Source organism: Callospermophilus lateralis, chromosome 11, assembly GCF_048772815.1.
Source record: "Callospermophilus lateralis isolate mCalLat2 chromosome 11, mCalLat2.hap1, whole genome shotgun sequence".
Lineage (NCBI taxonomy): Eukaryota > Metazoa > Chordata > Mammalia > Rodentia > Sciuridae > Callospermophilus > Callospermophilus lateralis.
In genome coordinates this window covers 53,599,137-53,671,225 of record NC_135315.1, presented here as the reverse complement: position 1 = coordinate 53,671,225, position 72,089 = coordinate 53,599,137, and the positions used below count along the sequence as shown (strand labels likewise).

The 72,089-nt window shown below is 36.0% G+C and overlaps 2 protein-coding genes across 2 annotated transcripts in view; both read left to right on the top strand.

Moving 5' to 3' along the window:
* LOC143409399 (myosin-1) overlaps window positions 1–19,374 on the top strand; it is a 24,380-nt gene extending 5,006 nt beyond the window's left edge. Inside the window, exons 9-39 of the mRNA XM_076869626.2 lie at window positions 423–521; window positions 614–717; window positions 839–977; window positions 1,191–1,309; window positions 1,398–1,547; window positions 2,373–2,543; window positions 2,988–3,300; window positions 3,385–3,458; window positions 4,562–4,649; window positions 4,736–4,853; window positions 5,141–5,264; window positions 5,353–5,489; window positions 5,588–5,843; window positions 7,248–7,490; window positions 7,571–7,747; window positions 8,575–8,720; window positions 8,803–8,893; window positions 8,983–9,372; window positions 10,164–10,290; window positions 12,020–12,138; window positions 12,285–12,481; window positions 13,724–13,907; window positions 14,185–14,350; window positions 14,436–14,560; window positions 14,995–15,303; window positions 15,390–15,593; window positions 16,024–16,149; window positions 16,238–16,408; window positions 16,695–16,799; window positions 16,918–17,013; window positions 19,116–19,374. Coding sequence (XP_076725741.1) covers window positions 423–521; window positions 614–717; window positions 839–977; window positions 1,191–1,309; window positions 1,398–1,547; window positions 2,373–2,543; window positions 2,988–3,300; window positions 3,385–3,458; window positions 4,562–4,649; window positions 4,736–4,853; window positions 5,141–5,264; window positions 5,353–5,489; window positions 5,588–5,843; window positions 7,248–7,490; window positions 7,571–7,747; window positions 8,575–8,720; window positions 8,803–8,893; window positions 8,983–9,372; window positions 10,164–10,290; window positions 12,020–12,138; window positions 12,285–12,481; window positions 13,724–13,907; window positions 14,185–14,350; window positions 14,436–14,560; window positions 14,995–15,303; window positions 15,390–15,593; window positions 16,024–16,149; window positions 16,238–16,408; window positions 16,695–16,799; window positions 16,918–17,013; window positions 19,116–19,268 — 5,021 coding nt within the window. The 3' untranslated portion in view covers window positions 19,269–19,374. The remainder of the gene's footprint in view (window positions 1–422; window positions 522–613; window positions 718–838; window positions 978–1,190; window positions 1,310–1,397; window positions 1,548–2,372; window positions 2,544–2,987; window positions 3,301–3,384; window positions 3,459–4,561; window positions 4,650–4,735; window positions 4,854–5,140; window positions 5,265–5,352; window positions 5,490–5,587; window positions 5,844–7,247; window positions 7,491–7,570; window positions 7,748–8,574; window positions 8,721–8,802; window positions 8,894–8,982; window positions 9,373–10,163; window positions 10,291–12,019; window positions 12,139–12,284; window positions 12,482–13,723; window positions 13,908–14,184; window positions 14,351–14,435; window positions 14,561–14,994; window positions 15,304–15,389; window positions 15,594–16,023; window positions 16,150–16,237; window positions 16,409–16,694; window positions 16,800–16,917; window positions 17,014–19,115) is intronic.
* Window positions 19,375–32,712: 13,338 nt separating this feature from the next.
* Window positions 32,713–58,118, top strand: LOC143409402 (myosin-4). Its single transcript, XM_076869632.2, has 40 exons — window positions 32,713–32,752; window positions 32,965–33,013; window positions 35,383–35,625; window positions 35,981–36,124; window positions 36,501–36,657; window positions 37,353–37,380; window positions 37,481–37,595; window positions 38,027–38,119; window positions 38,262–38,325; window positions 38,466–38,564; window positions 38,688–38,791; window positions 40,592–40,730; window positions 41,578–41,696; window positions 41,786–41,935; window positions 42,469–42,639; window positions 44,403–44,712; window positions 45,409–45,482; window positions 46,046–46,133; window positions 46,215–46,332; window positions 46,495–46,618; window positions 46,709–46,845; window positions 46,973–47,228; window positions 48,145–48,387; window positions 48,695–48,871; window positions 49,080–49,225; window positions 49,501–49,591; window positions 49,681–50,070; window positions 50,567–50,693; window positions 51,131–51,249; window positions 51,350–51,546; window positions 52,666–52,849; window positions 52,922–53,087; window positions 53,186–53,310; window positions 53,577–53,885; window positions 54,478–54,681; window positions 56,147–56,272; window positions 56,363–56,533; window positions 56,620–56,724; window positions 56,829–56,924; window positions 57,855–58,118. The coding sequence occupies exons 3-40, from the start codon at window positions 35,422–35,424 to the stop codon at window positions 58,005–58,007; spliced, it is 5,823 nt and encodes a 1,940-aa protein (XP_076725747.1). The 5' UTR covers window positions 32,713–32,752; window positions 32,965–33,013; window positions 35,383–35,421; the 3' UTR covers window positions 58,008–58,118.
* The last annotated feature ends 13,971 nt before the right edge of the window (window positions 58,119–72,089 follow it).

Sequence of the window (72,089 nt, the reverse complement as noted above, 5' to 3'; positions counted from 1 at the left end):
TTTCAGATTTTGCCAGGAAAAAAAGTAACATTAAGGGTAAACAAATTGCCTATGGGTGGAAGACAGGTTATTTTTTCCTCATCTGAGCCTTGATTACTACTGCTCTTAGTAGCCCCTCTGGCACAGAATGACAAGAGACCTTGGGGAAGGAGCAGTCTTGAGACTCAATTCATTCCAAATGTCAAGGTTCTTCTGTATGAGAAGTGAATGCTGTCTTCTGCCAAGTATGTATCACTGCCTTTCTGGAGATGATAGGAGAAACTGCAGTGGTATTTGTAGAGACATTGTATGTGGTACCTCATGGGAACATTCAGCTGAAATCTTAAGGGGCCAATAAGATTTAACTGATGACCTCAAGCTCTAAAAATCACTCCAGAGCACTTTTAATTTTCCCCAAATTCAATGTTTATTATCCATTGCAGATCTTCTAGAAAAGTCCAGAGTTACTTTTCAGCTAAAGGCAGAAAGAAGCTACCATATTTTCTATCAAATCATGTCTAACAAGAAGCCAGATCTAATTGGTAAGAAAAAACTTAAATACATAGCCTAGAAGTTAATTGTTATACTAATATTATCTAAAATAAAACTTATATCCTCAATTCTGTGTGCTCAGAAATGCTCCTGATCACTACCAACCCATATGACTATGCCTTCGTCAGTCAGGGGGAGATCACAGTGCCCAGCATAGATGATCAAGAAGAGTTGATGGCCACAGATGTAAGTTACACATTATGTATAAGAATGACAATAATAGCCCACTGTAGGTGTGGTTAAGAATAAAATTCTCCTAAATAAGTTAGTGTCTTTCTAACTTTTATCCTTTCATCTCTCCTGGTAGAGTGCCATTGACATTCTGGGTTTCACTTCTGATGAAAGAGTATCCATCTATAAGCTCACAGGAGCTGTCATGCATTATGGGAACATGAAATTCAAGCAAAAGCAGCGTGAGGAGCAAGCTGAGCCAGATGGCACTGAAGGTACCAAACCAACCTCCATCTGAGTTTAATGAAAGAATATAGGGCAAAAAGCTGAATCCAAACTTGTCTCCTTTACAGATGATCTTTGGATGAACATATACAAATTTACCCTCACACAGACCTTTTATAATACAATATACTCACTACTCTCTCCCTATGAATTGTGGGGCCCAAGAGTAGGTCATATTTGGTACCTGAATTATGTTTCTGCAGTTGCTGACAAGGCAGCCTATCTCCAGAGTCTGAACTCTGCTGACCTGCTCAAAGCCCTCTGCTACCCCAGGGTCAAGGTCGGCAATGAATATGTCACCAAAGGCCAGACTGTACAACAGGTAAGTGCATGATCTCAATGAATCACACCCATCCCAGGCCTCCATGACATGTTTTTGATAATATTAACAAACATTACTGTTTGTGAAGGTGTACAATGCAGTGGGTGCTCTCGCTAAAGCTGTCTATGAGAAGATGTTCTTATGGATGGTCACCCGCATCAACCAGCAGTTGGACACCAAGCAGCCCAGGCAGTACTTCATTGGGGTCCTGGACATCGCTGGCTTTGAAATCTTTGATGTGAGTTAGCAGAAAGTTTGTAGCAGAAAAGTTTACAAATTTTGTTGCTGTAGTCATACATGGAAAAGATCTATAAAAAATATCTGCACTATAAACTTAATTCACACATGAAAAAGGTTCAAAAGATCATAAAAGAGCAAAAACTTTGAAATAATACAGAACTAAATTTAAACTCCAACTCTGCAATTCTTAACTATGTGATAAGGGGAATGGTATTAAATGATAACTGAGCAATTTCAATGAAGACCCATAGGTAAAGCATCTTGCATTTCAGATAATACATTCATTTCTGAGATCTTTTTGCCAGTAACAAGATTTCTGAATTTAAAGTTACTAGACAGTCCCAAACACATAGTGTTTAAGAAGATTGTGATTGAGAAGATGGTGAAGGCAAAGATGGCATCAAAGAGATGGTAGAAACACAATGAAAAAATTCAAAGAAAGACTTTAAGATTCCTATCTGACTAATTAAGGGAAGTGATGTTTAAATACCAAGGTATAGAGAATGGAAATGGCATTGTAAATAAATTCAAATTTGTCTGCCTAGGAAAGAATACTACATAGCATAGGAAATAAGGCTACTCTTGGTCCTCTACCTGACATCAATATTTTCTAAGGTACTATCTCATCTAGAGGAACCATTTCTAAACTTTTTCTATATGTGGACTGATAGAAACTGGATGAAATTTCAGTCAGGGTTTACCACAGGAGGACAAAACCTATCATCCTAAGAGGGCAGTCAGCCTACTCAACTGAGAAAGCCCATTTCAAAGATAAAACTTTTGTTATAAATTTAACTTTAATTTGTTTTTTCCACTTACTTAGTTCAACAGCCTGGAGCAGCTGTGCATTAACTTCACCAATGAGAAACTGCAACAGTTCTTCAACCACCACATGTTCGTGCTGGAGCAGGAGGAGTACAAGAAGGAAGGCATCGAGTGGGAGTTCATTGACTTTGGGATGGACCTGGCTGCCTGCATTGAGCTCATCGAGAAGGTTCGTTTGCTTTTTTTTTCAGACCACAGATTATACCACTGTACAGTGTGTAAAAGAAACTCATAAAAACTTGGTATGTTCTATGATAAAATATTTTTATTTGTACCATGATAAAATATTTTTATTGGATTCTGATAAAGCTAATTTTCAAGTCATGCTTGGACAAATATTGTTCTAAGGCCCTTGGCATAAAGACACAAACTCCCCAAAAGCACAGCCCTCATCTCTCTTATTCTGTCATGTTCCAAAACCTGACATAACACCTTATTCTTCATAGATACTCAATAAATATTTGTTAAATTAGTGACATCTGACCAAAGAGATAAGAGTTCATTAACTCTGTGGAATTAAAGAATGAATTACTCAAATGGATTATTAATGTCCCATGTTGTTTCTCTAAGCACACAGAATTCATGGGGCATTTGTTTCTTTTCATTCTCCCAGCCCATGGGCATCTTCTCCATCCTGGAAGAGGAGTGCATGTTCCCCAAGGCAACAGACACCTCCTTTAAGAACAAGCTTTATGAACAGCACCTTGGAAAGTCCAACAACTTCCAGAAGCCCAAGCCTGCCAAGGGTAAGGTTGAGGCCCACTTCTCACTGGTGCACTATGCAGGCACTGTGGACTACAACATTGCTGGCTGGCTGGACAAGAACAAAGACCCCCTGAATGAGACCGTGGTTGGGTTGTATCAGAAGTCTTCAATGAAAACTCTAGCTTATCTCTTTTCTGGAGCTGCAGCTGCTGCTGAAGCAGGTAATTTTTAATAAGTCAATCTTACATAAAACATAAGCAAATAAAATGTGTATTATGATTGCTTGTGCTTTCTTTGCCCCACAGAGGCTGGTGGTGGTGGAAAGAAAGGTGGCAAGAAGAAGGGTTCTTCTTTCCAGACCGTGTCTGCTCTCTTCAGGGTAAAAACTTCATTTTCTCTCTAACTGAATATAGGACATTAAATTTTACTCTACTGTGTGGAGAAAGGGATATAAATCTTGCAAGAATTTTAGAACTGAGTATGACTCAGGGAAGCTGGTCAGTCAACAGTGGTAGAACTGAGTTTTAGGGAGCATCTGGATAGTTTGGAAGAGAAGCTTCAATAAATAAGACAGGAGAGCCAAGAAGTGATGCAAGCGAATGACAAAAATATCAGGTGGCAAAATTCAACTTTGGGGTTTGGGAAGGTCCCCAAGGGAATAGGATTTAGTTTAGCATGAGACTTGCTTGAGCCTCTGGGAGCCTCCAAGTGATTCAGGTACTTAAGTTAATATTAGGATAGCACTGAAATGAATAGATTTTGAAAGCCAAAGACAGATGAATAGTGATGGGAACTGGAGGGTGAGTCAAAAGAAAGAAATAAAATAAAACAGACATTATAAGAAATGGCTCTTTTGGGAAACTTTACTCTTCTTTTGGCAATTCCATCCCAAATAACTGAAGCTCTGTTATTCCAACTGGAGGATTACTATAGAATGGAAAACTTTTTATCCTGGGTAACATGGCCTTTGGTTTTCTGTCAATTCCCAGAATGAGATATTAAAAAGGCTACTTTCTACGGAACCAATGGGGGACACAACTCTGTATCTACAACATAATATATGATAAAGGAATAAACATGTGGTAGAGAGGTAGACAAAACTTAAAGCTGGGTAAAGAGAGAAATGGGAGAGCTGGAGGAAGACAATGAATTATTACTAAAACCAGACCATATATCTAGGCAGAAGACTAGGTGAAGTATATTTCCATATGTTTAAAGTGTCATACTAAATTTACAGCATAAGCTAGAATATTCAACGGCATTGAACAACCACTTCGAAAGCTAATAGGAAACATATATAATGTACAAAAATACCAAATCAGATCACATGTTGGGAAAGTGGAAATTCCAGAGATAACTCTTTTGAAAACTCTAATCTAAACACTATTCAACTGAACCAATGCCAAGAATGGGATCATTATGTCTGTATTTATAAAGGTACAAAACACTGCATTTTAATATCAAATATTCATAACTCTACAGGAGAATTTAAATAAGCTGATGACCAATCTGAGGAGTACTCACCCCCACTTTGTAAGGTGCATCATCCCCAATGAAACCAAAACTCCTGGTAAGAGATTTCCAATATCTATCCAGACAAGCTCCAACATGTTTGCTGTAGTCCATGAGATATGGCACATGCATTCTTTCTTTTAGGTGCCATGGAGCATGAACTTGTCTTGCACCAGCTGAGGTGTAATGGTGTGCTGGAAGGCATCCGCATCTGTAGGAAAGGATTCCCAAGCAGAATCCTCTATGCAGACTTCAAACAGAGGTCAGATGTTTTCATGTGAATAATTTAAGAAATTTTTTAATTTTTCAATGAAGAATCCTTTATGCCTTCTATTAAAATTGAATAGAAGAGAAAAACTAAGACCATTTATGGACATATAAAAAGTATAAAATCCTTTGAATATACAGAGAATAGATATAAAAGTAGATACGATTTCTTGTTTAAGTTAGACCACCCAATGGCTATGTTGTTCCTATGCTAGGAAGATTTCTTGTTGGTGACAACAGCTTTCATATATTTGATATTATTTATTTATTTGGCTTAAACAGATACAAGGTATTGAATGCAAGTGCTATCCCTGAAGGACAATTCATTGATAGCAAGAAGGCTTCTGAGAAGCTCCTTGGGTCCATTGACATTGACCACACCCAGTATAAATTTGGTCACACTAAGGTAACATTCTCTAAATCCAATCTGATACTATTCCTGTTCCTTTGAATTTTATGCAACATTTCTAATCTGGAACACTGCCCCCACACAGGTCTTTTTCAAAGCTGGTCTTCTGGGGCTCCTAGAGGAGATGCGAGATGAGAAGCTGGCCCAACTGATTACCCGCACCCAGGCCATGTGCAGAGGGTTCTTGGCGAGAGTGGAGTACCAGAAGATGGTGGAGAGACGGTATTAGCAAAGATAATGTTACCTAACCTATCATCCTAGCATTTTAAATTCTGATTCTTGTTATAATCTAATTTTGAACATTTCTTTTCCTATCATAGAGAATCTATCTTCTGTATCCAATATAATGTCCGTGCTTTCATGAATGTCAAGCACTGGCCCTGGATGAAGCTATATTTCAAGATCAAGCCCCTTCTCAAGAGTGCAGAGACAGAGAAGGAGATGGCCAACATGAAAGAAGAATTTGAAAAAACTAAAGAAAGCCTTGCAAAGGCTGAGGCCAAAAGAAAAGAACTAGAAGAAAAAATGGTTGCTCTGATGCAAGAGAAAAATGACCTGCAACTCCAGGTGCAATCTGTGAGTATCAGAACTCATTTTTCCCCCAATATCATGCTAAAATTTCAGTTCAGTGATCACTAAGGAAAGATCTAGATTCCACATAGCAGAGTGACTTGTTATCAGTCTTTTCTAACTCACAATTTCTTTGAATGTTCTATAAGATTTCATGTACAACATTGCTAAAAATCAATGTGGTAGGATTCCTTGTTGTTCAGGAAGCAAAAATAAACAAACAAAAAAAATCTTTCCTTTCCTCTAGTTGTCCTTCCTGGAAGAATCCTGGATAGGAAATAAAATCTTGGCTACCTAAAATTTTCCCTATTGAAAAAAATGCAAATAAAAACAGAAAAATTGATCAATATAGTCAATGAAGAGAGAGAATTTGTAATGAAAACACGTGAACTTGAAAACTGTGTTCTGAGCTTTTATATCTCCTGTCCCCTATAAACTTTCTGCTCAGTTTTATTTTTAGAAACTTTCTACTGCCTGAAAGAGTAGGAGTGTATCAAGGATAATGGCAAGGCTTTCTAGAGATAATGTCAATTTTTATACAAAGCATGAGACACAGAGCTGATAGTCTCTTTCTAAAGACCCAATAAATATTCAGAGGCTTGAGGAAAAATATTTGATGAAGGGCCATTGTCTAATCTACTATTAGGCCCCAAACTGGCATCAAAATCAATAAGAGAAACATTAAAGTTTACACCCCAGTTCTCTGAATTCAGAAGAGGAATCTATTGGGCCCTTGGGTCTATAGATTTTCTACACATAGTTTAAAAATTGAAAGAAAGATGAATTACAAAACAATTAGGTTGATCTATAATTTTCTTGCACTTTGAATAAACTAGAATTTTCTAAATTGAGAAGAGGGTCATCATACTTTCAAGAATCAAGAGATAATTAAAGGAAATATGTAAGTGTGATTCATGTATTCTCTTCTTCTTTGGGTACAGTATGACCTCTTTTCAACAATACTCCATCAAATACCAATTCAGTAAATATTTTATGTATTACAAATACTAGGGATACAACTTTGAGCAAGAAATATTTTCCATGGTGTCACAGATTTTATTTTTAAACTCTTCTTTTTTCCTCTTGAGCAATACACCTATTACTTAACCAAATATCACCTTTTAACATGTCCCCTTCTCCTTCGTTCTTCCATGTGTTCTCTTTAATTCCAAACTATTCTGTCACTGGAGGACAAATCTTCTCTTTAAGTCAATTTTCTGTTATCACCCTTTACTCTCAGCTACTTCCTAAATACTCAAGCCTTTTAATCTCCAATTAATAATTAATGGCCAATTAGTGTTTTCTTAATGGTGAAAAGCTAAAAAACAATGCAATGCCTTAAAACATAATTTGCTTATTTGGGTTTATCTAAGAAACCCAAATCTAAAAGTGTCTATTGTCTCTCCATAGGAAGCAGATAGCTTGGCTGATGCAGAGGAAAGATGTGACCAGCTGATCAAAACCAAAATCCAGCTTGAGGCCAAGATCAAAGAGGTGACCGAAAGAGCTGAGGATGAGGAAGAGATCAACGCTGAGCTGACTGCCAAGAAGAGGAAACTGGAAGATGAATGCTCAGAACTGAAGAAAGACATTGATGACCTTGAGTTGACACTGGCCAAGGTTGAAAAGGAGAAGCATGCCACAGAGAACAAGGTATGCAACATACTCTGTTGTACTGTATCCAGGTTCTTCTCAGTCAGTAGCAGAGGTCACCTCTTTCTTAACCCCTATAGGTGAAAAACCTCACAGAAGAGATGGCAGGCCTGGATGAAACCATTGCTAAGCTGACCAAGGAGAAGAAGGCCCTCCAAGAGGCCCACCAGCAGACCTTGGATGACCTGCAGGCAGAGGAGGACAAAGTCAACACCCTGACCAAAGCTAAAATCAAGCTTGAACAGCAAGTGGATGATGTAAGCCTAGCAGCATGTAAAAATAATTTTTCATTTTATAACTAAGCACACATGAATTTTCATTCTTATGATTCAATTGAGTGCTCACCAAGTGCTTCCTGTGAATAAGAAGTATAGAACATAATCCTCACTGCAAGGGCCAAGATATACACACAAGTAATTTTACAAAGTCAGTAATGATAGTTAGCTATGAGTAACATATAATATGGTTAAAAAGAGTTAAGGGGAAGAAAGGTTAGTGTGTTCTTCAAGAAAATCTGTACAAACATAAACAGATATTTGGCTAAGATTGAAAGGCTAATGACTATGGGAGGATAAGGAACAGGATTGTATTCTAAGCAGGGAACACAGTAAAGAAGAAATAATGGTCATTAAAGTTTAGACTATTAGGAACAAAGGGAACTCTAAATAAAGAATTTGGAAGATAAATTTGGCTTTAAATGTGATCTGATATCTAATAAAGAACCAATTGAAAAGGCATGAGTAAGGGAAACATTAACAAGAATCACAGTTTGGAATATATTGCCATGGTCTCCATCCCATGTGGTGAGGTATTGATTACAAGGGATTCGAATGGGGAGGGAGATACAGAAGACATGATGTCTCACTAGTAGTTTGTTGTATAGTTCAGCACATTTTACCTTTTAAATGCTGAATCCTTGGACTAGGTAAATATCAACAAGCATGGAATTGATGGGATAATTTTCCTAATTCATATAACAACCAAAATAATTTGCTGATAAGATATGAATTAATATTTTAAAGTTCAACCTGAGACAAAAAGTGATGCATTCTAGGAACTATATTCATATATTACTAACTTTTAGCTTGAAGGCTCTTTGGAACAAGAAAAGAAAATTCGGATGGACCTAGAAAGGGCAAAGAGAAAACTGGAGGGAGACCTAAAATTGGCCCAAGAATCCACAATGGATATAGAAAACGACAAGCAACAACTAGATGAAAAGCTTAAAAAGTAAGAAGCAAGTGACAAAAGTTTCAGGAGCTGAAATTACTATTAGTATTTCTGTGATTGACATAAAGTGTTCTTCTACTAGGAAAGAGTTTGAAATGAGCAATCTGCAAAGCAAGATTGAAGATGAACAGGCACTTGGTATGCAGCTGCAGAAGAAGATCAAGGAGTTACAGGTAAGTACATGATCTCCATCACTTTAATTCAACAAGAAAAATAAATGACTGGCACAAGAAACTGAGTTTGTATTTTCCACCATTTCCAGGCTCGCATTGAGGAGCTGGAGGAGGAAATTGAGGCAGAGCGGGCTTCCAGGGCCAAAGCAGAGAAGCAGCGCTCTGACCTCTCTAGGGAACTGGAGGAGATCAGTGAGCGGCTGGAAGAAGCTGGAGGAGCCACTTCAGCCCAGATTGAGATGAACAAGAAGCGAGAGGCTGAGTTCCAGAAAATGCGCAGGGACCTGGAGGAGGCCACCCTGCAGCATGAAGCCACAGCTGCCACCCTGAGGAAGAAGCATGCAGACAGTGTGGCTGAACTTGGGGAGCAGATTGACAACCTACAGCGGGTCAAACAGAAGCTAGAGAAAGAAAAGAGTGAGATGAAGATGGAGATTGATGACCTTGCTAGTAACATGGAGACAATCTCCAAATCCAAGGTATAATTATGATTTAAGTCTCAAGGAGGTTTTTGTAGGACAGAAACTTTCAATAATTGGCAAGAAGAGACTTGGGTATGAAACTTTCACTAATTGGCAAGAAGAGACTCGAGTAATACAAGCTGGGGCACTTGGAGTAGGAAATTAACCCCAGCTTGCTCACTCTTTACTCAACAATAGACATACCCAAATAATATGGAGGCTGAAAACTTAGCCTATTTCAAATAAAAAAAAAATTCATCCAACTTGAGATTTTTAAAACACTTCATATTGATTACTGAGCTTTTATTTTCCCCTTAGACACAATATAATTTGCTATTCACAAACATCTTATGAGCTGACTTAGTTGTTATTAATCTCATATCAGTGAATACAATTTACTAAAGATGTTAAATTCTTTTTTAAAATTTTTTAAATACTTTTTTGGTTGTAGATGGACATAATACCTTTATTTTATTTATTTTTAAGTGGTACTAAGGATCCAACCCTGTGCCTCACATGTGCTAGGCAAGTGCTCTACCAATGAGCCACAACCCCAGCTTAAGATGTTAAATTCTCGAAGCAATGTTTCTCCTCCTCCTCCTCCTCCTCCTCCTCCTCCTCCTCCTCCTCCTCCATCTCCTCCATCTCCTCCATCTCCTCCATCTAAGGTCCTTGTTGTTTTATTTGTTTATAACAATAGTTTATTCTCAAAGTAAATGATTATTGCAGCTATGTAAGTTTCAGATTACTGAAATTTTCTTGGGGGAAAATACTTGCTTGAGATGCCTTCTACTACTTTTTGAATGCAGGGAAACCTTGAAAAGATGTGCCGTACATTAGAAGATCAAGTCAGTGAGCTCAAGACTAAGGAAGAGGAGCAACAGAGACTGATCAATGAGCTGACGGCACAGAGGGCACGCTTGCAAACAGAATCAGGTGGGCCATTTACTGTTGCTTATCTAGAATGCAGATTTACCCTGGCTATGTTACTTTAGATCATATATTACTGCTCCTGGAGGTATTTACTAACATGAACAAATTATTGACCACTGGCATGTAGCTGCTTTCTTTCATAGATTGATGAATCAATTGATGGTTCAATCATTTCAGGTCCTTTGGTTTGGGAACATTTTAAAGCAGATTTGGTTTTAATCAAAAAGTTATCAAATACCAAGAGTATCCCCACAGTAACCCTATCACCTTTTCAAAATGCTTTCACAAACTACTTGTTTGTTTTCCTCATTAGCCTGTGTAATGTTATCTCTACTGTAAAGACAACAGATTGTGGAAATGATGAAGTAACTTATCCAAGAATACTTACTCCTGTGTTTTTCCTGAAGTCTTGCCAACTGCTGATAACTAGCACAGTCAGGCAGGGCAATATTCTGGATAACAACTCAGCCACATAGAATTCAAGTAAGATTGTGTATTTTTGATTAGCAAAATTGGAAAGTCTCTGTATTTACTCTTCTTACTACTAACTTGTCCAACTTTCTACCAAAGTTCTACCTCCCTAAATAAGAGGTAACATTATAGAAATTGAGGGTAATTTCAGTTATCAGAGAAATAGGCAGGTGAAAGTGTTGGAGAACAACTTGACTCTTTCCCAATTATGCAATTTTTGGCAGGGAGAGGTACCAGGATTGAATTCAGGGGCACTCAGCTGATGAGCCACATCCTCAGTCCTATTTTGTATTTTATTTAGAGACAGGGTCTCACTGAGTTGCTTATCACCTCACTTTTGCTAAGGCTGGCATTGAACTTGTGATCCTCCTGCCTCAGCCTCCCAAGCTGCGGGGACTATCATGCCCGTCTTAAATGGTTTTTATAACAAGATTCAAAGTAAAGTTTTTATTTATAAAGGCAGGAAGTACATTTCCTGAAAATAAAAACTATATTCTCAAAGAGTCAAAAAGCTCCTTGTGTTTTTTTTTCATTCTTAATACATGTTTATTCCTAGTAATAATTAATTGCTTATTAGTAAGTCAATATTATGAAAGAAATAAAACTTGTGATTCTTATTAAAGTCGATTGAGATGTTTTCCAAGTAACTAGGTTAAAAAAAATGGCACTGAAGGTTTTCCTCCTCTTCTAATATAATCTAGTGTATATTCTGAATTACAGCACTAAAAGAATTGAAGACAAATTTAAATGCCATTTCATTTAGGAACTGATTAGTTATTCAGAACTAACTCATTCTGGGCTTAGGAGGACCACTAATCATTTATTAATATAAAAATGCTTCCAAACTTTTCTTTTGAGCATCACTTCTACTTATAGAATCAATTGTTTAGAGCCTCCTACATTTCATAGAATAATTTTTGTTTGTTTGTTTCAATAAACTTTCAGTGGTCAGAAAACCTACACCACTGCCTCAGGTAAAAAAGCACTGAATGTTTGATTTACATTTGAGTTACATGTTGGTTTGATTTACATTTCTTTTCACAGGTTTCTTCATCACTTTCTACTGTGATCATATAATCTTAAATGTCATCTGAAATCTTTGGGGTTGTTCATAAGCATGTAATATACTTTGAAGGTCTCCATACTTCTCATTTTTCCATAGATTTGCTCATCAGGGTTGAAGCAGATATTGGTGTTTTTTTGTATTCATTCTCTCCAGCATGTAAGTCAGGTTGAGTTTTCTGGATCTTGGTGTTCACAGGCGAATATTCACGTCAGCTGGATGAAAAGGACTCATTAGTTTCTCAACTCTCAAGGGGCAAACAAGCATTCACACAGCAGATTGAGGAACTGAAAAGGCAGCTTGAAGAGGAAGTAAAGGTAAATCCTACTTGTCATCAGTATAGTTGTTTTTTGGTTGTTTTTAACTTACTTTTACAAATTTTCTACTGGTGATCTATAGGAGCTTGGGGAATAAACACTACTTTAAAGATATAAAATTAGGTTGCCAATCTGTATATTCTCAGGCAAAGAGTGCCCTGGCCCACGCTCTCCAGTCCTCCCGTCATGACTGTGACCTGCTCCGGGAACAGTATGAAGAGGAGCAGGAAGCCAAGGCTGAGCTGCAGAGGGCCATGTCCAAGGCCAACAGTGAGGTTGCTCAGTGGAGGACTAAATATGAGACTGATGCCATCCAGCGCACAGAGGAGCTAGAGGAGGCCAAGTATGTTATAGATTTAGTTAAAATGGAAATAGTTCTGTTAACAAAGTACATCTGTTATGAGTTCTAAATGGTCAAAAAGGATCCCTGCTCCCTCCCACCAAAACTAAAAAAGTAGGGGAAAAAACATAAATACAACCCTAAGCAAGAAATACAAGCGCCCTTGGATAGGGAAAGAAATGACAGTAGCTATTTGGAAGAGAAAAGGATAAAAGACAAGAGGAAGTTGAATAATTCATTTTTAAAGGGGGAACTTTGGACCTCATTTCATCTACACAGGGACTAATTGAATAAAAGTTACTTGCACTCTGCCATTTCTCTTCCCTCTCAACCACTAATGGAATAATTGGTCCAGGGTAATGGGTGTAAAACTTTAAAGCTCAGTTCTCTCTTTTTAGATGTAAAAATGTGATTATATGTACATTTATTTTTTGTAGGGGGAAAAGTAGAGATATGTTGTTAAAGACCAAAATGTATAAGAAAATGTTGTAATAAGAAAGAAAATATAGTATTTAAAAAGGAGTAAATATTGAAAATAATTAAAAACTAAATTGTAGTAAGAAGAATATGGACAAGAAAGGACCAACAGATTTGACAAAAGTTTAAGATGACATTGAGTCATTTTTTTCTTCTGGAATGAATGTTTTGGTAAATGCTTAGGAGAGATTCTGAGATGAGTTTTCAAAGCAAAATATATATTGAGTTGGGAAAGCTTCTTTTAATTAATGGATTAAGAAAAAGCCAGTAAAAAAAATAAGGGATATAATTAAACAGACAAAATCAAGTGTATTTCATTTGAATTCAATATACCCAACACTTGAGTCCTTAATATATATGACAGCTCACAAGAATACAAAGATTGGTATGATACAGACTCCACCTGCTTGGGATTAAAATTAAGTAGAGGCAGACATGAATAACATTAATACAAGGTAGATGTGAATATTCTACAAAGGAAGAATAAACCAGCTACCTTGAAAATGCCTCAGACTTGTCGTGGATAGCCTCAACGGCAGACTCTGTGTCCAACAAAATTGAAATTTGAAAGTTTTCAGTATTTGTTGTAGGGTAGTAGCAATGGGTTAAAATAGAAGTGGAAGCACAAACCAAGTCTGAGAAGTGAAGTGTTAAAGAGGTCTGCCCATGGGAGTTGCTCACTTGTCCCTACTTGAAACACCCAAATCTGTTGGTAGTGAATCACTATCAATAGTGATTCACTTCTATCATTCGTATTTCACTGTTTAGGAAGAAGCTGGCTCAGCGTCTGCAGGATGCTGAGGAACACGTGGAAGCTGTGAATGCCAAATGTGCATCCCTGGAGAAGACAAAGCAGCGGCTGCAGAATGAGGTGGAGGACCTCATGATTGATGTGGAGAGAACAAATGCTGCCTGTGCAGCCCTGGACAAGAAGCAAAGGAACTTCGATAAGGTATTCTATCCCATCTCTGCTTCCATATTCAACACATAATTAACCAGAGCCTGTGACCTTCCGTGTGCCTCATTCAAACCACCTGAGGGTTGTTCTCAGTAGCTTCCTTCTCTGGTAGGTGGGTGTGAAGGAGATGTTCCTGTGCTTCCTATTCTTCTCGGTCACAATTAGTTTTCAGTCCCAGATCACTTCAACTCTGGCTGGGAGCTGCAGAATAGATGGCTTTCATTCCATCAAACTTTCTCCCTAAGTTTCTGGACCATTTCTTGCCCTTTAGATCCTGGCAGAATGGAAACAAAAGTATGAAGAAACTCATGCTGAACTGGAAGCTTCTCAAAAGGAGTCCCGTTCCCTCAGCACAGAACTGTTCAAGATTAAGAATGCTTATGAGGAATCCTTAGACCAACTTGAAACCTTGAAGCGGGAAAATAAGAATTTGCAACGTGAGTACATTTTACCTGTTCTTTAATAAAAGATTTGAAAGAATGTTTCCCCTCTCAACGAAATTCTCTATTTGTTCACCAACAGAGGAGATTTCTGATCTCACTGAACAGATTGCAGAAGGAGGGAAACGTATCCATGAACTGGAAAAAATAAAGAAGCAAATTGAGCAAGAAAAGACTGAACTTCAGGCTGCTTTAGAGGAGGCAGAGGTAGACATTTTATTTTACGCTCTAAAAGGAGTTAATTCATTTCTTTTACACTCTAAAACAATTACAAGAGGAATTAAGGTCTAGTGAATGCAAGGATTATTGAATCACAAGAAATGAAAAATGATTTTTACTCTGTGTACTATAAAGATGAAGATGAAGAATTAAATTGTGTAAGAATAAAATAACTATACGTTAAGAACTGTGCTAGAGAGTTAGAAAACAAAGATAAGTAAGTTAAGTAACGGTCCTGCACTCAAGGGCATGATCTAACTGTGGAGATAGAGGCATACAAAACAATCACACATTTGTAGACATTTCTTGAACAATGGAATAAAGATGTATCATGGCAGAACAAATATAGGAAACTAATTCCTATTTCTAGAATATTACACACTTCTATTCCCCTGCTAATGTTACTTTTTGCGGACTTTAAGGCATCTCTTGAACATGAAGAGGGAAAGATCCTGCGCATCCAGCTTGAACTGAACCAAGTCAAGTCTGAAATTGACAGGAAAATTGCTGAGAAGGATGAGGAAATTGACCAGCTGAAGAGAAACCACATTAGAGTCGTGGAGTCAATGCAGAGCACACTGGATGCTGAGATCAGGAGCAGGAATGATGCCATCAGGATCAAGAAGAAGATGGAGGGAGACCTCAATGAAATGGAAATCCAGCTGAACCATGCCAACCGCATGGCTGCTGAGGCCCTGAGGAACTATAGGAACACCCAAGGCATACTCAAGGTAAATGGCTTCAAAAGATGGTCCCAGGACAATTGGAATGACTGCAGCCTGAGAATATGATATCTCAATGATCTCTCATTGCACAGGATACCCAGCTGCACCTGGATGATGCTCTCCGGGGCCAGGAGGACCTGAAGGAACAGCTGGCCATGGTTGAGCGCAGAGCCAACCTGCTTCAGGCTGAGATTGAGGAGCTGCGGGCCACACTGGAGCAGACAGAGAGGAGCAGGAAAATCGCAGAACAGGAGCTCCTGGACGCCAGTGAGCGTGTCCAGCTCCTCCACACCCAGGTGATTATAATACTAGAATGGTAAATAAAGTACAAAGGAGGGGCTTAGGGTATAGCCCAGTGGTAGAGCACTTGTCTAGCATGCATGAGGCCCTGGGTTCCATCCCCAGCACCACCAAAACAAAAAATAAAGGAATGAAGATGAAATTCTTGCTCAGATCTTAGTGCTACTTAGAAATTTATTCATAATGTGTTATGGAGAATTAAGTTTAAAACTTTCAATATTTTTGCATAACAATATTTTTGCTAATCTGAACTAAGACATACAGAATTATCTTTTAAAAATATATTTTAAAATTATCTTTTAAAAATATATCAGATCCTTTATGGAACAACAAAGGATACTAGTTAACTAAGAGTTCATTAGAGCATTGGACATGCTAATTTTGCTCTCATGTACTTAATATTTCTAAATTTGATATTTTAACCAGAACACTAGCCTGATCAACACCAAGAAGAAGCTGGAGACAGACATTTCCCAAATCCAGGGAGAGATGGAGGACATTGTCCAGGAAGCCCGCAATGCAGAAGAGAAGGCCAAGAAGGCCATCACTGATGTGAGCAGAGGACAACACATTGATGGGTAAACTTGAATCCCACTGTGCTCTCTCAGCTATTTACTGATTCTGTTTTACTACTAACCAGGCCGCCATGATGGCTGAGGAGCTGAAGAAGGAGCAGGACACCAGCGCCCATCTGGAGCGGATGAAGAAGAATCTGGAACAGACAGTGAAGGACCTGCAGCACCGGCTGGATGAGGCTGAGCAGCTGGCCCTGAAGGGTGGCAAGAAGCAGATTCAGAAACTTGAAGCCAGGGTAGGTCTTTTCAACATGTATTCCTATCACATTCCCAACCAGCATATAACTCTGAATAACTAGTATTGCTAGATGATGAGGGCATCCTAAGATAAAGGAGAGATATTCCCTATAGTCTGAGAGCTCATAATGGGACAGTTAGATGAGGACATCAAAATCTGCATATGAAAGTGATAAAAGAAATATGTGGATCATTTGAAGAAGTAGAAATTCATTGAGTAAATGGATGATAGTAAGTTTTTCTTTTCTTTTCTTTTCTTTTTTTTTAATGTCCACTTTCTTTCAGGTACGTGAACTTGAAGGAGAAGTTGAAAATGAACAGAAACGCAATGTTGAGGCTGTCAAGGGCCTGCGCAAACATGAGAGAAGAGTCAAGGAACTCACTTACCAAGTAAGGAAAATGGCCTAACTCGGTTCTTACCCAACTACAATAGATTAAAAACTGTGTACAACAAACGGTGATGATATTGATACTTTCAAGAAATTCACTCCTTAAAATATTATTTCAGACTGAGGAAGACCGCAAGAATGTTCTCAGACTCCAGGACCTTGTAGACAAACTACAAGCAAAGGTGAAAGCGTACAAGAGACAAGCTGAGGAAGCGGTGAGTTTAGAAGCCCTGGGCAAGAGTGACTGGGCAGCCTCTAGTTCTCAGATGTTACCAGGCTGATTTAGTCAAAGGGATAAAATAAAGGATGAGTAAAATGAGGGGAAAAAATCAAAGAAAAATGATTGAGTGAAGGCCTGACAATGAGATGAAACCAAACATTTGGCAAGTCAGAGAAAATGTTCTATGGAATATGTAACTCAGTGGTGGAGTGTGGGCTTGACACATGGGAGGCCCCAAGTTCTATTCCAAATACATGCAAGGACCCATACACATACGCACACAACATTTCTAGGAAGGGGAAAGAGCAAATGCAATTTTTTTTTTTTTTTGGTACCAGGGATTGAACTCAGGGGCACTCAGCCACTGAGTCACATCCCCATCCCTATTTTATATTTTATTTAGAGACAGGGTCTAACTGAGTTGCTTAGTGCCTCACTTTTGCTGAGGCTGGCTTTGAACTTGCAATCCTCCTGCCTCAAGCCACTGGGATTACAGGTGTGCACCACCACACATCAAACTTCTGAATGTAAAAGAGTTTGATTCAAGAAGCAGAAAGATAAGGAAGAGAGCAGCCTTAGAGGGGGCTGGAGAACTAGGCAGAAGGCAGATCACAGTGTCTTCCAGACCATAGCAAGACATCTGGATTTTATTCTAAGTACAATGGGGTACTGGTTTTCACCTGGGTCATTCATGACTTGATTTATATTTTTTTGAAGAATATGTGGAGAATACCATATATCCTTGAGTAACATCAGTGGGCACAGGGAGACATATCAGGAGGTTTTCCAGGTGGTTTTGTGGCTTGGATAATATAGTAATAGAGCAGAAAGAAAGAAGTAGAAAGATTCAAAATATGTTCTGGAGGAAACACAACACAAGATATGGTAACAAGTTGCACTTGTGATGGTGAAAGAAAGGCAATCTGGGAACTCATCAAGTTTACAGTATAAGTAACCAGGTGGATAGCGTTAACAATGGCTAAAATAAGGAACTAGGGAAAACCAGATTTGCAGGGCAAGAAGGAAACATGAATTCTGTTTTAGATACATTAAATGTGAAATGCCATTATATATTCAAGTCATGCCAACTATAGAGTTGAATGTAAGAGTCTGGAGCTCAGAGGTCTCAGTTATGTTCAAACCAGTAGATTCTTGGGGCTCCACCTTCTCTCATTTTCCCATCCCATAATTAATCTAAAATAATAATTAAATAATGCCAATTTCCTAAATGTAAATATACATATCTATATATTGCAAATGAGTTCTTCTGGTTGTTGATTGTTTTTATTTTTTTCCCTGGCCTCTAATGTCTGAGAGAAGAGAGAGGGTGGGGAAGTGTGTGTGGCGGGGAGATAGGAAGGGAGAGAGAATAAAGAAAGACCCACTTGTGCACATTCACACTCATACCTTGGACAAATTGCTTAATTTTTAGTTCCTCTTTCCTCATCTGTAAGAGGATGATTGAGGTGTTTTTTTTTTTTTTTTTTTTTTAAGGTATGCTATTTAGTGATTCTAAGTTTTATGAATGTTCCAAATTGGAATGTCACATCTGGGGAGGATTCTTAAAGAGACTTTTAGAAAAACAATGAATTATGGAGAATAAACTAGAAGTGGTCTTCTCAAATTCTCTGCTATATACTTAAGCAAAATCAGAGACCACTCAGACTTTTTTAGGAAATTATATACTTGTTTAATTTGTAAACCTAATTAAATGGCAACAATTTATATTCAAGGCTAGCATTTTGGTTTAAAATAGATTGCCTTCGTGCATTTTTAAAAGGTTTGGTGTTCCATTCTCAAGATCCTGGGGAAAAAGAAAGAAAGAAAAAGATTGAAAACCTGGCATATTTAGTTATAGTTCTAACATATTTAGCTTTTCTTAAAGTTCAGAGAAAAAATATCATTTGCCTTTCCATATTATCTGAGTTAGGAGCATAAAAGTAACTAATACAACAAAAAAATAAAAAGCATTTCTCTTGATTTCTTTAAAAATTTTACTAGTGAATCACTTTTAAGTAAAAAGAAGTTCAAATCACATTGACCTAAAAATCTAGAAATTTGAACATTTCTTCCTCATAAATGCATACCCATTCACAGGAGGAACAATCCAATGTCAACCTTGCGAAGTACCGCAAGATCCAGCACGAGCTGGAGGAGGCCGAGGAACGGGCTGACATTGCTGAGTCCCAGGTCAACAAACTACGGGTGAAGAGCCGGGAAGTTCACACAAAAATCATAAGTGAAGAGTAATTCATCCAAATGGTGAAAGTGACCAAAGAGGCACAAAATGTGAAAATCTTTGTCACTCTGTTTTGTACTTATTACTTTTGGAGATAAAAAATTTATCTGCCAAGAACTTGTGAGTCTCTCTCTCTCTCTCTCTCTTTCTCTCTCTTTACTTCCTGTCAATTATCTTTTTTTGTGACCTATTTTTTAAAATTTATTTATTTATTCTAATTAGGTATGTATAACAGCAGAATGCATTTTGATGCATTATACACAAGTGCAGCACAACTTTTCCTTTCTCTGATTGTACACAATGTAGCATTGCACCACATGTGCAGTCATACGTATGCCTAGGGTAATAATGTCCATTTCATTCTACCATCTTTCCTGCTTCCATACCCCCTCCCCTTCCCTTCCTCCACTTTGCCCAATCAAATTTCCTCCATTTTTTCCCATGCTCCACCCCCTATTATGGAGCAGCATCCACTTATCAGAGAGACATTTGGCCTGTGGGTTTTTTTTGGGTTGGCTTCCTTAGCTTAGCATGATATTCTCCAACTTCATCCATTTACCTGCAAATGCCATATTTATTCTCTTTTAATGCTGAGTAATATTCCATTTGTATATGTATGTGTATGTGTGTGTGTGTGTGTGTGTGTGTGTGTGTGTATATATATATATATATATATATATCTATCTCACAGTTTTCTTTATCCATTCATCTATTGAAGGGCATCTAGGTTGCCTCCAGTTTAGAAATTATGAAATGACCTGCTATAAACATTGATGTGGCTGCATTACTATAGTATGCTGATTTTTAAGTCCTTTGGTTATAGACTGAAGAGTAGGATAGCTGGGTCAAATGGTAGTTCCATTCCAGATTTTCTAAGGAATCTCGATACTGCTTTCCAGAGTGGTTGCACCAATTTTCAGTCCCACCAGCAATGTATGAGTGTGCCTTTCCCCAGACATCCTTGCCAACATTTATTGTTGTTTGTATTCCTGATAGCTGCCATTCTGACTGCCATGAGCTGAAATTTTAGTCAATTATTTTTTTATACACCAAGAAAAGAAAAAAAAATTATTTTGCTTAAATTTTATGGAAAAGTGCTTAAGTAAAACATGATAGAGTGGTTATGCCAAGCCCTGTAATTATCACCATGACAGTATTAAGTACTGTTAAAATATTTAAAACTCCTCACTATAACTACATGAATTATTAAGCTGAAATTAGGATTCCTGGAGAGGGACCATGCTCTGAATATTTACTGGTTCTCTTTAAATACACTAGACTTGAGGGGTTTTGTTAACTATAGATGTTCATTTGTTTTATTGCATCTTCTCCCTAGTTATCATGTTAGAATAATAAAGAGGGAATAAGAATGAATGTTCCTAATATTAACTGTTCTCTTTAGAAATTTCTATATTTTATAAGTTTTTTCCTAGTAGTTTTGAAAGCAACAGGTTAATTAACACATAAATGTAATATATAAAGCATATATTTTTGAAATTCAGTCCTATACTCTCATTATATTTAGAGTTTGATATTGTGCTTTTCTAGAGTTCAATGACAATTGTTATCATCATTATTGTAACTACCACAGGTTTATATGTGCTGTGGTTAGCACAGGCCTTCTATTTTTGTCAACTTTAATAGATAATATAAAAATTACAGGTATGATACCTATTAGAAATATAACAAAGGTCTTGTGAGAATAATAATCAACCTATTGAAAGGAACAATATATAATTAAATATTTTTTATATTACCATTCAGTAGGTTAAACTATTCAGACCTCCTCTCCTATGGAAAATTCCCCTCTGGTTGTTATGTGCTTCATATCATTTCTGTTAATCACTGCAGTCAACTAATTATTATAATGCTATATCTTTTTTTTTCATGGTGATGGAGATTGAACCCAGGGCCTCTTGCATGCAAGGCAACCACTCTACCAACTGAGCTATATCCCTAGCCCTGTAATGCTATATCTTGAGCTAGACTTTAAAATAATTTACAAATCAATTTTTTGACAGTTTTTAATATCCTATTTTCTGCCAAAGGTTTCTACCTAAAAATTCTAATTCCACATTGCCATTTCATTTAGTTGTTGACTTAATGAGTACAATGGATATATAAATGGACAAATATTAGGTAAAGAGGCAGGAAGAGAAGGACCTGATTATGGTAGCAATTCTTAGCTGTATCTTCTCTTATTATTGTCCTTCGTGGAAAACACAAGATCCCTGTGTCCCTGAGAACACCTACCCAAGCCCTTGGTTTAAATTGAAATCTGCCTCCCCTAATTACAATGCTTACCTCTTGGGAGTGACCATTATCCTCTCATGTTTTAAGAACTCCTCAGTTCTTATCAGAAATAACCTCTCTCTCAATCCCACTACTGCTTATCCTCTGGTAGAAAGATCTTCCTTCTTTGAGGTTTATGCTAGTTAGCTCTTCCACATAATTATTTTTGCTATCTACTGATTTTTTATTCATTAAAGATTTTAGCACCTGCCTCCCCTCTCCACCCAATGCTTAGCACATTCCTAGGAGATTTCAATGTCCACATGCATGATTCATCCAATGCACTGACTCCCACCTCAATCACCTTCTCTTCTACTCTATCTCATCCTCAATAGTTCTCTATAAAATATCCTCAAAACTGCCCAATCTCCAAAGTCACAAAAATAAATATCTCTGTCCTGATTTTCTAGCTTTCTTTTTGGACTACTCCCAACATAAAACTTCTTCAACTCCGCTGGCACCTCCAACAGAATTAGACTCTCTTGCTTCTTCTATATTTATCAACCCTTATTTTCTTTTTCTTTCCAATTAAGCAAAAATTCATAACCTAGCTTTATGGCCACTTTCTTGATAAATCCTTAGATTTCTTTGTCACTCTCTCACCTAAGTGGAAATTGTACAATTATTGGTTCCCATTTATTCCCACTTATTAAACCTACTGGTTTCTCAGGGATAAAGTTATATAATCAAGTATCTTAGTCACTCTCTTTATTTCTATTTTAATTTTTCTCCACTCTCTTTAAAACTTATTCCCTTTTTGGTCTCAGCAAATGATCTCACATCCTGCCTAAAAGAAAAATAGATCAGCAAGTTGGTAGAATAGAAAGTCCCCCGTCTTATCTCCCCACAGCAACAATAATTCTGCAGCCATCTATGGATAAAAGTGTCTTTTTGAGAGCTGTGGGACTCAGGTAGGAGAATGTGAAACCCTGGTTATCCCAAGACTTGGGAGGGGGTTTTGAGAAGCCAGACTCACAATCAGGAAGCAGACTCACTGATATGATCCCAGCTGCAGACTTGTGAACTGTTATATGGTCCCATGTGGCTTTGACACTGCTACCAGAACCATCTGCCAAAGGACTCAGGAGGGGTAGACCCACCAATCTCATGGATCCTTAAATAGAACTGCAATTTGGCTTCATTAGCTCTCAGCTATAGTCTAAGAGTTGTCCTGCCTATCCAGTGACTCATCTATAGATGTCTGAAGACCTCAAGTTCTGTTGTAGAATCCAAAGTAGACTGTGACTCAGTTCTAGCCCTTCTTAACCACTATCCAGAGCCAGCACTGAATGTTCAGGGAACCTCACAGTGACCCAGCAGGAGTACTTACAAGAACTCAAAGAAAGCCATATTTGTCCACATACCTGGTAACAGGCCCACCATCTGTGAACCCTGCAGTAGACCTTCATCCCAGTACCAGCCTGGCTTAACAAGGATCCCAGAGGCAATCAGTCTATCCAGGGACTAGATAGACCCATGCTGCTTGAAACCCTCATAACAGACCCTCTTACCACAGATCCCACTGCAGTCCTTAATGCAGTCTTGTTATCAGTTCCAACCCTACTCAACTACAAACCCAGAGGTAACCCCATGAACTTGGGAGGCCCAACAGGTGAAGGTCTTTACTTGCTGAAGTGCATCTATAAAGACTGGAAGATGTATTTGCCCCTTCATATGCATAGATACCAATGTGAAGCTACAAAGATAACAAAGAATAATATAACCACAAAAAGAAACTAATAAAGCTTCAGTAATCACCCCCTTCCCCAAATACAGATGAATGAATTGTCTGAAAAAGAATTCAAAGTAATTTTTATAGGAATTCAATGAGATGCAGGAAAACAGAGATAAATGACTACACAAAATTAGGAAAATAATATATATTTTCAAAATAAGAAGTCAACAAAATAAGTAGAAACCATGAAAAAGAACAAAATAGAAACATTGGAGATGAACAGTACAGTGACAGAACTGAAAAATTCATGGAAGAACTTCAACAGCAAACTCAATCATACAAAAGAATTAGTGAACTCAAATGTTTGTCATTTAAAATTATTTACTGAGGAGTGAAAAGAAAAAAGAATGAAGATGACATAGATACTATGGGAGACCACCAAGCATACAAACACATGAATTATGAGAATGCTAGAAGTAGAGAGAAAGTGGAACCAAAAGCTTATTTAAAGAAATGGTGGCTGCACAGAAGATGGAAGGAGACCCTCATTGTTATACAAAATTACATATAAGAGGATATGAGGGAAAAGGGGGAAAAAAAGAGAGAGATAGTTACAGTTACAGTAGATGGGGTAGAGAGAGATGATGGGAGGGGAGGGGAGGGGAGGGGGGATAGGAAGGGGATAGGAAAGGCAGCAGAATACAACAGACACTAGTATGGCAGTATGTATAAACGTGGCTGTATAACCAATGTGATCCTACAATCTGTACACGTGGTAAAAATAAGAATTCATACCCCATGTGAATCAAATGTATGACATATGATATGTCAAGATCATTGTAATGTTTTGAGCAACCAATTAAAAAAAAAAAAGAAATATGGCTGAATTTTTTTCAAATCCTGGAAAGCATATGGACATCCAAATTCTTGAAGGATCCCAAAAAATATTAGCCCAAAGAGTAATACTTCAAAATATATTATAAGCAGATTGCCAAAAGTTAAAGATAAGGCAATGACTGTGAAAGAAGCAAGAAAAACGACACTTGACACACAAGGGAACATACATAAGGCTAGTACTAAAAAGAAATATGGCTGAATTTTTTTCAAATCCTGGAAAGCATATGGACATCCAAATTCTTGAAGGATCCCAAAAAATATTAGCCCAAAGAGTAATACTTCAAAATATATTATAAGCAGATTGCCAAAAGTTAAAGATAAGGCAATGACTGTGAAAGAAGCAAGAGAAACGACACTTGACACACAAGGGAACGTACATAAGGCTAGTACTGGATCTCACAGTAGAAACCAGCAATGACATTCTTCAGAAATGAAGAAGAGAGAAAGGCATTTCCAGACCTACAAAAGCTCAGAGAGTTAATCACTATACAAGCTGGCTACCATACAGGAAGTGCTAAAGAGAATTCTTCAGGTTGAAATTAAAGGACTCTAAATAACAGAATGAAAGCATATGGCAGTATAAACTTACTGTTTCATTTCCAACCAAAATGGTAAGAAACTAGAAATAAATAATAGGGAATTTTGAAAAATTCACAAATATGTGGAATATTAAACAACACACTCCAGAATAACCAATGTGTCCAAGAAGAAATTTTTAAAGAGTGTCTTGATAATGAAATGATAATGAAAACATAACATAAAAAACATGGGATGCAGTAAAAGCAGTTCTAAAAGGGCAATTTATAGCAACAAATATTTATAATTAGAAAAAATAAATGATTTCATATATGCTACACCTCAATGAGTTAGCCCAAAGTCATAATAAATAAGGAAATAATAAATATTAGAGAAAAATAAATGAAAGAGCTAGGAAGACAATAGAATAGATTGACAAAACTAAGAGCTTTTATTTTTGGAAAATATAAACAACACTGACAAATCTTTAGCTGGATTAACCAAAGAATAAAAGGACTCAAATACTTAAAATTATAAATGAAGGATACCACAGAAATAAAAAAAGGACTTCTATGAGCAATTATACACAAACTAAATAATCCAGGAGAAACAGTTAATTTCCTAAACATATACAACTTCCCAAGACTTAATCATGAAAAAAAAAAAAATAGAAAATCTGAACAGACACATTTGTGACAACATAGAGGAACATGGAGGATATTGTGTTAAATGAAATAAGTCAGGCACAGAGAAATAAACACCATATGTAATTTATGCATGAAATCAAAAAAAATAGAACTCATAGAAGCAGAGAGTAGAGTGGTAGTTACCAAAGGCTGGTGAGAGGTGGAGTAGACAGAGAAAAGGGAGACCTTGGTCAAAAGGTACAACATTTCATTTAGATAGGAAAATGGTGACTACAGTTAATAACAATTTGTTACATGTTTCAAAACAGCTAAAAGAAAGGAATTTTTTCACCACAAAGAAATGACAAAAACTTGAGGTAATTAATGAATGTGCTAACTAGTTTGATTTGATCATTCCACAGTGCATACATAGAAATGACCAACAGGTATATAAAATGGTGCTCAACACCATTATTATTCAGAAAACGCAAATTAAAATCACAATGAGAGATCACTTCATGAATGTTAAGATGGTTATTATAAAAAAGACAAGAAGAAACATGTGTTTACAAGGATGTGAAGAAAAGGGAACCCTTGTACACAGTTGGTAGGAATATAAATTGGTATACTCATTATTGAAAACAATATTGAGATTCCTCAAAAAATTAAAAACAGTACTACTACACAATTCAGTAATCTCACTTCAGGGTATATATCCAAAAGAAATAAAATCAGTATCTTGAACATATATTTGCACCCCCATGTTTACTGCAGAATAACTCACAATAGCCAAGATATTAAAATAACCCATGTCCATTAAAGAATAAGTTAATAAAGAAAATGTGAACACACCCAATTGAATATTATTAAAAAGGAGATCCTATTATTTGTAACAACAAGGTTAAATGCCGCAGTCTGGCTGGGCACAAAATCACGAGCCACTCACAGCCTTGTAGATTCAAACAGCAATTCTTTATTCCTGAAACTCTCTCCGGCACTCTACACGTACTGCACTTGGCCTCCTTTCAGTTATATGAATCAGAGACATAGCATGTGATAGTCCCTCAGCCTCAAGATCTCTGCCTCACCTCTTACCTCCATATTTTGATTAGCTAAGGCCTGTTCTTCCTCTATACCTCATTTTAAATTACACTTCTTTAAGAAGTATAATTTTCAGTAACTACATACTCCAATAAGTATGAAGTATATAGACAGTATGTATATTTTACTTATCACCCCACCCCAACTCTTCATCTCACTATAATCCGGTTTTTGTTCCTTCCACTCCCCTTAAATGGATTTCATTATGATCCTCACTGATTTCTTTGCTGTTAAGTCAGATGGACACTTCTTAATCCTTAATTAACTCTACCTCACAACTGTATATTATACATCTAAATATATTCCTAGACCCTTCAGAATAGCTCAGGTTTCCCTGTGATCTGTTCTCTTCACCTATCACTTACCATAACTATAATAAATCATTTTTTCCCTCATTAAAGTGGAAACTACATGAATACAGGTTTGGGATCTTGTTTATTCTTCCCTAGTAGAAAGAAAAACCTTTCTAGAACAATTACCTGATATTTTCTCCTGTCTTATCTTTCTGGTTTAATTACTCCATCCTGATTATCTCTTCCATTCAGTAACTGCTTCCTGTCTTAACTTTACAGTTCTGACATTGCATACTATCTTATCTCTCAGTTTTATTTATTGTATCCAGTCTTATCTCCCATATTCAGTTTTCTATTCTGTCTTATATTTCCCTACATTTATTCCATTTCACCTTATCTCTCTTACTCATTTTTATCTTGTCGTATCTTGCCTGCTCATTCATCATATCCTCTTTTATCTCTGTAGTTCAGTCCTGCCTCTCATGTTCATTTAGCTCATCCTGTGTTACCTCTTCTTCTTGTTTTTTACATTGTCTCCTCCTCTCCCCCCCTCCCCTGCCCCTCTCTCTCTCTCTCATATATTTTCTTATCATTCATCCTCAATCACTGCATCTTGACTTCTCTATTTCACTCAAGTGAAATGTTCTTTTCTCTCCTGTCAATTATTCCATACTGTCTCATGTTTTACCTTCAGTTATTGCAGCCCACCTTACTTCTCCTCTTTGATTACTGCATCCTGTCTGACCTCTCCTGTTACTCAAAGCAAGTCCAGATTCTAGGCCAATGTTTGTTTTATTTCCTTAAAGAAAAACAGCTGTATTTATTCAAATTTTTCCTCTGAATTTTCCACAACCACAAGATATATTTAAGAAAATTTTTATTTTTCCTATCTTTTATTTTCAGTGCCTTCAAAATCAAGAGGCTATGTTTAAACAGCAAATTTATAGAAATACAAAGTACCCACAAAGAATTTGTAGATTAAAAATGAAAAATATTCATTTTCCATCACAGCTGCCTCTTACGTCTTTATAGTCACCTCTTTTTGATATCCTGCCATTGGGAAGATCATGTATTCTCCTACTTCTAGTTTCAATACTGTAGGAGATGTCAGCTGTCAACAGAGACAGCAGCAATTTTCCAGATTTCTTTTCTAGATTAAAGATACATTAGTACAACCACTCTATTTCGTTCTTCAGAGTCTCATTGAATAGGCCTATATCTATTAAAGGAATTAAAAAATAATTAATCATTTTCTAATAAAAAATCAGGCTCACAATATTTCACTGGTAAATTCTTCCAAACATTTAATAAAGAAACTATACTAATTCTTCAAGATATCTTCAAGAAAACGGAAGCAGAGAGAACATTTTCTAACTCATTCTATGAGCATGACCCTATACCAAAACCAAGTAAAAGACATTACAAGAGAAAAGAAAACTACATATCAATATCTCTCATGAACACAGATTTTTAAAATCCTTAACAAAATAGCAAATCAAATACAACAGAATGTAGGAATTATACACCACAACCGAGTGGCATTTATGTTAATCATTCTCTATCCAATACTTCCTCTTCTTACAGCTTGCAGACTCAAAATTTCCTATCCTTATGGTTCTTTGACAACATCAAGAATTTCTATCGATTGACCTCCAGAATTTCCTCATTTTTCTTATATGCCCATTCTCTTTATTCTCACCTCCTTAAAACTTCATGGTCCAATATATAATTATCACTTGAAAAGATTCTTAGTTATATTGCACTTGGCTAACAAAATTGTACCTCTGTTAAAACCCAACTACTCCCCTTTTCTGTGGCCACACCTAAGCAATTGATTGAGAAAAACACAACTTTGCCAAACTGATTTCACTGTAACTTCATGATTTTGACTCAGTATTTTGGACAGGTGTGGGGCACATCTTTCTCTGCAAAATGAATGCTTTACATCTTCTCTCTGTGTATACACTACATCCACTCCATCAATGACCTTACCCCATACTTCAAGGAGAAAACAGAAGCAAGCAAATAGGGACTCATGCATCCTCTTTCCATCAAATCTGCCTATTATTCTGAGTCTTGCCTTCGCTCTCAGTCTTCTTTTCTAAAACACAAAATGTCCCTGCCCTCATTACAGTCCAATTCTTCCATTTGGCCTCTGAATTCCATCCCTTTTGCCTTGTCTTCCACAATTTACCCTCCCTATCTCATGTCTTCAATTAAATCTAACTATAGGATCCTTGTCATTAATAATAACGTACCTTGTCTCACTCTTCTTTCAACAATATGTTTGGTCTCTACCATCTTGATTCCTTATCTGCCTCCAGATACCACTTCATTTATTGGCTTCCCTTCTCAACAATTTTTTTTTTCTCTGACCTTTCTTAAGGGACAAAGTATTTGCTGCTAGCTGTTTAATCACCCCTAGGTTTGGGGTTTTCAGGATCCTCAGATATTGCAGAACCAGGATTGCTGTGTTTTTTGTTTTATTCAGATTCCAAATTCCTAACTCACAGAATCCAGGTTCATAATAAAATGATGGTTTTTAGTCAGTATATTTGAGATATGTGGTTACATGTCACAGTAACTGGAACATGGTCCAAGCCGTCATTACATTCCATAAGCACTGTTGCAATATCTACCTTCCCTAACCCTGCTACCTACCCTGGGCCTATCCTTGCTGCCTACAATCTACACTCAACACCAAGATCAGAGTGGTTCTTTTTAACCTTCAGATTACATTGCTCCTTTCCTAAAACTTCACTGGCTCCCCACATCACTCAGATTAAAAGCCCAAGTCCCTACATTATCCTATAAGGTCCTACATTAATCTGGTCCTCCACTTCATCTTTTGCTACTAACTGCTTAGTAGTAGATCATGGGGTACAACATGATGTTTTAAAATATTCATACATTTTAAAATGGCTAAATCAAGCTAACTAACATATATGTTACCTTTTTTGTGGTAAGAATACTTAAAATTTACTCTTTTGGTAACTTCAAAATATATAACACATTGTTATTAACTAGCAGCCATGTTGTATAATAAATCTCTTGAACTTATTCCTCTTAACTGAAATTTCATATCCTTTGACTAATATTTATTCAAGCTCCACGTCCATCTCTCAACCCTTGGAAAACACCATTGTATTCTGTGCTTCTATGAGTTCAACATTTTTAGATTCCACTATAAGAATGATAACATGAATTATTTGTCTATCTATTCCTGGTTTATTTCACTTAACATCATGTCATCCAATTTCACCCATATTGTCACAAGTTGAACATATTGAGGTATTCTTGTTTCTGGACCTCTGCACTTCCTATTCCCTCTATCTGAAATATTCTTCTAGACTTCCATGTGGCTTGCTCCTTCACTTCTATGAAACTTCTGCTCAACTGCCACCTTAATATAGAAGTCCTCAGATCTTCCACTCAGTGTAATATTCATTTCCTTTCCCTCTTACTCTACTTTGTTTCCCTTTTAGTGTTTAATACTCTGATATACTATAAATTTACTTATTCATTCATTTATATATGTCCACCCCCATTGACTATTATTGCCAGGAGGGCATGGACTTTTCCAGTATGCCCTGTGCTACAACAGTACCTGACACACAGTGGACAGTTGATAAATATGTTTTAAAAGACAAATGAGTGAATAACCTCCCCACAAGATGTAAGGAGAGATATGTAGAACACAACAAATAGTTGACTTGAAAATGAATCTACAGTATCTTTTCAGTAGTGATGACTCTTTGGAACTCAGAGAAATTTAAAATAAAAGAGCAGTTTGGCTCACTGAATGTCAGGGGTTTTATTGATATTCTGTGTTGCTGGACATCATGGAAGTTAGAACATGAATATCTTCTGCCTGCATCCCGATTTTAATTTCTTAACAAAATTTATATAAATAAAAAAGTAACAAACAACCAAAATAATCTTGTTCCTTGGATATTTCCCAACCATCACCTAACTTTAGCCTTTTGCTATCACTTTAACTCCTTGGGAGAAGGGGAGAAGTAGCATTCCATTGTGATCTTTCACAATTATTAAGAAGTGCTTACCTTGGCGCCCCCTGGTGATACTGCCTAAGCAATTTACACATAAATGTGTGTATGAATAAAATAAGATTATATATAAAATCCCATATATATTATAGTAATCTAAAATATACATAATATCGTTCAATTCATACAACCATGTAATATTAAAGTATATTATATTTCTACCAGATTTATACTTTTGATAGATAAAGAAGTTCAAGATCACAGAAACCTGTATTTCCTAATTTGTGAGGACAATAGGGGGGAAATGCCAGAGAGAAACTTTTATACAGACTGCTTAAATATAGTATTCATAATAACTCTCCCAATCTCGATGAATGTTGTTCTTCCCTCTCATATCTAATCATAAAGTACCACACAAATACAAGAAAGCTTATTACTCATTTCCTGTATTTTCTACTTGGACAACCCTAAGAGAAGCAAATATAAGGGAATTGTCTCCTTCCTCATTCAGTGTTACTTCTCTTCTTTCATCTAAGCTCTGCAAGATTCTCTGATAAACTCCTGGTGGTCCACACTAGTTGCCACTAGAACGTCATTGTCTTGTTTCAGACTTTTAAGATCTGAACGATTGGTCTATGTGCATCTCATCAAAGATCTGACTTTTAGGTAGAGAATCCTTGTTAGCTATATTTCTGTAATTCACCCTTTGGGTCTTGGTCTCATTCAAATATTCCTCTTTCATCTTTCAGTACAAATGTAGTATGTTTAGTAAACAGTCATGTCTATGACTATATATCAAGTTCCAAAAGAAGTAAAAATAAATGAATTATGAAAATCTTAGCAAAAATCTAAACAATTTTCTTTAGGGAAGTCAATAGACTTATGTGAGTCATTTCCATGAAGATTTAAAAAAAAAAATAGGCTGACCACCTCTTTCACAATATTGTATCAAAAGAAACTTAAAGAACATAAAAGATTCAATCTATCAATGTATTAAAGAGAAATCCTAAGTCAATAAGACTATAAAATCAGTGATCTCATTAATCAGTAATTTAAGCTAGCAGATGATATCATGCCAGACCTCAGGGACACACTTAAGAGTAGATAGATTTCCTTTCATATTCAGCAAGACTGTCAAAACTATCAAACCCAATTTATGAGTATTGTGGGCATATGTGATGATCCACCCATTCTTTCAGTCCACAGGAAGTTTTGTGGAGAGCATGTTCTTCCCCCAACCAAATAAAAATATGCAGTACCCACCTCATTAGAGCTACATCTAGTCAAGAGGGTTTGCCCATGACCTAGGAATGCATGTTTGGGTCTCCCTCCATTATGCAGTAGAAACATGCATAGAACTTCACATCGCATCCAGTTATCCCTTCAGTGAAAACAAACGAGCTGGAAATATCCATGGTAAGTCTTCCAGAAAAGGTACAGAAGTGTTTACATCTATTCTAAATCCCCCAGGCCTCCCTCACTGGTCTATCACCACTGCCTAATCTAAGAATTCACTTTCTACTTCATGTGTAGACTTTCAGACTTTAAAAGAATCTATCACCAGTCTTTCTAAAATCCAGACCTTGGCTAGGAATTTTCTCTCTTAATATCCATCACTCACTGCTTCCAATCATAGTGTCAGATCCAAAATTCATTTAAGACTCCTTAATGGCTCTAAGCACTAACAAATCAATTAGTCCTAAACTCCTCATGTCGAGCCATATTGTTGGACCAATTTTACAGGCAGGAGAGTGAGCAGGGACCTGGCTTTAAATTCTGTGATGAATGATGCAACAGCCAAGCTGGAGAAACAGTCTCAGAAGCCCTGAATCCCCATCCCCTATCAAATGCCTAAAAAGAACCCTAGATCATCCTCCGTCAAATTATTTATAGGTGTCAAGAAATATTTCTAATTATATCCATTCACAGCCACAGTCAGTGAATATTGTGCAAACAGATTGCCAAAAAAGGTTTTGCCAAGTAGGTTCCCAACTAGGACAGCTGAGGTAGCTGCTGTGTTTGCAGAATGGCCTCTATAAAAGTGGAGCTGAGATGCCTCTGTCCTGTCCTTCCTCAAAATTCTTAAAGGTATGTATATGTGAAAGAACATGGTTAATTTTACATTCATGATATTGATTTTTCATTTAAGGGAAAGACTACTATTTCCCAATCCAAATTTTTCTTTACATATCTCTAAGGATGACATTGCGCACAATATAGTTACTGAGTTTTGTGATTAAACACAAACAAACAAACAAACAAAAAAACAATCCTGCATTCTCTGTTTTTTCTTTCCACAGTAGTTGTCTGCTCTGAGCCTGCCACCTTCTTCATCTGGTAACATAAGAGGTAAGAGGAATTTATTATTACACTCTAAAGGACAAAGGGATCTTTATATTGCTACATCTTAATGAGCTACCATTTAACTTCCTAGATTAGTATTGGATATAGGACACAAGAGCAGCTGCTCTTGAAAATGACCTCTCATAAAATTTTGACTTTTCAGACCATTAGTCCAAACAAAATTTAATTAAACTGCTCTTTTACATTTTGTTGGAACTTTAGAAAGAATGAATCCATCATATGTACTATTTAATGTGAATTACTACTCCCATTTAACCAATTATACAGGTCACATGGTAAAATAAAAAATGTGTCAACTTGCAGTCAAAATCTTGAGGTGCCAATCCAGGCTTTTCTAGTTGCCTGGGCTCAATCCAGTTATCTTTTATGTATCTTCCATCATGGTGTATTGCAGTGGAATTAACAATGAACTCAGGTTTAGGAGAACAGCTCTTATGTCTCATCATTGCCACTTACCACCTCTGTGACACTGAATGACTCTTCACCTTTCTGAGCTTTAGTTTCCTCATCAGTAAAATGAAGAGGTCGAATTCTACATGACTGCTAAGGTCCTTCCAATTCTTGCTCTATATAACCCCAATCAGTGGTATTAAGGATCCCTGTACAGAATGACAACATCTAATGATCTTCCCAAGTATTCAAGTTGAGACATGTACTTTTAGTATTATGTTAAGAATATAAATAATGATGAAAACCTAGTATGCATTTAACAATGATTTTAAATAAGTTTTTATTTACTATAATAGCCATATTCGTTTAAAAATTTAAAAACATGTTGATGTGGAATCATTGCTTGCTTAAATTTAAGGCAGTTATAACTGTGTGGATTCAAGGATTCCCTACAACAAACATGAGGCTCCCTGGGGGCTTGTGACCACAACTGATCTAAGATATGAGATAGAAAGATTACATCTTCCCTCTGTTTCATAGATAGACTGTACCTCAGTAATTTCTGGATGGTATTATATTATAAATTCAAAATTATTTAATGTAAAAACAAACACAGACACTTGATGTAATAGAATAACATTTCTCCTCTGAAGAAAAAAAATTAAATGTTCCAGTATCTGTCCCCTGGAAATACATTTAAATTTCGCTGAATCATATGGAGACTTTGTAGAAATGATTGATTTTGAGATAGAGTTTGTGGCAAATTCCATATCTAACATTCTAAGTCGAGAGGAAGTTTAATGTTGATGACACAGAAGACTAAGCCTCTTTCTACAAAGCCTACAGAAGGTTGAGGGTATTATTGTTGTTATTATTGTTGACATTGGCAACCAATGCACATCTCCCTATAAACCATCTCTTCTTCCACTAAACAGAGGTCCCTTTCTTTGAATCTAGTCAGAACAAAGTGATTTATTTTATATTCTCATAATTTATTAGTGGGAAAAAATTAAGTTCATTCTGACTTGAAACTGTATACTGGCTATCAATTTCTAAAAGATTTATTTTGTTTTTTTTTTTTTAAAAAAAAGAGAGGGAAAGAGACAAATATGTAACCTAAAGTAATAAGAATTAGATTTAAAGAAACTTATATGCTAAAAATCTAGTGAAAAAACTAAAAAAAAAAAAAAAAAAAAAGGAAAATACACAACCACTGTAAAGTTTTAGTAAAAATTTAGATGCTGTTTTTCTCTAAGAACATTTTAAAGTTACTGACTTTCACACAAAATAAAAGCTGATAAAAGAGGCTTAATTTTGATTTAAGACAAAAATCATCTATTGGATTTTTAGCTTTCATTGGACTTATTTTTCCCTTTACATACCTAATACCTGTCAGTTAACCATTAGAATATTTGTGTTTAGTAGGTATCTTAAACCTGGACTTATGTCCTGAAAGAAAAGATTAACCTTTTAACATCCAAATTCAACTTTTACATTCAAGTTTAGTAATTTGGGGAAGGAGGAAAGTATGCCTAAATCTTTGAGCTTTTAAAATAATTTCATTTAGATGATGATGCCACTTCTCTGTATCATCACAATGTTAAAAAGAAAAAAAAAAGAGTGGTTGAAAAAAGGAAAGGAAAAAGAGCAAGTAGAAAAGAAAAGATTCCGAACACACAGGGACGTAACAAATGCTACTGGTTGAATATCAACCCTACATATTTCTCAACTAAGGTTCACATACAGAGGAAAGAAGGGAGGCTTAAAATGTTATTGTCACAAAAATTAAGCTGCCAACATAGGGCTTTCACCTCCATGAGTTGATCTCAGCACCTTGACAGAGTAGACAGCAGTAATCTCAAAGGCAGAGGCCAGGAAAACAAGTGTGGAAATGCAGCATGTTAAAGTGCAATTAGCTCCCACTCCAGCCCTCAGTAGTCACCTAATTCTGTTTTTTCCTCCAGGTGCACCTAGCCCTGAGCTGCCATCGATAACCTGCAGCCATGAGTACCGACGCTGAGATGGCCGTGTTTGGGGAGGCTGCTCCTTACCTCCGAAAGTCTGAAAAGGAGCGCATTGAAGCCCAGAACAAACCTTTCGATGCCAAGACATCAGTCTTTGTGGTGGACCCTAAGGAGTCTTATGTGAAAGCAGTAGTGCAGAGCAGGGAAGGGGGGAAGGTGACAGCCAAGACTGAAGCTGGAGCTGTGAGTAAAGAAATAGAAAACAGTGGAGGGGGTGCCCAACTGATCCTTTTCTGCTACTTAGCTGATACCCACTGGCTCCTTCCTTTCTTTTATTTATTTATTTATTTTTATTTTTTTTTCATCTTTCATACATTTGATTCAAGTGAGTTATGAACTTCCATTTTTACCCCAAATACAAATTGCAGAATCACATCAGTTACACATTCACAATGTTTACATAATGCCATATTAGTGACTGTTGTATTCTGCTGCCTTTCCTATCCCCTACTATCCCCCCTCCCCTCCCCTCCCATCTTCCCTCTCTACCTCATCTGTTGTTGTTCAGTTCTCTCCTGGCTCCTTCCTTTCTTAACAGACTGTCACAGTTAAGGAAGATCAAGTCTTCTCCATGAACCCTCCCAAATATGACAAGATAGAGGACATGGCCATGATGACCCACCTGCACGAGCCTGCTGTGCTGTACAACCTCAAAGAGCGTTATGCAGCCTGGATGATCTATGTGAGTGTTCCCTGTGACATCATTCTCACCAACTCCACACACTTGATGTGTTTGTTGATTCAAATTGAGGACTTCGTTTTCAGATTTTGCCATTCTATTGCAATATTCTCTTAAGACCACTCATTTGGTTAGTGTAAATTCTGATTGATTTGAAATTGTACGTGTTGGGAAGCCATCTGCTCAACTGCATTAGTTGGAAAACTAAAGCATTCTGTGCAATAGCAATGACAGAGAGAAGCAACAAATGAACCCAAACCATTAAGCTTCTTGAGAACCAACCCAGTTCTTAGGTCTCTCTCCCCTAGCCCTTAAGCAGTATTTCCAATGTACAATCATGAGGTAATTGCTGACTAAGCAGCCCTATCCTTTCCCACAGACCTACTCAGGCCTCTTCTGTGTCACTGTCAATCCCTACAAGTGGCTGCCAGTGTATAACCCTGAGGTGGTGGCTGCCTACAGAGGCAAAAAGCGCCAGGAGGCCCCGCCTCACATCTTCTCCATCTCTGACAACGCCTATCAGTTCATGCTGACTGGTGAGTGAATCCATCACAATTCTATAGGTATTGGAAAATATTTGTGAACTGTTAACAAAGAAAATATCTGGTCAGTACTTTAAAAATAAAACATTCAATACAAACATGATAATATCAATAACAACAGTGGTAAAAATGGATTTAGAATAATATGCACTTGTTTCAAAAATGTAGAAAAAAATGCTTATATTTCTACACCGAATATAGATCAAAATTAACCAAATGGAGGTATCAGCTCTGCCTTTTAATTATAGCTAATACACTCTCTCTTCTAAAAAGTAAGCTTTGAAGTTTCATAGTGACAAGTTATCACAAGCATTATAAGAAAACGTGGATTAGACATTAATGTGGAGAGAATTTTAAACTATGAACCAGGTGACTGAATGGCACATGAAATAGTTATTCATCTGACATTGGCTGATTATTCTGATGAATAAAATGGTGAAATAATGCATTCCATAACTATCACATTATGGCAATGGGAATGTTAATGGATTAATGAACATATCTTTGCCACTTATTTTGAAAAGACTTGTAAAAGTAAAGCATACATTTATATAGTTCTTATTTTGCCAATGGAGAATTTTAAAAGGCAACTTGGAGTTTACAGGTACTGTGTTCATCTAGGTGGTAAGTGTGTTATTTTTTCTTGTTCGTTCATTTATTTTACACAATCTTTGGTTTCTCTTTCACAGATCGTGAGAATCAGTCAATCCTGATTACGTAAGTAGATGTCATGCCTTTCTTTCTGTTGAGTTCTGATCTTTGTAGTGGTTATTACCACCTTACATTCTGATTTCCTTCTTCTATTTGGTCTTGACAGTGGAGAATCTGGTGCAGGGAAGACTGTGAACACGAAACGTGTCATCCAGTACTTTGCAACAATTGCACTTACTGGGGAGAAGAAGAAGGAGGAGGCACCTTCTGGCAAAATGCAGGTAGGTATGATAATCATCTGAGAAAGAAAGAAAGAACAAACAGGTTTTTAAAGATGTGATCATAGTACTCCAAAACCACAGTGATAAACTGTATTGGATACCAGAATTTGGAAAATAAATCTTGAATGGGTTTGTGAGAATGAGATGAACAAAGCAATGAATCAGCAGCTTAATTAGGCAAGAGTTCCTATAAACATTTAGTAGGAGCAAAAGATGGGCCTGAGAACACAGAAATCAAGGCCACTTCATTGGAACATCTCATTCCTGGATTTGTCATCCATTCCATTCTCTTTACAAAACCTTACCTCAAATTTCAGAATGCTATGAAGGGGCAAGGTGAAAGGGAAGGAGGTCAAAGGGAAGTTATTTTTTAGTACATTGCAACTCAGCTTTCCTAAATTTCTTTATCCATCTTATTCATCTTTCTTAAGGGGACCCTTGAAGATCAAATCATCAGTGCCAACCCCCTACTGGAGGCCTTTGGCAATGCCAAGACCGTGAGGAATGACAACTCCTCTCGCTTTGTAAGTTTTTTGATCTTCCTTTTCCGTGTGAGAAGCGGCACTGGCATTCTGTACCTGTAGTGTCGATATTTCTTTCATTTATTTGGTCCATGGCTAACAAAAAGTTTCTGCCTTTTAATCAGTGCTCCTTTGCCTTCTTAAGGGTAAATTTATCAGGATCCATTTTGGTGCCACAGGCAAACTGGCTTCTGCAGATATTGAAACATGTAAGTCAATAAATACTATTGATTGAGAATCTTTGAGGGGTGGGTGTGGAAACTCTTTTTATGTATGTTGTGTAAAATTTTCAATGCTTAATTTTTCACTGTGGCTCTTTATTTTAAATTTGCTTAATCTGACTTTCCAGATCTGCTAGAGAAGTCCCGAGTCACTTTCCAGCTGAAGGCTGAAAGAAGCTATCACATATTCTATCAAATTATGTCCAATAAGAAACCAGAGCTTATTGGTAAGGCACATCTTGATTTATTTCTACCAAAGAAGAATAACAGCTTCTCTATAACATACCTTTGAAATGTTTTTGATGACCAAAGTAACTCTTTCTGTATATGGTTCTTTTCCCTGTGCTCAGAAATGTTGCTGATCACCACCAACCCATATGACTTCGCCTATGTCAGTCAAGGTGAAATTACTGTGCCCAGTATTGATGACCAGGAAGAGTTGATGGCCACAGATGTAAGTAATTGGAAGAAAGTAGGAAAAAGCAAAGTAATATTCCAGTATATATGATTCTCCTTCCTATATTAGGGTGAAAAGCATTAACAGAAAATCTATGACTAGGCAATACTACTATCTTTTAGGCTTTCTTGCCTCTTGAAAAAAATTACAGTATATTTCAATGTCCTTCCACATTTGTTAAAAAAGCTTTAAATGCCTGTGATAAATGTTAGTTCTTTGATACCCCTTACTTAATTGGTTCTTTTTATTCTTTCTTATCATTTTTGGTCAATATTTCTACCACAACATTGTTGTTGTTGTTTCTATTTTATACCAGATCCTTTACCCAAGAATCTGGGAAAGAGCTACAATATTTTCATGTTTTAAAATAACAAAACATGGAATTTCCAGTCACAGATGTAAACACAAAACTTTGTTTTGAATAAATGTCTGTGGCCTAACAGTACAATCCCTTGCCTTCCCTATGTAGCATTAGAAAAATATGGGTTGTCTATCTCAAAAATATTCTTTGGGGGACTCTTTGAGCCTTGATATTTATTTTTGAAACTATAAATTCCTTCTTTCTCCACATCTTTTTTCTAAGGATTATTACTTTGGGGCTTATTTTCTTTACATATAAATTTTATACATATTTTGTATTTTCCTTTGAATTTCTGGATAACTTTTGATTGCAACATTTTTAAACTTTAACATCCCAACACCCCCCAAATAAGGTTGACAGTTGCTTATGAAAATACCTTCTTTCAAAAAGTTTAAAATCTACTTGTGTGCCTTTATCTTATAAATGTCAGACTTTATTCCTTATCTATAACTTATTATTATGTTCATATGTCCAAAAGTGACATGGAGTTGAAAAATACCCACTAGTTTAGGAAGTTAAAAAAATGCAACAGTCTTATTCTAGGACTTCTGGATGGTCCCTATTCGTGTGTGTAAGGACATGAGAAAGTTACTTAGCCTCTCTGAACCTGGGTTATCAGTGTGCCCCATGGACATGCAATACTACTGAGCTAGAACTGGAAGACACTAATTCTGTGAAAGAGTCTTGGAAAATAAGAAGGGTAGATAAACATACTTTCCTCGACCTTCTCTAATCTCTGCCCACATTTATAAATCTTTGCAAAGCCTAGCATGGTAATCAAATGTGATAAGAAAAAAAATAATTCACTGAAATGAGAAACTTCTTTTCATAAATGTCTCTTCCCTGCATGAATAGTGAACAACCAGATTCATTCACTGCCAAGCATCTCATGATCAGTTGAGCTATGACTTTATATCAGAGAGACATATGGAGAAATACTTGGCACAATTGTTGTTTTCATATCCTCTTTCCAACTGAATCATCCATGCCCATTAGGATGGGAAGATAGACAGTGATCACATATTAGTTTAGGAAAATATAGGAGAAGAAGAATCAAAAGAGATTTAGGAGCCTGGAGATGAGAAACAAGAACCAAAACCATAAGAAGCATGTGCCTGTGCAGCAAGGGCAGGCTGAAATAGATGGTGAATGTCCTGGTCTTGGCATCAGTGGTTATGGGTCTGAGTCTAGTTGAGTGAGTGTACAACATCCTTACAGTTCACATAACTCAAACAGAAAGACTGATATATGCCTGTTGGTGTTGCTATGTGGATCAAAGAGTTAAGAAAATGAGTGCCTTCTGAAGTATAGGCAAAGTGTTAGTGAAATACAAGTCAAGGCATAATGAAGAAAAAGTATGTAGGCAGACCCTCAGTGGCCTGTGTACATCAGCATAGTGATAATTGGAAGGTGAGTAAATTCAACTCTTCCAACAGAGCGCTGTGGACATCCTGGGTTTCACATCTGATGAAAAGGTGGCCATTTATAAGCTCACTGGGGCTGTGATGCACTATGGGAACATGAAATTCAAGCAAAAGCAAAGGGAAGAGCAAGCTGAGCCAGATGGCACTGAAGGTACCACTGCTGTGGATAGCTTTCATTTGAAAGTACACATGTCAGGAGCTTTGCAGAGACAGAGTTCATGTTTTTTACTTTCTTTGACCTATCTCATGAGAGGCAAAATTATATGGAAAGGGAAATGACATAGTGTCTGATGTTTGTGATTTCTGTCCAAAATTCATTCTTCACTGACTTTTTAAAAGTTTTTTAATTTTTTATTTGTTCCTTTTGGATATACATGACAAAAGAGTGTATTTTGACATATCATACATACACAAAGTATAATTTCCCATTCTTGTGGTTGAACCTGTTGTGGAGCTACACTGGTCGTGTATTCATGTATGAACATGGGAAAGTAATGTCCAATTCATTCCTGTCCCTTCACTCCCCTTTGTGCAAACCAATGAAATTCTACTCTTCCCTCCCAACTGATCTAATTGTGTGTTCGCATCCATACATCAGAGAATTCATTGACTTTTTGTAAACTACTTGGTTAAAAGATGTTTTATTTAGTGAATAATGTTTGCCCACATGCACTGGGGGAAAAATTGAGATCTGAATTTCCTTGTCACTACTAGGTTAGGTTTTTAAAATTATTTCTATGTGTGATATAATTTTGCCATATTTTAAATATTACATACATTACATAGAATACAAGCTCCAATGTATTCTTACAAAAATAACAAATGAACATGAACACTGGCAATGCTTTTGAAACCATATAAATAAATGAATAGATTTCATGACATTTGCACATATTACTATCTAAGCAAAATTCTTTTTTTTTTCCCCATCATCATCCTTCACTTCTTAAATTGTGTAAGCCATGTTTGGTTTCACCATCTTCACTTTGTTCATGCAGTTGCTGACAAAGCTGCCTATCTCCAGAGTCTGAACTCTGCTGACCTGCTCAAAGCCCTCTGCTACCCCAGAGTCAAGGTTGGCAATGAATATGTCACCAAAGGCCAAACTGTGCAGCAGGTAAATATGATTTCACTTGAACCACAGGAGACTCAAGAATTCATTATTGTATCCAGTTCAAAAAACTAACATCACAACTCTTCTTGAAGGTATACAACGCAGTGGGTGCTCTGGCCAAAGCTATCTATGAGAAGATGTTCTTGTGGATGGTCACCCGCATCAACCAGCAACTGGACACCAAGCAGCCCAGACAGTATTTCATTGGGGTCTTGGACATTGCTGGCTTTGAGATTTTTGATGTGAGTAGTGAATTGACAAAAATCACCAAATGCAAATCATTAATAATTTGACCAATCATATTAAAGAATTCAAAATTATAAATGTACTTTACAAAAAGTGCAAACTATAATTCTTGCTGAAAAGAGTCTTTGAAGAAATGTGAATTTAAGTAAATAGGTAAGACTAGAAAAAGAATTCTATTCTTTCACATCTAGAAGTCTTGAAATATGGTCCATGAAGGGTTAAAATATTCAAAATCTATCCTGGACCAAATCAGAGGAGTATAAAAATACTTTTTAAAATTATTCAAAGGGAGTAGCATCCCCATGTAACAGCATTTTGCCTAGTATGCATGATTTCATGCAGTCACTTGGAAAGTGTCTAAGGAGTCAATTCTTTGTTAAGAATTATATCATACTTTAAGAAAATAATTTGAAGGTTTATAATGTAATTGACCAAAATACTTTAAATTCAGAAGAAAATATTAGTAACTACACTGTGGATACAAATACTTAAGTTATGACTAATTTCCTATATTTATCCCTTCCTATAGTTCAACACCTTGGAGCAGCTGTGCATCAACTTCACCAATGAGAAACTGCAACAGTTCTTCAACCACCACATGTTTGTGCTGGAGCAGGAGGAGTACAAGAAGGAAGGCATTGAGTGGGAGTTCATTGATTTTGGGATGGACCTGGCTGCCTGTATTGAGCTTATCGAGAAGGTTGGCATGACTTTTTAAGTCTTCAAAACAAGAAAAACAAATTGCCCACCTACCTATGTTTAATTACAATCCCAATTCTCAAAGAACAAGCAATGCTGTTCCCATGGCACAGTTGTGCAGTCTTAACAGTTGTGAGATGTGTGACAAGTGATTCATTATTAATCAATTAGTAGTTTATAGAAAAATGACAATAATACACACAAGTTCACATTTAAAACTCTATAAACTTCTTCTCCTTCACTTTTATTCCTACATGATTTTATAATTATAGGAGAAAGGAATAAAATTACAGTTGGTCCTCTGAGTACTGTAATTAACCCTGGTGTACCCACGACAGTGTATTATGCTTATATTATCCCTCATGTATAATAAGGCAAGATATATCAAGATTTCTTAAGCCAGGTGCAGTGGTGTATGTCTATAATTCCAGTTGCTCAGGAGGCTGAGGCAGGAAGATTGCAAGTTCAAAGTCAAAGCCTCAGCAGCTTGGTGAGCCCCTGAGCAACTCAGTGAGACCCTATCTCTAAATAAAATATAGAAAAGGACTTGGGATGTGACTCAGTGGTTAAGTGCCCTTGGGTTCAATCCCAATACAAAAATATATATATATGTATCAAATGTCGGATAATTAGCCCTTCAACTGTTGAAGTCATCAATTTACTCTCTACTCAAAATGACTACTGAATAAACACCAGACTTCTAAACGACCTCACCTAGAAATAAGCTCTGAATTCCAAATTATTAAGTGGGTATAACAATAGTTATATCAGATTTAGATATATTAAAACTTATTGAGCAAAAAAAAAAATTATCAAGCAATTTTTAAACACTTTCAAAACAATTGAGTTCATCATTTAGCTCCCTACTGATACCAATGAAATACATGTGTGAACTCTACCCTAAGCAGTGTAAAGGAAGAAAAAAATAAAATTGCTCTCCAGGAAACCTTCAAATACTCAGTTCAAAATTCACAGAAATGTGAAAAAGAAGCATATAAAAGCAGACTAGAACTGCACAGTTTAAAAAAAAATGTTAATTTAGTGACATAAAATCTCCATTATTCATGAGAACTGTACAGAAAGGCACTTATTTTCTTCTCTAGTATTTGAGTTTTGCCTCATCAAAATGGTTTTTGGGAAATAATTTGTGAATTTGTGATATCATCAAAGTTGAATTTACTTTCAGTCTTTCATATCAAATTTACTACTGAAAAGCGTCAAACTGCTTAGAAAGCAAAACCAAATTACCATTACTTAACTCCATTGTGGTGGAGGACATAGTTTAAAGTATAATTTTAATGATATAAAACAAGATGCATTTTTCTCGTCATTAGTTCATTTTTAGTCATCGACATAATCTTTTCTCTTCATACATTTGTCATGTCTAGATTTGGAGTAAAGGAAGTTCCACTGCCAGTAGAAAAGAAAGTATGAAATAAGAATTATTTTTAAATGATACTTGTGGAATTTAATTTTATATACTTAACATGAAGTTTTCCAAATGGAACATATAAGATTTTTTTTTAATTCATTCTTTTTAGTAAATATATTTACCTTACATCCTTTGACACATAATGATTGTTACACATTTTGGCAATTGAGAAGCATCATTAAAATAGTATCATGCCTATTTAACATGTCATTCCAAGTCTTTGAAACATTATATTTTTAGGTTTCTACCAACTGCATTAACTGCTGGAACACAATTTTCTCTCGGGGACTCATCATTAACATCCTTTTTTTTTTTTTTTTTCCTATTGTTAGCCCATGGGCATCTTCTCCATCCTAGAAGAGGAGTGCATGTTCCCCAAGGCAACAGACACCTCCTTTAAGAACAAGCTTTATGAACAGCACCTTGGAAAATGCAACAACTTCCAGAAGCCCAAGCCTGCCAAGGGCAAGGCCGAGGCCCACTTCTCGCTAGTGCACTATGCAGGCACTGTGGACTACAACATTATTGGCTGGCTGGACAAGAACAAGGACCCCCTGAATGAGACAGTGGTCGGGCTGTACCAGAAGTCTGGACTGAAGACTTTGGCTTTCCTCTTTGCTGGGGGACAGGGTGCTGAAGCAGGTAATTTTTTAATATTATATGTTCTAAGAGTCACAAAATAGAAACAAATCATTTCAAAACACATAGGAAAATCTAACATGAAAATACTGGCCAATATGGGTCTAATGAAAGGAAGAATATTTAATAACTGTAGTTCACAGTTAAGACTTGCAGAAATCACATTAGCACTATGGATCATTTAGTCTACAGCCTCATTTTATCAATCGGAAAACAGAGACACAGATAGGTTAAGTGACTTGCTCAGAATTATACAACTCACTTTTACCACTTTTACAGTAATGTTCCTTAAAGGATCCAGCTAAATTGGAGATAAGGAAAATAAGACTTCCCTGCAGATAAGCAGAGGCTCACCAACAGGCAACTTGCCTGTCCTGGGGGAATGTGTGCGTTAACAAGGCCTTCCTATTCTGTCTCCTGGCTACATCCTTCTGGAACAGGCATTGCTGATTTTGAGTCAGGGAGTCCCATCCCCTTCACATATCTAACTTTTTAACTCACTTTTTTTTTTTTCCCTGAGTGCCTATAATGTGAGTCAATGATTGTATCTTCTTAGTCTACAATTGAAGGAGGAGAGACATGGAAATAAAAGGAATAAGTGCAAATTTAAATTCCAAAGGGGATTTTGGCAATGTAATGTCTGTGGATTGTACTTCAAAGACTTTTGCAAATAATTTAACTTTTTATTTTATTTTTCAGAGGGTGGCGGTGGTGGAAAGAAAGGTGGCAAGAAGAAGGGTTCTTCTTTCCAGACAGTGTCAGCTCTTTTCAGGGTACAGTATAAGCATGAATTCCAGAGTAATAATTTTATTAAAAAAATAAATTATTATAACAGGAACTTCTAAAAAGATATCTTAAGGTAAAAATGAAAAAAGTAGTGGTGTACTAAATAAAAAAATCTGAGAAATACCTCAGGAAAAATTTAACAAAAAGAAGACATATTGTGTATCTCTTCACATCAAACATTCTAATAAATGAGTCATTTTCCCTAAGCCCCAAAGCTAAGAAATCTGTTATTAAAAAATTTCATATGAAATCAAACATTCTCCTAAAAGCATCCATTATATTCAATTACACCTGCTCCATATGATCAAAGTCTCCATATAAATTTTGTCTCTCCAGCAGTGCTTGAGAAAAACTGAAACTGACTGATTTTGTATAATCAGGAATTTTCTATGTATTTTCCATATGGATGATCATTCTTGGTGATCTTAATTAATTAGAAACAGCTTATTAGAATGTGAAATGGAGGTTAAATGAATTACAGAACATTGACCAGGAACTCTCATATAGATTCATCTATAATTACTTTAAAAATTTTCATATGGTTTTATAGGAGAATTTAAATAAGCTGATGACCAATCTCAGGAGCACTCACCCCCACTTTGTACGGTGCATCATCCCCAATGAAACCAAAACTCCTGGTAAGACACTTCTGATATCAAAACAAGACTCCAATGTGAATTCTATTTAGACTGTTATATTGAAAATATACCCTTTCTTAGGTGCCATGGAGCATGAACTTGTCCTGCACCAGCTGAGGTGTAATGGTGTGCTGGAAGGCATCCGCATCTGTAGGAAAGGATTCCCAAGCAGAATCCTTTATGCAGACTTCAAACAGAGGTTTGTGTCTCATCTTCTCAAGTGTTACATGAAGAAATGTTTGGTTTTTAAATGACATTTTGTTCTCCAAAACTTAATCTATCCATGTTTTTAATGCTACCTACTGAGTGTTTTTTTTTAATGAAGAAAAACCACCTTTTTATATTGCTTTTATTTTGACAGATACAAAGTTCTAAATGCAAGTGCTATCCCAGAGGGTCAGTTCATTGACAGCAAGAAGGCTTCTGAGAAACTTCTAGGGTCCATTGACATCGATCACACCCAGTACAAATTCGGTCATACCAAGGTACCACCCAACCCAAATTTCTAACATTATTTCATCATTTTTGGACTTTCTCAGGAGTGAAAACCAAATATTCAACTTTTCCTTGGCAAGGTTTTCTTTAAAGCTGGCCTGCTGGGGACTCTAGAGGAGATGCGAGATGAAAAGCTGGCTGAGCTCATCACACGCACCCAAGCCATCTGTAGAGGGTACCTGATGAGGGTGGAGTTCAGAAAGATGATGGAGAGGAGGTGAGGGACAAAGCAAAAGTTTCTTCCTTTTCCACACCTTATAACTGAATTCAGTGAAGTCACTACTTTTGCTGATGCTGACTTTCCACATTCTTCTCCATTTTCATCTGTTTTTTCTTTTCAACAGAGAATCCATCTTCTGCATCCAGTACAATGTCCGTGCTTTCATGAATGTCAAGCACTGGCCATGGATGAAGCTGTATTTCAAGATCAAGCCCCTCCTCAAGAGTGCAGAGACAGAGAAGGAGATGGCCAACATGAAGGAAGAATTTGAGAAGACTAAGGAGGAGCTGGCAAAGTCAGAGGCAAAACGGAAAGAACTGGAAGAGAAAATGGTAGCTCTGATGCAAGAGAAAAATGACTTACAACTCCAAGTTCAATCTGTGAGTATTATGCATTGCACAGTTCAGCCATATCTGACTAAGTATAAGAGTTTGTTTTCTATTTGGGGGTAGGGAGTACCAGGAATTGAATTCAGGGGCACTAGACCATTGAGCCACATCCCCAGCCCTGTTTTGTATTTTATTTAGAGACAGTCTCAATGAGTTGCTTAGCGCCTTGCTTTTGCTGAGGCTGGCTTTGAACTCGATATCCTCCTGCCTCAGCCTCCTAAGCCACCAGGATGACAGGCGTGTGCCACCATGCCCAACAAGAATTTTTTTCCTCAAAAATGAAAAGGTTTCCATTGAAACATTTGTTATGATTGCTCATCCTTTAAAAATATTAAGACTCGGACCGAAAAAAGCAATAGATGCAAAGCCACATGTGTGACATATGTTCATATGTACACTTATACATAATTGGTTACCAGTGAAGAAAGTCCTAAAATATCCCTAGACATGTTCCTTTCTTTATGAGTTTAATCTCTTAGTTTATATCATTCTCTACTTAGCAAATATTTTTGTGCATAAAATATAAGTTACATTGTTTCTTCTAGGCAGAAAAAAAAAAAAAGACTGGGTTAACCCCTCACCCTTAAATGTGAAAAAATAATCCTGGAATGAATAAGTGACTTTTCCAAAAATAGCAATTTTTGTAGATTTTTTTTTAATTAAAGGGCTAGTTTTCCTGATTTGACCTTCCACACATATATTTGCAAGAAATGTGTCACTATTAACCAGTAGACTGGTTAAAACAATGTTAACAATATTTTGTCTACTAATTTTTTTAAAGTTGGCAATTTTATTGGCATATCTGTTGACAAAATTGGTAGTCACTGAAGTTTCTACCTTTTAATAAATTGTTGTGTGTTTGTAGATACAACTTAGACAAATGAAAATGTTTAATTTCTTCCTTTAGGAAGCAGATGGCTTGGCTGATGCAGAGGAAAGATGTGATCAGTTGATTAAAACCAAAATCCAGCTTGAAGCCAAAATCAAAGAGCTAACTGAGAGAGCTGAGGATGAGGAAGAGATCAATGCTGAGCTGACCGCCAAGAAGAGGAAACTGGAAGATGAATGCTCAGAACTGAAGAAAGACATTGATGACCTTGAGCTGACACTAGCCAAGGTTGAAAAAGAGAAGCATGCCACAGAGAACAAGGTACAAATTGTTATCTATTTTAGAGTACTTACAAGCATTAACTTGTTACTGATGTATTTTAATTGAAAGTTTAATTTTAAAATTATTGAGTATGAAAGAAAAACACAATTATGTCTTCTCTTTAGTCTTCACCACCTCTATCATATTTGCCTTTGCCTTTATCTCCTATTGTATTAAGCCACATAAGCCTAGGTTAAACTTCTGGTTTCTATTTTCCTTGTCAGGCTAACATTGTCCTAAGACATTACCATCCTTTTCAAGACAACAGATTGTCATTAGCATTCATATTACCTGTTCAAATCTATAGGTGAAAAACCTCACAGAAGAGATGGCAGGCTTGGATGAAAACATTGCTAAGCTGACCAAGGAGAAGAAGGCCCTCCAAGAGGCCCACCAGCAGACCCTGGATGACCTGCAGGCAGAGGAAGACAAAGTCAACACCCTGACCAAAGCTAAAACCAAGCTTGAACAGCAAGTGGATGATGTAAGTGTGAAAATAAAATGTTTCCCCTTCAGATGAATAAAATAAACAACTATGAAATGCAACCATCAGTGATGTCCATAGCCTTTAACTGCTGGTTTGTAAATAAAATTCTCAAGATATTTGTTTTATCTTTTTAAATTTTCCTGAGTATCAGACCAGTGGCATGGGTTAAGTGCTAACAAACTTAATAATACTATTATGAATTTAGCTTGAAGGATCTCTGGAACAAGAAAAGAAACTTCGCATGGACTTAGAAAGAGCCAAGAGAAAATTGGAGGGTGACCTAAAACTGGCCCAAGAATCCACAATGGATATAGAAAATGATAAACAGCAACTTGATGAGAAACTCAAAAAGTAAGTTTAGTTCAGCAATTAACCTGCTCAATGTATATCAATGCATATGAAATGTATGTTTAAAAGGTCTCCAAAACATTAATTCATGGCATGTAGAAAAAAAGGAATAATGGCATCTTTGATTTTTCTTTAATTAAATGAAAATGGCACATTATAGATATGTAAAACTGTCCTACCTCCTCAACGCTAGTGGTATAAAGAAGTTTAATTATACTTGGAAAAATAAAGATTGGTAAGAGAATTACCTACAAGCTAATGTGCTGCTCTTCTACTAGGAAAGAGTTTGAAATGAGCAATCTGCAAAGCAAGATTGAAGATGAACAGGCACTTGGTATGCAGCTGCAGAAGAAGATCAAGGAGTTACAGGTAAGTACATGATCTCCATCACTTTAATTCAACAAGAAAAATAAATGACTGACACAAGAAAATGAGTTTGTATTTTTCACCATTTCCAGGCCCGCATTGAGGAGCTGGAGGAGGAAATTGAGGCAGAGCGGGCTTCCAGGGCCAAAGCAGAGAAGCAGCGTTCTGACCTCTCTAGGGAACTGGAGGAGATCAGTGAGCGGCTGGAAGAAGCTGGTGGAGCCACTTCAGCCCAGATTGAGATGAACAAGAAGCGGGAGGCTGAGTTCCAGAAAATGCGCAGGGACCTGGAGGAGGCCACCCTGCAGCATGAAGCCACTGCAGCTGCTCTTCGGAAGAAGCATGCAGACAGTGTGGCTGAACTTGGGGAGCAGATTGACAACCTACAGCGGGTCAAGCAGAAGCTGGAGAAAGAGAAGAGTGAGCTGAAGATGGAGATCGATGACCTTGCTGGAAACATGGAAACTGTCTCCAAAGCCAAGGTCTTTCTTAATTTGTTATCTTTTTAATCTTTATTTGCAATAATTCAAAATGGCTGACTTTACATCTGTGTATATGTAGCCAATTTGCATAAATATTAGATGTTACCTGAATTTCAGTCTTTTTCTTAATAGATATCATAGTATTAAACTGAATCACTTTAGTTTCATATCTTATTTGTAGAAATCACTTTAAACTTTGTAGCTATTATCAGGAAAGATGCAATTACAAAAAAGACATCTAAAAGTTATATTCTACATGATGTAGGATATAAATGATGTTCATGCTTTCCAAAAGAAAATAATCTAATTTTGACAATCATATGTTCATTTGTTTAACCAAAATTATGTTCACCTACTGTTTCTTGTAAGCACCTGCCTCACAAGATTCTAATAGAAAAGTAAATACAATTCAGCCCCTTTCCATAGTAGTTTGGTTCTTCAAATCCCAGCTTTCTAAGTAGAAATGTATTGTCTTATTTTCTATTTCCCACCACAGGGGAACCTTGAGAAAATGTGCCGCACCCTGGAAGACCAGCTTAGTGAGGTGAAAACTAAGGAAGAGGAGCAGCAACGCTTAATAAATGAGTTGTCAGCCCAGAAGGCACGTTTACACACAGAATCAGGTCAGTAAATGGGTATCCTTGGCTCTTGGAGAGATATAAAATGAAAGCAAGCCTCCATCCCTGAAACACAAATCATGCTTTGAATGATGGACACCCATTTGCTATTTCATCCATTTACTCCTTCACCTTTTTACCAAGAATTGATAAAACACGGAGGTTCTAAGCTATAACTGGAGAAAAAAATTAAGTTCCCTGGGTTCAGGAGATTTTTGTTGCCTCAGCATTACTCAAAAATCCCACATACTAAAATGTCAAAGAAAGCTCATACACCTTAGAGGAATCAAGAAATCACCTTCTCAATATCACTAAAATTAAGTCTTGAGGTTTTGTTTGTTTTTTTTCATCATATGAAATAAAAAGATTCACGTGTTATTCTATTCTTTAAATTATTCTTCGCCTCGACAACAAAGCCAAATCACTCATGTTGTCTTCCACAGGTGAGTTTTCACGACAGCTAGACGAGAAAGACGCTTTGGTTTCTCAGCTATCCCGAGGCAAACAAGCATTTACACAACAGATTGAGGAATTAAAGAGGCAGCTAGAAGAGGAAACGAAAGTGAGAATTCTCCATTTGCTTTTTTTCAATCACTTGAACTGTACAACATGACACATACATAGAATGTAAACTTATACTATACATTTTTTGCTCCGTCTAGGCCAAGAATGCCCTTGCCCATGCCCTTCAGTCAGCCCGCCATGACTGCGACCTGCTTCGGGAACAATATGAGGAGGAGCAGGAAGCCAAAGCTGAGCTTCAAAGGGCTATGTCCAAGGCCAACAGTGAGGTTTCCCAGTGGAGGACCAAATATGAGACAGATGCCATCCAACGCACAGAGGAGCTGGAGGAGGCCAAGTAAGGGTTTTTTGGTGAGGGCAGCAAAAAGAAATGAAAGTAAAAATAGTGAAAAAAAAATCAAAGAGAATATTTCAGGCATGCAGCTAGGTGAAGAATTTTGTTATTGGGAGGTACATTCTACCACATCCTCCTTCTTATAGCCTTGTGTATGCCCTCACCTCCCCTCAGGCTTCAGTTACAGAGCATATTACATTTCTTTCCACCAAAATGGGTTGTTATTAGCTTACTCTGTATAAATTTAATTTCCTTTAAAATAAGAAAAATGCAGATTATCTAGCAAATTATTATAAATATTATAATTAATAATGGTCAGATTTTCCTTAGCTAGAGTGTTGAATGTTCAGAATAAGACTATCATAACCACCAGTACGGAAGGACTTATTCATGAATTACATATACTGTTTGTGGAATAAAACTCATGGAGGGGAAAAATCATCATACTCTTAGTGAAGGAAGCCTTCCTACATTTCATTTATCTCACAGTAGTTAGAATTAAACCAAATGAGAGAGTCTGGCATACACTTTCAGAGAAAGCATTCTAGATAAGAATGTACATGACTAGAAGAGGTCATGAACTGGGGGAGCTGGTAAAGGGAACAGTAAATATGACTTTGAAGGCTATTTGAGAAAAGTATTAATGGAAGAATACTTATTTTCTGGCATCATCAAATCCAGAAAATTAGTGATTAATCACACTACTTTGAACATGTCACTCTGGATCAGTTTCCTTATCTGTACAGTAAAGAGGACCATACTAGAAACTGTCTAAAAATTCTATTCAATGCTAACATTCTTTGATGAATGTTACCATTTCTTCCTTATCCTCACATTTTTTTCACACTGCTTACTCAGCTTAAGTGCTTATTCATATCCTCTCTGTCTCTCAAAGTGGCTTAATAAATATGTGTAACAACTGAGATGACGAACCCAGGAGAGAAAAGAGTTCTAGGAGAGATAAAATGTGTACTAAGAAGCTACTTGAGAAAACTTAACAACTTGTGGACATAGGGGTAAAAAAATGTTGGAGAAAATATGCTTTCCTAGTCAACATATTTATAGTTTCTTGTGGTCACTTTGATTCTTCTCTTGGTTACTCACATGGACCATTTTTTTCAGGAAGAAGCTGGCTCAGCGTCTCCAGGATGCTGAGGAACATGTGGAGGCTGTGAATTCCAAATGTGCTTCCCTGGAGAAGACAAAGCAGCGACTCCAGAATGAAGTGGAGGACCTCATGATTGATGTGGAAAGATCCAATGCTGCCTGTGCAGCTCTCGATAAGAAGCAAAGGAACTTTGACAAGGTGGCTCATCATTCCCAAGGGGACATCAGCATAATTCTTGTTTTCAGAAGCTAACTATTGATGCACTTCTAGGTTCTGGCAGAATGGAAACAGAAGTATGAGGAAACTCAGGCTGAACTTGAGGCCTCCCAGAAGGAGTCCCGTTCTCTCAGTACGGAGCTGTTCAAGGTGAAGAACGCCTACGAGGAATCTCTGGATCAACTTGAAACACTAAAGAGGGAAAATAAGAACTTGCAGCGTGAGTCATTGTAATCATTCTATTTCAAATATGGGAGAGATCTTCTCAGTTTTTCCTTCTCCTCAATTGAATTTTGCTCTTTTATTATTAAACTACAGAGGAGATTTCTGACCTGACAGAGCAGATTGCAGAGGGTGGAAAGCATATCCATGAACTGGAGAAAATAAAGAAACAAATTGATCAAGAGAAGAGTGAATTGCAGGCTGCCCTAGAGGAAGCAGAGGTATATTTCATTTGCTCACCTATGTATTATAAATACATTGAAAAATAATACAACTGAGATCTATTATGTTTCAAGTCTTGAGAGGATAATGCATATAATTCAATGAAAAATGCTGAATAATACCTTGGTAATTAAAAAGACTAATTGTCAAAATTAAGATTTATGGACGTTTGTAAAGTTTTTTTAAATGTCTCCTTGGAGAGATCATCATAATGTGGGGTAAGAAAAAAAGCTCTTTAGTTAACCTAAATGTTATTTTTCTTAAGGCCTCTCTGGAGCATGAAGAAGGCAAAATTCTTCGCATTCAACTTGAGTTAAATCAGGTGAAATCTGAGATTGACCGAAAAATTGCTGAAAAAGATGAAGAAATTGATCAGCTAAAGAGAAACCATCTCAGAGTTGTGGAGTCAATGCAGAGCACGTTGGATGCTGAGATCCGGAGCAGAAATGATGCACTGAGGATCAAGAAGAAGATGGAGGGAGACCTCAACGAGATGGAAATCCAGCTGAACCATGCCAACCGCCAGGCTGCTGAGGCAATAAGGAATCTTAGGAACACACAAGGCATACTTAAGGTACATTGGGGTAAACACACCTGGGGTCATACAATCTGGTGCCATTACAAAACTCCAATTTTAATAGCTTATGAGGATTATGGGTAATACATCACCTAAAGGATATGGTAATCAATTAAACTTTCTAGTCACATCACTGAAAAGAAAACCAAACAAACAAACAAAAAAAAAACTACTTTTTGTCTGAAAGGCCCAGGACAGTTTGCTTTGTTATTTGCAGAGAAGACAAAGTGGTGAGAGTTAGGGAGACAGAGAGAGTGATGAGAGAATTTAGCCACATGCTAGTGCATTTATCTGGACTTTGCTTATTTAATATATCAAATAACACGATTAGACTAGCTGATCTTTAAGTTTACTTTTCTGATTCCAAATTTTGTAGATTTACCATGGTGTTTTTTATGATTCAGGATTGAAAATAATATGTCTTTTGAGTGCTACCTTAGGCTTCCAAGAATTTGTCATTAAAGGTTCTTGTAGATTGTTCCTATCTAATAATGCTCTGAGTTATTAAGATCCAAGTATATTCATGACCCTAAATTTGTACCCACTTTAATTGGAACATGATTAAGAGTCTTTTTTTCTTTCTGTATAGGACACTCAGCTACATTTGGATGATGCCCTCAGAGGGCAAGATGACCTTAAAGAACAACTGGCAATGGTTGAGCGCAGAGCTAACCTGATGCAGGCTGAGATTGAAGAGCTCAGGGCATCCCTGGAGCAGACTGAGAGGAGCAGGAGAGTGGCAGAGCAAGAACTTCTGGATGCTAGTGAGCGTGTGCAACTTCTGCACACTCAGGTGAGGTTCAGGACTATTGTTTAGCAGACATGCTCCCGAAGCTAAAGACAATTTGAGAGAATAAGTTTGTTTATGAAATAGGAAATTATCTTGGCATGGAACCATTCCTGAATTTCTAGTTCTGAGATCTAGCTGGTTTACAAGTATTTTCATAGATTGGCATATTCATGTTGACTTGAAATATTCCAGAGTTTTAAACTTATATAATTAAAAACAGGTGCCAATCTATGAACAGTGTTGGTGATCATCTTGTCTTTTACAACTCTAATCTGTAAACAAATAGGCACACAAAGTAAAGACTAAACTATCAGATATTATTTGTGCATTACATATGCACATAAGGTTAATCTCATGGGATATAAAAAGAAGTTCTTGAGTTCAAATTCATGGCAGTCATCATTCCTGCTGATTAGCATTGGTTGTTGATAGTGGATTTATTAAATAAATGGTGGTATATCCTCACAATGGCAAATATGTAGTAATTATAGCACACATTTATTGCAATGGAAAGAGGTTCGTAATATAATAAGTGAAAGAGCAACTTCAAAGTGATATGGACACATGATCTTTTGTTAAAAATATACAGAAAATATTCAAGAGGATTAACAAAAGTGTTATGAATGGTTATCTCTTGTTAGTGAGAGTACAATAAATATTTTTCATCTCTTTTTGGCTAATTTCTATGTTCTACTCTTTTTTACAATAAACATATTATTTACTTATGAAGTTGCAGTATGTAGAAAGTCATTACAGAAAAGTTAAAACTGCATTCTATTTTTTTTTAAGAGAGAGAGAGAGAATTTTTTAATATTTATTTTTTAGTTTTTGGCGGACACAACATCGTTGTTTGTGTGTGGTGCTGAGGATCGAACCCGGGCCGCACGCATGCCAGGCGAGTGCGCTACTGCCTGAGCCACATCCCCAGCCCAAAAAAACTGCATTCTAAAAATAACTTTAAAGTCAAGTTAATAGGCAACATTTTTCTTACTCATTATGAATACCTTGAATTGATTGGATATTTCAAATACTATCAATTTTCCAAAAACAAAAGAGATTCTTGATTCAATTTCTGTACCAATAATGATGCTATTTTTGTATTTGTGATATGGAGCTAACAATATGAATGGCTAAAAATTAATAATTCATTTTTCATCAGCTGTGTGGTGTAAATACTACATAGCACATTAAATTTGGAGGGTCTTACTTTATGTTTACAGACAGCCACTGATAACAGTTGAATATGTTTGGTATTAGAAAAAAATTTTACCTAGAATAAGTCAGGATAAGTTTTATGAACAGAGATACAGGTAGATAGAAGGAAAGGCAAAAACTTAGACTTCTAATTTTTTTTTATTCTGAATATTTCTGATGTTTAGCAACTTATGTCTGTGTATGCTAGTTCAAACAATAAAGTAAGTGGTATCATATAAGTTAATGTGATTTTCCTCTTATTAATTTGCTACAGAACACCAGCCTAATCAACACCAAAAAGAAGCTGGAGACAGACATTTCCCAAATCCAGGGAGAAATGGAGGACATTGTCCAGGAAGCCCGCAATGCAGAAGAGAAGGCCAAGAAGGCCATCACTGATGTGAGCAGAGGACAACACATTGTCACATTCAAACTTGAATGCCCTTGCACTCTCTCAGCTCTTAATTGACTCTACTTTACTACTAAACAGGCCGCCATGATGGCTGAGGAGCTAAAGAAGGAGCAGGACACCAGCGCCCACCTGGAGCGGATGAAGAAGAACATGGAGCAGACAGTGAAGGACCTGCAACACCGCCTGGATGAGGCTGAACAGCTGGCACTAAAGGGTGGCAAGAAGCAGATCCAGAAATTGGAGGCCAGGGTGGGTGTCCACATGTTCATTTGATTCCCAGCCTGTTCATGTAGCTAGTTACAGCCAAACTGTTAAGTGCCTTTGTTCTCTTCCAGGTGAGGGAACTTGAAAATGAAGTTGAAAACGAACAGAAGCGCAATGTTGAGGCTGTCAAGGGTCTTCGAAAACATGAGAGGAGAGTGAAAGAACTCACCTACCAGGTGACTGGCCTTTTCATATTTTCCAGGGCTATGGCTTTCAAGAAAAATTTTTAAAAATAAGATGTTTTCAAATAATGGCACTATCTATTTACTAACTCTTTCAGACTGAGGAGGACCGAAAGAATGTTCTCAGGCTGCAGGACTTGGTGGACAAATTACAAACTAAAGTTAAAGCTTACAAGAGACAAGCTGAAGAGGCTGTGAGTATCTCCACAGTGAAAGAAAAAGGTTTAGGGGTGTAGCTCGTGCCTTAAAGTCTCTAGAACTTGAGCTTTCTTTATGGCAAAGAACACAAAATTGGGAATGCAAAATTTGATAGAAAAATAAGTATTAATTTAAAATGAAGTTGGGTGCAGTGGTACATGTCTGTAATCCCAGCAATTCAGGAGGCTTAGGCAGGAGGACTTAGGCAAGTTCAAAACCAGCTTCAACAATTTAGTGAAATCCTAAGCAACTTAGAAAGACCCTAAATAAAAATAAAATAAACTATTAAAATAAAAAGATCTGAGGATGTAGCACAATGGAAAAGCACCCCTGAGTTAAACCCCTAGCACCAAAAGTAAATAGATAAAATGAGAAAAACTTGACACAAATTACTACAGCTTTGGAGTGTCTGGTTCATTTCTTCTGAGACCAACAAACTTCCCTTCCTATCCAAATTCCAGCATTCATATGCAAATGAGGATCTGAATTGTAAGCCTTATTTAAAGTCATGATAAATCCATCTAGGGAATTTTTTTTTCTTTTCAATTTGTCTTATCTTGTTAATTATGAAATCTTCCTTAATTTCTCTGCACCCACACCACTACACCTATTTTTCAAAATTTTGTTTTACAGAATCAAGATTCAATCGGATCCCCCCACTATTTTGATCTCTCTGTTGTCATTGTAGCATTTTACTTTGCCAGGGAGAGTCAAATGAAAGACAGTGAAGAGGGGGGTTGTAAGCACAATTATGTATTTAGGCAAGTTTTCACGATGCCCTGTCCTCATATAAGTGTGTCATAAATATCAGAACTTTTTGTGTTTGCATTAATGAACCAAACCCTGTAGCTGCTTTTAGTAACAAAGCAGTAACAATCAGCAAATGTCAAACTTTCTTGTTCTCTCAAATGCAATTCTATTCACAGGAGGAACAATCCAATGTCAACCTTGCCAAATTCCGCAAGATCCAGCACGAGCTGGAGGAGGCTGAGGAAAGGGCTGACATTGCCGAGTCCCAGGTCAACAAACTAAGGGTGAAGAGCCGGGAAGTTCACACAAAAGTCATAAGTGAAGAGTAATTCATTCTACTGCTAAAAGGTGACCAAAGAAAATGCACAAAATGTGACATTCTTTGTCACTGTTCTGTATATCAGTGAAATAAAATCTGCAGAGAATTTTGCAAATCTAAACATGCATTTGTCTGTTAATTATAAGGTTTACAATGTTATTAAAACGAATTCATTTATTCAACATTTGTTGAGATACTACTGTGCACAGAGATGAAAAAATTATTATGGGCAGTGACCCAACTTTAATAGAAGACCAATGACTTAAAGTACTCTGAGGGTATGCCAGAGTGATACATGTACCCTTAATTCATTCAACCAATCTTATAGAGTATCAAGTTATGCGGCTGGTATAAAATGGGCACCGAGGAAATGATGATCATCCCTGTCTGTGAGGAGCTCAGTTCAGTGAGGGGGAGAACAATTCAAACAAGTATGATACAGCACACACAGTCTCATAAAAATATAAAAACCAAGTGTGGCAATGATTAAGTGAGCTGCTAACCTGGGTAGTCCAGAAAGCTCTTCAGGAGACTAGAAGCTTGTTACTCAAAGATAAGTAGATAGATGATAGAGAAAAGAGGACTGTCGTTCTAAGAAGACAAAACAAACATGAGAATTCAGAGCCATTTAAGCATAGGCTTCATCAGCAAAGTGTAGTAGATGAGCCCAGATGTGAAGTTAAGGCCTGACTGTGAAGGGTGGCTTCATATTCGATATTCAGGAGTTAGGACGTGCATGAAACAAATCCAAATTTCATGAGGAGAGGCGATGCAACTCTGGCAGTGGTATGTAGGACTATATGAGTAGGACAAAAAGACAGGGCCTGAGAAGACTGTTAGAAAAGATGGTTCTAAAATTAGAGGCAAAGGTGATGGAAATAATAATATAGAGTGAAAGCAGGGTTCTAAAACCATGTAAAGAATGGGCTCCACAGCCAGGAACGCTCTGAAGAGGCTAAACAGTTTAAGAGCAATTTAAAGCTTCCAGTTACTTTGTAATTACAGAGTCTATTTCCTTTAGGGAGAAATTCTTTCCCTCTGAATATTTTCCCCTACAAGAAAAATGGACAGAACAGTTTAGGTAAATCTTCCTGTTGACCTTCTACTTTCTATAGACAATTCTGCTCATCAAGAAATTTGACTTTTCTCTGTACATTACATATTTTAAGGAGGAACCAGAAAGGGAATCAACTTCTTTTTTTTTAAGACATTTTTTAAAAATATTTTTTTAGTTGTAATTTGGACACTCGATTTCTTATTTTTATAAAAGAATATGACTGAAATTTTATCAGAGCTCTTGCCAGAGTGATTTTCTTTTGATATTTTCTTGGAACTTCAAAGTTGGCTTCATTATATAGATACAAAAAATAAGATAGTAGAATACCAAGTTATTACTTTACAATGGTGGATATCCCTTTCTAATGAGGAGGCTGCTTTGAGAAATCTCCTTCCTCAGTGTGGAAATCCTAATTAGTAATGAGGAGCTTGCTTCAGGAGAAGAGAATGTCAGAGGGATAGAAAATAATTATGAGGAATATTTCACCTAAGCCATAAAGACTAATGAAATATCCTGCTTAGAGTAGGCATTTATTATCAAATTTTAATTAAGCTCTGTAGAGTTAACCTATTAACCTCAGAAGCACTGAGCAACTTCTTTTTTATTCTGTCTCCTAACTATTTAAAAAATTGCTTATATAGAGAGTTGAGAGTGGATTCCATTATATATATATGGGTCAATTATTCTTGGTTCCCTGATTAAAACAATAAGCATACTGTGTCACAGGTATTCTGATTAATATTCTTCCTCATCTTCCTAACAGATTAGGGATTTGTAGACTTATATTCTTATCTACTAGAACAAAGCCATGCACAACAATCTCAGATGGCTTATAGAATTCTTTGCTTTTTCTTTAATTGATATGAGTAACTATTAAGAAATGTTTCTAACCTACTAATGCTGGATATGAGAGCCTAAACAGGATGCAGACAAGGGGAAGAATGAAAAAATTTAGGAGTAATGGAGATAGTTTAAGTCTAATTTCTACCTGATCACAGCTCTAACACTGTGATGGAAAGAAATTGAGATTGGGAAGAAGACTGTGAAATGTTATTAAAAATAAGGAACTTTTTCTCTACTTATAAAATTATTTAAAATGTATGCACACAGATGACTAAGCTCTAAGCAGAGATGACCATGCTCTGATGTCTTTGGTAACCAGGTATCATGGCACTAATAAAACTTCATAAGAATCTCTTATAATAAGATCAGTTTCTTTTCTTCTCTATGTTCTGAGGATTTAAAGATGATGGTTACTAGAAGCCAATTCTGAGACTACTGCCATTCTGATACTTGGAAATATCATGAATCCATCCATCCCTCCCTGCCTTTTTTTTTTTTTTTTTTTTTGCACCAGAGATTGAACCTAGGGGCACTTTACCACTGAGCCACATCCCCAGTCCTTTTTTAAAAAAATTATTATTTCTTTATATTTTGAGACAGGGTCTTGTTAAGTTGCTTAAAGCCTCACTAAATTGCTGATGATGACCTCAATCTTGCAATCCTACTGCCTCAGCTTCTTGAGCCCCTGGGATTACAGGTGTGCACCATCACACCCAGCATCAATCTTTTTCTTGTAATTCAATTCACAAGTGTTCAAATAATCCATCAGATATAAATAACAAGAAAAAAATCCCAACATCACCCCCACTTGAAAACATTACTATCCAAATCTTTTGTGATTACAAACTGAATTTTTGGGACTTGGAAGTATATTCACTTTAATTAATTTCTTTATAAATTGAATTGCACTAATTTCAACTAATACCCTAACTGGGTTTATTGGCTAATCAACAATGAAAGCATCTAAAGAAACAGGTTTCTTGAGATGTGCCTGCAGGGAAGGTAGCTCTCAGGCAGAACAGGGTGGAGGAACCAGAGAAAATGCATCTATAAACGTCACTTGCTCATATTTTTGTTGAAGGCTGAGCCTGAGCATTAAGTTTTCTGGTGTTAATATTAAAGAGTCAAGGGATTAGTGAAATCTCCCCATCAGTGCTTCTCAAATTCAGCATGCATTAGAATCACCTGGAGGGCTTGTTAAAACACAGACTGCTGGGCCCCATCTCTAGAGTTTCTGATTCAGAAGTTCTGAGTTGGGCCCAGAGAATTTGCATTTCTAACAAATTTCCAAGTGATAACTACACTACAGTTCGGGGATTACATTCTGCAAATCACAACCTTATATAAAATCGCCAAATATTTCACAAAAAATTTTGCAAACTATAGTGTATAGCCCTACATTAACACCTAGGAATTAAGCCACAACTACTCTAGGCCTCAGTTTCCTCATCTGTCAAATGAAGAGGTTGCACTGAGTAATCTCTAAAATATAACCTAAATGTTTTTGATTCCAAGCAGATTCCGAGCACTGTCAGTACCAGTGATAATAAATGGAGCATTTTATATCTACAGCACCATTTGTTTTATTTGAAAAATGTTTTCATTTGCAATTTTTCAGTCTGGAGTCTCACAACCATGTGAGATGGACAGAATCCTTTTTGAAACTGAGATACAAAATGTACAGTATACCTAAATAAGCGATAGAACCAGACTTAAGTAAGATCATCTAATTCTTCCTCTAGGAAGTTAGACAGTGTTCTGGATTTTCCACCCTACCTTGACCCATGAAAGGTTGTGATGACATTCGTCCCTTAGAAATAAGATCAGCAATCTAATCATTTCACCAAATCAGGGGAAGAGTCTCTGCTCTTCAACTGGATATCCATTTGACTACTTCCATAATATCTGGAGAATTCTAGTCAAATTACACCTTATTGTATTCCATGACTACCCAGTATCAAAAGATAACTATTTTGCCCTGCCATGCTCTACCAATTATACTTCTTAACTTTATTTTATTCTTAACTTTGCTTTATTTCTGTCTATGCACTTATCACCACTTGGTTATTAATTAAGTTTTTAAAATATGTCCCCCTCTGCTAAAGTATCAGTTCTACAATAGCACAGAGTTTGTTTTGTTCACTGTTGAGTATCTGAGGAACATTAGAGCATGCCTGGTGTTCAAAAAAATATTTGTGCAATGAATGAAAAAGCTTAGTAAAAACAATTTGTGCTATGCACCACCATGCTAGGTTAATTTAGATGCATTATCCTAAAATAAACCTTAAATGAGAGATTATTATGGCATCTCTTTCTCAATAACTGATAGAACTACCAAATCATCATCATCATCATCATCATCATCATCATCATCATCATCAATAGGGAGTCTTTTACTTCTAGGAAGACATAGTAGTTGTGCTTTTACCTAATCTTCCCATTAGGTACAAATAAAGACCTTGGACATTATATATAAAACTAACAAAAGAGACTTTGAAAGATGGAGAGAAGAAGATGGACCAGCTAGTTACCTCAAAACCCAAGGAACAATGTGGTGGTAAGTTCCCTTGGTTTTCTTTTTGCATTACATGCCCAAGACATGAAGCTGAAGCAGCAGACAATATGGAAATGCCAATGAATACAGACAAAATTAAAATAAAATACAAAATCCTTTATCTCTAGGCAGAAGTCAAAGAAATGGGCAACATACTAACATAAAAAACTTTAATCAATAACTGCTCTATGCAAACCAAACAACACAGAAAAAAATATGGCCCCAACAAAAGCTGACTGGAAAACTATACTTGCACCTTTATGAAGCTATACTGAAGTGCTCAAAATCACACTAAAAGGGTGTCAAGGGAAGCCAAGTAGAAGATAGATTTTTACCCCTGCTAGTCAGTAACGAGCTCTCACCAGTGCTATCAGTAGAAATAGCACGGGCATCCTTGACTGTTTCCCACCTCTTTCCCAACACCTCTTGTCTTTTCCACTGTTAGAAGACACCTAGAATAAAGTAATCTCTTTTATCAATGCCCAGTGGTAATAAGATCACCACACCCAGGATTAATAAGGAGAACCCCCTTGAGATTCAGCAGAAGAGAATCTGGACTTAACCTCTACCTGGAAGTAACAAGGTAGAACTACCCTCCTTCTCTTTCCAGGGCAGTGTTACAAAAATAAGATCCGAAGCCCAAGTACATGATGCAAAAATTATTCAGGTTTCAATTGGAGTCATTTATCATATTAAGAAAATATTACACTGAATGAAGAACAGATAATTTATATCCACAAAAAATCACAGGTGACTATGTAATTTAAATAGTCTAACATAAATTCATATTTCTCTTTCTTACTTTATTTCAAAGCAATTGTGTAAAATAACATACAGAATATATTATTGGACCTATAACATAAGTAATGTCAAACGTGTAATATATTTACACACAAGAGGTATATGGGAACAGAGTTGTATTGGGCTAAGAAAATGACCACAGATAGGAAAATAAGTTTAATACTGTAGTCTTGGGTTTGTAACATTAAGAGATTTATTATATAAAAAAATTAAATGTAAATATCTTAACAAAGTTTGGCAAATCAAATCCAAAAATATCTAACAATATGTGAAAACAACAATGATGACAATTTAATAATAATAAATCATGACCAAATGGATTTATCATAGGAATGCAAGGTAGATTTAATATTCAAAAATCAAGTACCTCATCATAGAATAGAAGATATCATATGATCACCTCAACAGATGCAGTAAAGCACATTACAATATCAAACACTCATAATAAAAAATAATAAAAACTCAGCAAATTATCAATAAAAGAGAATTTTCTCAACCTAACAAGAGTCATATACCAAAAAAAAAAAGCAGAAACAAAATACCTGCTTAATGCTGAACTAGTAAACACTTTTTGCTTAAAATTAGGACTAAAACAAGGATGTCCACTTTCCCCACTTCTAACTGCACTAGAGGTCCTAGCTAATGCAATAAGTCAAGAAAATAAAATAAAAGGTATAAAGATTGAAAAAAATAAGTATTACTATCTTTATTTGCAGAGGAAAAAAATATATATAAAAACATTTAAACAAATCTATAACAAACTAAATTGAGCATGTCTAAAATTGCAAGGTCAATAAATTTTTAAAATTCTATTTGTATTGGCAAGTGGAAAATGAAATTTTAAAATAAACACCATTTACATCAAAAAACCCACAAAATTTTCTAAGATAGACTAAGAATAAACTTAAGAAAGTATAAAAAAATCTATTGCTGAAAGAAAATTAAGGAAAAAAAACTAAAAATCATTGCTGAAAGAAAATTAAGAAAATATATTAGACAGAAAAGTTGGAGAAGTAGGTAAGAAGAGAGAGAGAGAGAGAAAGAGGCAGAGACTGATACACTCTGCTCTTGGACTGGAAAATTCAATAATGTGAATCTGTCTGTTCTCCACAAACTGATCTTTGGATTTAATGTACCCCACTCAAAATCCCATCAGATTTGATGGCATGGGGTTGGGGGAGTAGAAATGAAGATGTTATTAGAATGCACATGGGAATATAAAAAATCTCAAGTAACCAAAGCAATTTTGAAAATGTAAAAATTACTCAATAGACCTTAAAACCTAGTATAAACCTACAGTAAATAGGATAGTGTAGTATTGGTATAAGGGTAGAAAAATACATACAGTGTAACAGAATAGAGAAGAATATAGAGTTTGACAATAGATCCACTATAAATATAGTCAAATGACTTTTTACTAATTTGCTGATGTAATTCAATGTGGCAAGAAAAGCTTTTGTAAAAATTATGCTGGGTCAATTAGATATCTATATGGAAAAATAACAGGTTATATGTAATAATTAATCCAAGACGAATATAAATACTCAAATTACAAATTTCCAAGAAGAAAGCATGGGAGATAAACTTTGTGATCCTAAGTAAAAATTCTTAAAAAGAGCATAACAAGCACTAAATATGACATAAAAAATGATAAACTTGTCCCATTCAGAAAATAATGTTTGGTCATTTCTCATAAATTAAAAATAGCCACCTTTTTATCTAACAATTTCACTCCTTGTTATTTAGCCAAAAATATTAAGGTTTGTCCACAAAAAAAAATAAGAAAAATATCCATCAGCAAGAGAATAGAGGAACAAAATGTAGTATATTCTCATAATGGAATATTATTCACCAATATAAAGAAATAAATAATAGATACATGCAAAAATATAGATGAATCTAAATAACATTCATCTTTGGCATGAGTCACATGTAAGTCAAGTTGTTTTCCTTTGGTTGAAGAAAAGATAATTACAGAGTTTCATAACAGAAAAAGTAGAGCTGTCTTAAGTGGTTGTAATTCATGTACTTTTACTCACTGGAGAGAGAAAATAGAGGAACTCTTATGGCAGAGAGAATCTTAGGAATTGCAAGCTAATTTCTGGTAGTGACTCTTAGAACAGAAGGATCATTAGAAACCGTAACTTAATGCTTCCCTGGACTTAGTTGTAAGGGGATACTAGCAAGTAGAGCAAGGACAAGGGATATATGCCAGACCTTGGAAGAGTCTTTAAACTTAAAAGAAATGAACTGTCACACAAGAGTTGTGTAAGAAATATCTGTATGATGGAGAAGGGTTAGAATATAACAATACTTCAGCATTAGCAAATATACCTTGCAGTTTAGTTTTCTTATATACTACTCACTAAAACTCCTTACTTCATTGTTTAATGCTATTTAAAATAAGCGTTTCAGTATTACATCTCAAAGAGAACCAGTGGAAAATGCCTTACACCGATCCAAATCTCAGATTAAAGTGAGTGCCAAGTTCCAACCACTAACCGCATCATCAGATCACCATCACTTAACAGGTGGTCATCTAATTAAAACCAAAGTAACTGAATGGACATTTAAGCTGTTTCCAAAATTTTGCTATTAGAAGAAATGCTAATTTCACAGTCTTGAACATACCTTCCTAATTTATGTATTTCTGTAGGAAAGAGGGTGAGAAATGAAATCATGAAATTTTTAATTTCAAAGCTACAACAAATTGCCCTGGAAATTTTACACACTTCCTCATAGTGTATTTATTTCCCCACACTACTGCCATTTGCTATCAACAAAAACTTTTCTTTTTCTTTTTTGTGAACCTCATGGGCAAAAGGCACTAGCTCTGTTATTTGATCTTATACCTCTTGAGGCTAAATATGTTTTCAAGTTTATGGCCATTTATATTCTTATAAATCTTTTTTATTTTTTCTATTTGCACATATCTCTTTTTTGATTTACTTCTGAATATAACTTCTTTGTGATATATGTTGCTAGTAGTTTTTTTCCCAGCCTGCCACTTATCTTTTGATTTGTTTATGAAGTGTTTTTTAACTCATTGAGAAATATTAAATCTTGATGTACTCGATCTTATGAACATTAGCTCTTTTCGCCATATTAAAGACCTCTCCTACTCATAGGACATAGACATACTCTCTCATATATTCTTCAGTTACTTTTATAGTTTAGTTTTGTTTTCATGGATAAAATTTGAGTTCATCTAGAACTCACTTTTTATCAATGGCTTCAGGCAAAGAAGTAATTGAATTTTTCTTTCAAATGGTTATGTCTCAACCCAGTTCATTGAATTGCTGTCCTTTTACTAATAATATGAAATGTCATCTTTACAATGTATTACCTTATTATACACAAAAAGTCCATTTCTGGACTGTGTTATATTCTACCTGTCTTCATACTAATTTTACACTGTTTAAATTTCATATTTTAAAATGTGTTTTGATGTGGCAAAAGTTTTTTATTTCTGGAAATTTGCTCTGTTTTACTAGGAATTCTACTGTTGCAATTCTCCACCCAGGGAAATAGCTCTATCCTTTGTTTGTTACTTCCAAGTCAATTCCCTTCCATGAAAACATTAGCTGCAATCATAGGAAATTCCATTTATTTCTAATTATATTACTGTATAACCAATTTAACTAGATCCTTAATATGAAAAGTTATTTTCATTTCACCAACAGCAAAGGCAGTCAAGTCTCCAACGTATCTCTTGATTCTTCTCCTTCCTTTTCCAAAAGCTATTGGCTTAGTTCCGGTCCTTGATTCTTTCCTAAAATAGCATGACAACTGCTTAAGGAGGTTCTGCATCTCTGTTTCACTCCTCCAATCCATCTTTCATGCTGCTATCATGATTGTGTTTAAAACAAATCTTAAGGTCAGTTCTTTATTTATGATATCCCTTCACTCACAAGATATAAACCCTGCCTTTTACATTATTTTAAGCACAGGGATAATAGGCAATATTTAGTAAATATGATCGATGTTGCCAGGTACATGCTAAATGCTTTACATATCTTACACTAAATATATGAGGTGAGAAAAATTATGATTTTTCCCCTCAACAGATTTTTTTTAATTGCTACTTGGTCTTTAAAAGTTTCAGAAATATGGGGAAAGAGAAAGAGAGGGAAAGATGAAGTACTAGGAACTAAAACAAAGCAAATTATATTCTATGCAGGCTTGATTGTGCTAACATGAACCTATTTTGTAGGATTATAATGCACTAATAAAAACATTTCTAAAAATTTTTTTTAGTTGTTGATGGACCTTTATTTTATTTATTTATATGTGGTGCTGAGAATCGAACCCTGTGTCTCACACATGTGAGGCAAGCACTCTACCACTGAGCCATGACCCCAGCCCAATAAAAACATTTTTAAGAAAGTTAGATGCAATAAAATAATTCAGAAAGACTGAAAACTATGGTAGGGGAAAAGATAATTCATATATATGCTACCCAAAAGTAAAAGCAAATATAGCATTGACATTAGATGAAATAGAATTCAAGGCAAAAAATGGTACTAAAAGAAGTAGGGTAGTTCATATTGTATTTTTAGAAGATATGACTCACCAGAAAGATATAATGGTCACAGATTTTTATGGGGTTAGCACTTATCTTTTGATTCATACAAACCTGTAAGTAAATCTGTTTGTATAAATCAAAAATTTAAAGAATTCAAGTGTGGCACTTGTACATAGTGGACTACTACTCAGAAAAGAAAGAATAAAGGAAGGAAGGAGGGAGAAAGGAAAAAAGGAAGAAAAGGATAAATGACTGATACATACAACAACAACATGGATGAAACTTAAAAACATGTTAAGGTAAAGAAGTCAGACATAAAAGGCAGCTCATCAGCAGAATTCTATTTATGTGAAATTTCCAGAAGAGACAAAAACTATGGAGTCAAAAAGATCAGGGGTTTGGGGTTGAAGTGGGAACTGATTGGAAAAAAAAAAGCACAAGGGAACTTTTTGGGTAGATCAAAGTGTTCTAAAACTGGGTTGTGAAGAAGGTTATACAACTATATAAAATGTGCTAAAACTCCACTGTATTCTTGAAATGGATAACTTTTTCCCTTTATTTGTTTATTTCAGTACCAGACAATTAGATCACAGATGCTCTATCTCTGAGCTACATTCCCAGTGGTTTGTTTTTTTTTTGTTTTTTGTTTTTTTTTGTACCAGGAATTTAACTCAGGGGCACTGCATCCCTGAGCCACATTCCCAGCCCTATTTTAGAGACAGGGTCTCACTGAGTTGCTTAGCACCTCACTTTTACTGAGGCTGGCTTTGAACTAGCAACCTTCCTGCCTCAGCCTCCCAAGCCACTGAGATTACAGGCATGTGCCACCGTGCCTGCCTCCCCGACCCCAGTCTTTTTTTTTATTTTTTATTTTTAGACAGGGTCTTGCTAAATTGGCCAGCCTGGTCTTAAACTTGTGGTCTTCCTGCTTTGGACTCCCAAGTCGCTGAGTTTACAGGCATGCACCATTACACCCAACTCCCTTGGATGACTTTTAAGGTATGTAAAATTCCATCTAAATAAAGATATTAAGAAAAGAAAAAGGAACTTACCCATACACAAAGCCATGAAAGAAATCTCCACTAATTTGCAAACAAAATATCATACATGTGACAATTATCATGTAAAAGATAAATGTAATTAAATTAAATTTAAAACCATAGCTGGGCATGTGGCACATGCCTGTAATCCCAGTGGGAGGATAAGGCAGGAGTATTTCAAGTTCAAAGCCAGCCTTAGCAATTTATTGAGACCCTAATCAATTTAGTGAAATCCTATCTCAAAATGAAAAAAGGGCTGAGGGTATGGCTCAGTGGTTAAGTGCCCCTGTGTTCAATCCCTGGTACAAAAAAAAAAAAAAAAAAAAAACTATAGAAAACAAACTAAGAAAACTGAAAAATTGTTCTATAGTAGAATGAATTAATAAATAATTATATTGTCATATAATATAGTACTGTACAGCAATGAAAATATAGTTACAAGAAACTTCATGGGAAAATCCTCACACCAATAATTTGGGTCAGAAGAAGAGAGATACTAAAGAATAAATAAAGATGTATTCAGGACTGGGGTTGTGGCTCAGTGGTAGAGTGATTGCCTCCCATGTGTGAGTCACTGGGTTAGATTCTCAGCATTTCTTATAAATAAATGAATAAAATTAAGGTCCATCAACAACTAAAAAAAATACTAAACAAAAAATATGTATTCATATGAAGCTCAAAAACAGGCAAAACTAAATAACATTACTTAGGGATACATATTTAAATATTAAAATTATTTAAAAAGTAGAGAAATTATTATGATTTCTAATTATCTTTGGAGGGAAGGGAAATCAGAATTATAATAAAAAGGATTACAAGAGGTTTGTATGATGCTGATAATGTTCTTACCCAGATAATATCACACACAAACACAAACACAAGAACTAAATCCCTCATTCCTAGTGGGCTTACTAGGATATAAACTGTACCCCCGAACCCCCCACCTACCCAATACAAAGATTTTTAACAGCTAAAACAGATATCCCTCCCAACATCCAATTTTATACATATGGAAGTTTAAAATTCAAATGTGATTTAAATAATTCTAGGATTAAAATGAAAATCAAAAATTTCAATTAATTATTAAGAAAGAAAGCCCAATAAAATAGAATAAAGGAAATATTTAAATTAAAAGCAGAAAATAATAAGTTAGAAAACAAAGTTATTCAATAATGGTAAATTAAAAAGACAACACTTTGGCACATATGGGAAGCTGAGGTAGGAGGGTTGCAAGATCAAAGCCAGCCTCAAAAACTTAGTGAGGCTAAGCAACTTAGGGACCCTGTCTCAAAATAAAAAATAAAAAAGGGCTAGGATGTTGCTCAGTGGTTAAGTACCCCTGGGTCCAACCTCTGGTGCAAAATAAAATAAAATTAAAATAACAAATTAAACAATAAAAAGAATAAAAAAGACTAAGATGACTACAAGAATTTTTTTATTGTTATTATAAAAAGGTGCACAAGGGCTGGGGCTGGAGCTCAGTGATAAAGCGCTTGCCTTGCACCTGTGAGGCCCTGGGTTCGATCCTCAGCACCACATAAAAGTAAATAAATAAAAATAAAGATATTGTGTGCATCTACAACTAAAGCATCAAACATCTAAAAGTTCACATGAAATGAGTAATTTTCCAGGAAAGTATGTTATAAGTTATCCAAAATGAGCCAAGAAAGAAGTAGAAACTCTAAAACAAAAGATTTATGCTTCAAAAAGCTTACAGGCCAATATAGTTCCACAAAAAAAACTCTAACAAATCTTTCAGGAACAGACAATTCACACCCCAAACATACTGAATGGGAAACCACTTTATTTACCTTTACAAGACTAACATGATGCTGATATAAAAACCCAAAAATGATAGCACAGGAAAAGAAAACTTTGACTTTGTCATATATGAACTCAGGAAGAAAAATCCCAATAAAAATTGGTTAACTGAAAACAACAGGGAATTTCTATCATATCAATAGGTTTATTTCATGAGTTCCAAGATAGCAAAGGTGAGAAAAATCTACCATACACTTCACTACAATAACAGGTTAGCAATAAAAACCAATAACCTCAAATGATAAAGAAAAACTGATAAAATCAATGTATTCTTCTTAGATGCAATTCACATGCCATAAAATTCATTATTTAAATTATAAAATTAAGTGATTTTTAGTAGATTCACAAAGTTATTCAATTATTACAGAAATTCCGGAATACTTTAAAAATTATCCTAAAAAGAAATTCCATGTCCATTTTTAGTCACTCCCCATCACTCCCCACCCTCTGGCAATCACTTGTCCATTTTCTGTCTCTATGCGTTTGCCTATTTGGAACATTTTATATACATAGAAACATGAGAGATGGATCTTTTGATTTGAGCACTTTGTATTCTTTCGCTTGGCATTATATCTTTGGGGTTCATCCATTTTATATTATCTACCAGCATTTCATCCTTTCTTATGGCTGAATAATGTTCCACTGTATAAAACAGATTTTGTTTATCTATCTGTCAAATGATGAATATAAAATTGTTTTCCACTTTTTGACTATTATGATAATGTTTCTAAGAACTTCATGTACAAGTTTTTGTATAAACATGTTTTTTTATTCTCCTGAGCATATACCTAAAAATAGTACTATTTAGCTCACTTTCATGAGCAAAATTACCATAAAACTAGATATAAAGTATACAGAAAATATCACACATAATGAAACATTTCATATAATCCACTATATACATCAAAATATCACATTATTTCCCTTATAAAACGGCACAAATAGTATGTCAATAAAAAATAAAATAAATTTTTAAAGGGCAAAAACAGGTAAGGATGTCTTATCTTATATAAAATAGATAAATGAATACCACAGTATCAGTACTATAGTAATACTGTACTACTACATTAATATGTTAGTAACATGTTCATACTAATCTTCATTTTCCTAAATTCCACAAATAAATAAAAGAAGAAAAAAATAACACATAAGTTAGAAGAAAAAAATTGTGATTATCTATATATGATATATTGAAATTTCAAGAAAATCAAATAAATTACTACAAGTGACAAAAGAGTTTCATAAGGGGACCATATAAGATGACACAGAAAAATCAGTAACTCTCTGAAATGTCATGTATCTTATTAGGGATTGTTTGTGTGTGACAGAAAATCTGAATAAACAGTGTCTAAAAACAAATTAATGGAAGCCAGGCACAGTGATGCACACCAGTAACTCTGGCAACTTGGAAAGCTGAGGCAGAGGAACATAAGTTGGAGGCTGACCTGAGA

Excerpts from the sequence above, each read along its gene's own strand:
- LOC143409402 (XM_076869632.2), top strand. The coding sequence starts at position 35,422 with ATGAGTACCGACGCTGAGATGGCCGTGTTTGGGGAGGCTGCTCCTTAC. Across the intron at positions 38,326-38,465 it reads TTCTGCAGATATTGAAACAT|ATCTGCTAGAGAAGTCCCGA; the intron begins GTAAGTCAATAA and ends CTGACTTTCCAG. Across the intron at positions 56,925-57,854 it reads AGAGACAAGCTGAAGAGGCT|GAGGAACAATCCAATGTCAA; the intron begins GTGAGTATCTCC and ends TTCTATTCACAG.